Here is a 72,089-nt window from a genome sequence, read left to right on the forward strand (position 1 = left end):
GGATAGCTTCCTTCTCTCCCTCTTTTTCACTCCTCTCCTTTCTAAGTCTCTGACCCCTGCAACTATATCCTGACCCCTTCCCCCAGGCCCATCACCACCCTTCCGCAGAGAGACTCTCATCCTGATGAGACCCTGATGGGACATAAAACTAGCAAAATAGCCAGAAGACCCTTGCTGTGCCTGCCTGCCTGCCTTCTCTTTTCTCTCTCTCCCTCCCTCCCTCCTTCCCTCTCTCCCACTCCCTTTCTCTTTCTCTCTCCCTCCCTCCCTCCTTCCCTCTCTCCCACTCCCTTTCTCTTTCCCTCTCCTTGGGACCTGCCGGAAGTGGAAGCAATAACCCCTCCGGGACTCCCCTGGGGAGCTCCTCCCCTTCCGTCCTAATCTCAAAGTCCAGCTGGTCAGTGAGCAGTGGAGCCCTTCCTCAGACCTGCTTCCAAGGGGATTTGCTTCCTGACTGGGAGAGATGACTCTAGCCTGGAGACATTTGCTGAGAGCTTTGTACCTGGAGACCTCAACTCCCAGGACTCCCAAGACACGCCCCTCCCCCAAAGGTGAGTGGAAACCAGAGGGACGTGGGTCAGCAGAGGGTCAGCGAGAGGGGAAGGGCTGAGCTCCGGAGCCTGTTGCCTGGAATTCTGGAATGTTAGACCTGGATAAGGTCTTAGAGACAAGTCAACTAAGACCTGTGAGCTAGACTTCACCTTGTCAGACCCAGTGCCCCCTTCTCCTGTCCAATATTTTGTAATGTTTCCTTTCATCTTGAAATGAAATTCATGGATAATAAAACCTAACTATACACAATTTCAAAATAAAAACAGTCGCAGTAACATAAAGGAGAAAGGAAGCAATTCAAAATAATAAAGTATTAACTGTAGTATACAGATGCTTGAGGATAACTATTTTTTTTTTTTTTCTTTTTTTTTTTTTTTTTTTTCACATTTTATTTATTTTTTTATTTTTTTATTTTTTTATTTTTATTTTTTGCTTTATCACAAATTTAATCAGTTATATGTATACATATGTTCCCATATCCCCTCCCTTTTGCGTCTCCCTCCCACCCTCCCTATCCCACCCCTCCAGGCGGTCACAAAGCACCGAGCTGATCTCCCTGTGCTATGCGGCTGCTTCCCACTAGCTATCTACCTTACGTTTGGTAGTGTATATATGTCCATGCCGCTCTTTCACTTTGTCACAGCTTACCCTTCCCCCTCCCCATATCCTCAAGTCCATTCTCTAGTAGGTCTGTGTCTTTATTCCTGTCTTACCCCTATGTTCTTCATGACCTTTTTTTTTCTTAAATTCCATATATATGTGTCAGCATACAGTATTTGTCTTTCTCTTTCTGACTTACTTCACTCTGTATGACAGACTCTAGGTCCATCCACCTCATTACAAATAGTTCAATTTCATTTCTTTTTATGGCTGAGTAATATTCCATTGTATGTATGTGCCACATCTTCTTTACCCATTCATCCGATGATGGACACTTAGGTTGTTTCCATCTCCGGGCTATTGTAAATAGGGCTGCTATGAACATTTTGGTACATGTCTCTTTTTGAATTATGGTTTTCTCAGGGTATATGCCCAGTAGTGGGATTGCAGGGTCATATGGTAGTTCTATTTGTAGTTTTTTAAGGAACCTCCATACCGTTCTCCATAGTGGCTGTACCAATTCACATTCCCACCAGCAGTGCAAGAGTGTTCCCTTTTTTCCACACCCTCTCCAGCATTTATTGTTTCTAGATTTTTTGATGATGGCCATTCTGACTGGCGTGAGATGATATCTCATTGTAGTTTTGATTTGCATTTCTCTAATTAGTAAAGATGTTGAGCATCCTTTCATGTGTTTGTTGGCAGTCTGTATATCTTCTGTGGAGAAATGTCTATTTAGGTCTTCTGCCCATTTTTGGATTGGGTTGTTTGTTTTTTTGTTATTGAGCTGCATGAGCTGCTTATAAATTTTGGAGATTAATCCTTTGTCAGTTGCTTCATTTGCAAATATTTTCTCCCATTCTGAGGGTTGTCTTTTGGTCTTGTTTATGGTTTCCTTTGCTGTGCAAAAGCTTTTAAGTTTCATTAGGTCCCATGTGTTTATTTTTGTCTTTATTTCCATTTCTCTAGGAGGTGGGTCAAAAAGGATCTTGCTGTGATTTATGTCATAGAGTGTTCTGCCTATGTTTTCCTCTAAGAGTTTGATAGTGTCTGGCCTTACATTTAGGTCTTTAATCCATTTTGAGCTTATTTTTGTGTATGGTGTTAGGGAGTGATCGAATCTCATACTTTTACATGTCCCTGTCCAGTTTTCCCAACACCACTTATTGAAGAGACTGTCCTTTCTCCACTGGAGGATAACTATTTTAAAAAACATAAAAGCATCCACACAAATTTCCTCCTGGCCTCCAGAAAGTGGTACCACCCCCTCAATTACTAACAAGGAAACAGCCTCAGGGAAGTGTAGTCATTTACCCAAAGTCACTGAAGCCAGGTCTAGACCCTGAGCCCTCTTCTTCCACTCAGACTCTCCTCTTTCTCCAGCAGGAACAGACCTGGGGTAGCCAGGTCTGGTGGTGGCTTCATGTGCCTTGTGTTCCTGATTTTTCACATCTATCTTGTTTCACTAGGAGTCTACCACCTCCTCACCAATTTCCCTGCTGCAAACTCGAGCGTAAGTAGGCATTTGCACACTGATGTGTCATAGTGGGACCCTGTGCCCCACAGGCCCCGAACAAACACAGGGGACCCTTTTCCATTGCCCATCATGATCAATTTTATCTTCATTCTCTCCTCATCTTTCCTTTTCCTATCTCCTTCCTTCCTCTTCCATTTGCTTTTTTTCCCCTTAACACTTGCAATTCTTTGAAATGTAATACATATCTGATGCTTTAAATGCATTATCTCCTCTCATCTTCAACCAAACTTCTTAGGGAGTACTATTATCCCATTTCACAGATGAGAAGACAGAAGAATAAAGGATAATTAAGAAATTTGGTCAAAGGCAGAAACATAGAAGTGACAACTTGGGGTTCAAAACCAGGCTCCAAAGTCAGAGCGATTCCACCAGGCCCTTTCTTACCCACCCTTTTGGATTTGTCTTTTCCCCCAGTCATGGGTCTTTCGCCAGAACACTATTTAACTCCAACATTTCCTGAGAAGGAGCTAGAATTATACCCAGAGTCTTATGCTCAGTAAAGAGGACGCTACCCTAAAAGTACCGGTTGTTGACAAAGTAAGAGAAAATGCCCTCTCTGCTGCATCTTCCCCTTTCCTACCCCTGCCCTGAGGGTTGTGGAGCTGGGCTGATGGTGGCAGCAGGGGCCAGGAAATGGCAGGTGAGGCTCGGTGCCTAGAGATCTTGGTCAGCTCACTGAGGACCCCTTCACGTGGCTCCACCAAGGACACTACGGGGGAAGAGTAACCTTGCAAACCCAGCACACGTAGACATGGATGTCATACATTTTTACCTGGTCTTTCCAAAACCTTTGGGACTTGGCTTCTACTTTCTTACCTACTAGTCCTAAATACCTGCCTGTTTGTTTGTTCATCCAAACACACACTCACTCAACACACCCTTCTTAAGAATCTGCGGGGTGCAAATAGACATTAGGCAATAAGTATGTGAGCACCTACCACACACCTGAGCAAAACAAAATCTCAGCCCTTACGTACCTCAGTGGGGGAGACTGAGCATAAACAAATAAACAGTTAAATATGTAAAAAATGAAATCCAGTCAAGATACATGCTGTAAATCAAGCCAAATCATGGTGAGGCAATAGAAAAATAAAATGGGCGGAGGGGGAGGCAGGGGCCATGTTAGACAGGAAGATCACCTGGTGTTAAAAGCTGTTAGGGGCTTCCCTGGTGGTGCAGTGGTTGAGAGTCCACCTGCTGATACAGGGGACATGGGTTCGTGCCCCGGTCTGGGAAGATCCCACATGCTGTGGAGCGGCTGGGCCCGTGAGCCATGGCCGCTGAGCCTACGTGCCCGGAGCCTGTGCTCCACAACGGGAGAGGCCACAACAGTGAGAGGCCCGCGTACCGCAAAAAAAAAAAAAAAAAAAAAAAAAAGACTTCAGAAGCAGGGACATCTGATTCAGATGTGAGACCTTCAGAGGTCTCACGCCCTTCCCTTGGCTTCCCTGGCGGGAGACAGGCAGCTGGTATTATTATCCGGTCACTTAGAGCACACAGTTCAATCAAGGATGAGCATCTTCTGTAAATTCCTGCAGACTGTGGGACAGTTTATGAAGGGAGAAAGGAGGTGGCCTCAGGCCCTCAGCCCCATGGGGGGGTGAGGGTGGGACCTCAAAACTGCAAACACCTCACGTTTAATCACGGCCTCAGCTCTAATGTGAGTGATAAAATCTTCCTCTCCTAACTCGCTGGCTAGCCCGAGTATCAGATGAGATACCCAAAGTGACAAGCTTTTTTAAAGTGACCTAATATGCTATGCAGAAATAAGGCATCGTTAGCACTTTAATAAATTCCCTTAATGTTCTACCAAGTATGCCCATTGTGTATTTTCAAATATTTTATCACCTTTTTTTTTATTTGAAAGAGTCACAGGCTCTTAATAAATACCCACCCTGTGTTGAAAGCTGGTTGTGGATATTAGAAAAATCTTCGTCATTACAAAGAGAATTTTCAAATGTCTACAAAAACGGATTTCTCTCACTTACCTTGCCCAACAGGTTTTCACTTTTTGATACTATGATTTGGGAGAAAGAACACAGAGGTAAGGTGACTTGTCTGTAGTGGAACTCTGTTGGTGAGAATTAGGCAGCCAGAAAATTAAATCTAGTTACCCACTTGTCAAGAGTGGTGGTGGTCTCCAAACCGAACCATCTTTTTATTTGAAGTAGAGTTGGTTTACAATATTGTATAAGTTTCAGATGTACAGCAAAGTGATTCAGTTATACATGTATCCTTTTTTCAGATTCTTTTCCATTACAGATTATTACAAGATATTGAATATAGTTCCCTGTGCTATACAGTAAATCCCTGTTGTGTAGCTATTTTACATATAGTGATGTGTATCTATTAATCCTATGCTCCTAATTTATTCCTCTGCCTCCCCACCCCAAATGCCATCTTTAAATGTCTTGAGTTGTTCAAATGAATTGAGTGGAAGTTGATGAATTTAATGAAAATCATTAGTTGTCATCCATGTTCAGCATCAGGCTTAAAAAGGCAACATCAGACCAGCCAAAATGATAAAAGAGAGACAAAAAAAAATTTCTATGCCGAAATAGACGTGGGATTCAGTTTTATGAACCCATATTTCAGTTCTCCCTTCCCCGACCCCCTTGGTGCTGTCTTCTCCCCACCACCACTAGCCCCGCACACCCGGGCCCCAGGCGTGCAAACAGGCAGGTGCACACACGCGCACACACAATTTCCAGAAGCCCAAGAGAAGCTTTATCAACCCTCAACTCTATGTCATCCTCAAAACATAGGCTATTTTGAATAAAGAACGCAGGCAACTATCAACATGTTTAGGTTTGAATTTCTTCCAGCAAGTAATGAAAACGGAAGCATGTTCTTTCTTTTTGTCAATCAACTATTACATGTACTGTTGTTTTTGAGTTTGGGTTGTTTAGCGAGAGAGGTTTTCAGCTGTTCGAAGATGTTGTCTAGACTTTTTTCCTTTTTTTATCAAAGTACAGTTGATTGACAATACTATATTAATTTCAAGTGTGCAATGTAGTGATTCAATATTTTTATAGATAATACTCCATTTAAAGTTAGTATGAAATACAGGCTTTATGCCCTGTGCTGTACAATACATCCTTGTACCTTATTTATTTTATACCTAGTAGTTGTACCTCTTCATGCCCTACCCCTACCTTGTCCCTCCCCCTCATCCCTCTCCCCACTGGTAACCGCTAGTTTGTTCTCTATATCTGTGAGTCTGTTTCTGTTTTGTTATAGTCATTCATTTGTTTCATTTTTTGGATTCCACATACAAGTGTGAGATGTAATCTAGACTTATTTCACTTACTGACTTATTATTTTTCCTAGTTGCTTGCTAATCTTCCTTCCTTCCATCCTTCCTTCCTTCCTGAGAGCAGAATTTTATGTATTTCATTTTGAGCACTCATTCAGCCATCATATTCCTATCAGTTTGGTGAACAAACAAACGAATGAATGAATATACCTACTTGACCATTTAAAATTCAAGCTTTTTTTATCAAATTTTTCTAACTCTCTTTCTTCCCCCTCCAGACTACTTTCATAATTTCCTGTAACTTTGAAGTCAAGAGACCTTTCAGCCTCCTCAATGGGTAACTCCAATTTTGCAGATAGGAAAATGAGACTGCAGGAGTGAAGAGAATTAGAATTCTTAGAAACACTCAGAATTTTTTCCCCATATCAGAACAGTAACTAATGTAGAGAGACACAATGAAAAGCTTTTGAGAAGGTGAAATTCTCAGAAAACTTAGCTATTATTTTTTGGGTTATTTCTATGTATGGATAGCCAAAAGCCACTTGCTTTTAAAGTAAGAGCAAATTAACGACATTCGTGATTATTTAGAGCAGAAAAGTGGATGAGCTTTTTCTGAAAGAAACAGAGTCAGTGTCATTACTTTCCAGATTTATTTAAAAACACAATTGTTCATTGTGTTTCTCAGGAGGGTGACTTTATAGCCACACAAAACACCAACATTACATCCATGGATTCAAACCTTCATGCTGAACAAGAGACATCATTTCCTCAGCTCTCTCCACCTGTAAAATTTTCTCGATACTGACCTTGAATCCTCAAAATTAGCAGCATTCTCTTCTAAGAGTACTTATAAAGTTTCTAGATAACTCTTCCAGCTCTGATGTTCTCTGATTCTATTATTCCATCCCACTGCTATAGAGGGGTCAATATCTGTGCTAGCAGAGGAGAATGGAGGTGGCCAGTGAATGAGTGAAACGGTACCAGGCTGGGAGTCAGAAACTGGGAGTTTTGTTCTTGTTCTGCAGCTCACTAGCTTGGTGATCTTAAACAAATCAATTTACCACTTTAGGCTGGTTTCTACATCTATAAAATGAGCATTTTGATACCCCCCCAAAAAAATTAAGCTTCCTTCTAGCTCCAAATATTTAATGATTCCTCTGGCTCAGCTTATCTTTTCTTTGCCATGGTCCTGTGTTGTCATGGACTTCAAGTTGTGTTTTACAGGAAGGTTTTGTCTTCCGGATCTCCTTGCATGTATTTATTATTATAGTACATGGCCTAGCACCTCTCTCTCCTCATCCCCTACAAGAATAGTCAAAAGCCATTTGTTCTTTGTTTATTGGAGCCAACCCAGTACTGGGAACTGGGCTAGGCACTGGGATTCAGGGACTAGGAAGGTCAAAGCTTAGAAAGCACCTCTATGGACAGAGAATGGACTCCTGCAACCCCCGGCCCTGGCAGAAGTTTGAACCAAACAGAGAATTACAGTCCATACAGGCAGCAGAGAGAGGAACTTCCCAAGCTTGTGAGGGACCCAGGTGGGAGAAACCATGACTTCCCCCAGTATCCTCTGTGCCTTTCCTGACTAGATTTGAGAGGAGCTCTCTTTTTTTCTCCAGAAAATTCATTATTTTTTAATTTTAATTTTTAATTTTATTGAAGCATAGTTGACTTACAATGTTGTATTAATTTCTGCTGTACAGCAGTGACTCAGTTATACACATATATTCTTTTACATATTCTTTTCCATTATGGTTTATCACAGGATATTGAATATAGTTCCCTGTGCAGTACATTAGGACCTTGTTGTTTAAGAAAATTCATTATTAAGATACTTCAGTTTGGGGCCTGCACTCACTGGCCTGGTGACGTCAGAGGCTGGAAAACTCCACCATCTGTCCCGCTCGGCACCTCTGTTTTGAATATGCAGACTTCGTAACCGAGATGCACCTGCGCAGGGCACCAATTACCTCACCTTCTTCCCTACCTCCAATTACCTTTCCCCACATCTAAGACCACCCTGCTTATTCCATAAATATCCCAACTGAGGAGGCAGTTCTGAGACTTGTACTCCAGTCTCCTCGCTTGGCTGCCTTGTGGGTAAAACTCTTTCTGAGCTGTAAAAAAAAAAAAAAAAAGATACCTCAATTTTAAATCCAAAGGCTGATTTAAGTAAGAAATAAACAAAAGTGCCTCAGAACTTTGATTCAGGTAACTATAGATGATTCTTATGAACGCGCTTGTGTGATGTTTAGCTGAGGACACTAACTCACTTCACTTTCAGTAGGTGCTTTCTGGACATCTGTAACCAAGCCCGGTCTTCATACAAAGCCCAGCATGCCTCCGTGTGACTTCACACCTGAAAGATACCAGGTGAGAGTAAGAGCTTTAGGAATATCCCAACAAGGTGGTTCTTCTTGGGAGGCCTCACGTAGTTGCTTCCTCAAGAAGGAACCACAGATGGCCCTGCCTGCCACTGAGCCATCCATCTCAGATGTCCTATCCCTTAAGTCACTGGGAGCATCTGAACTCTTTTACCCCACTCGGTGGCATTGCATGAGTTGGTGTGTGTGTGAGACAGAGACAGACAGAGGCAGAGATGGAGAGACAAAACAGAAGGAGACAGAGAATACAAGGAAGAGACTGTCCATGACAATATATGTATCACAGTGATGTAGGCATAGACGTACACACACAAAGAAATACATAGATCACAAACGTGAAGGCTGTTTTGCTCTCAGGCTAATAAATATTGGACTCATTCTCTCTCTCCCTCTCTGTGTCTCTGTCTCCCTCTCTCCCCAACACCCCTTCATCCTACATAATATTCATAAGTTAGAAATTGTAGAATTAATAGAGTCAGGAGGGACCCACAGAGAAGAGAACTATAGGACAGAGGCTTTGTAATTAAAGACATAAACACCACAAGCACTTCATTCTTTTTTTTTTTTTTTTTTTTTTTCCGGTACGCAGGCCTCTCACTGTTGTGGCCTCTCCCGTTGTGGAGCACAGGCTCCAGACGCGCAGGCTCAGCGGCCATGGCTCACGGGCCCAGCCGCTCCGCGGCATGTGGGATCTTCCCGGACCGGGGCACGAACCCGTGTCCCCTGCATTGGCAGGCAGACTCTCAACCACTGCGCCACCAGGGAAGTCCTTCATTCTTTTTTTTTTTTTTTTTTTTTTTGCAGTATGTGGGCCTCTCACTGTTGTGGCCTCTCCCGTTGCGGAGCACAGGCTCTGGACGCACAGGCTCAGTGGCTGTGGCTCACGGGCCCAGCCACTCCGCGGCATGTGGGATCTTCCCAGACCAGGGCACGAACCCGTGTCCCCTGCATCGGCAGGCGGACTCCCAACCACTGCACCACCAGGGAAGCCCCATTCTTTTATTCTCAAAAAAAAAAAAAAAAAAAAACCTACAGAGGAAAAAAAACACATTACTTCAGACATTTACTTCCAAAGTCTTTTACTTTTTTTCACAGCTAGAATTAACCCAAAGCCAAGGTTTTCTATTGAGAGGTAGAAAATTCCAGCCCCCTTCTCCATGTTTGATCTAGAAAGGGATTAAAGGGCCATATGAATAATTTGCTCCACTTGAGAGGAAGGACCTGGGTGTGTGTCCTGCAAGGAGGTCACTAGGCAAATAGGTGCCCTGGTGAGCAAGGGCAGCAGCCCTGTGCCGGGTTGGTGGGGAGGCCAGGCACTGCTATGTGGACCTGCTAGTGACGGTGTAAGCGATGTGGGGATAAGGAAGATGCTAAACACTTAAATCTTGCCTACCTACAGTCCCTTGCCTATAATCGAGTCCTGGAGATCCACAAGCAACATCTTTCTCCTGTGCTGACAGCCTATTTCTCAGAGCCCTTGTTGCTCCACCAGGGGCACATGGAGTGGCTCTTTGATTATGAAGGAAACAGATACCTGGATTTCTTTTCTGGGATTGTCACTGTCAGTGTTGGTCATTGCCACCCGTGAGTATCCTTAAAGTTCTGGGATTTTCACTCCAGAAAAATATACGGAAAACAGGCTAATGATCATGTTCATGATTCAGAACCTCAGTTAAGGGGGGACCTTCAAGATGGCGGAGGAGTAAGACGTGGAGATCAGCCTCCTCCCCACACAAAAAACAAAAATACATCTACATGTAGAACAACTCCTACAGAACACCTACTGAACGCTGGCAGAAGACCTCAGACTTCCCAAAAGGCAAGAAACTCCCCACGTACCTGGGTAGGGCAAAAGAAAAAAGAAAAAACAGGGATAAAAGAATAGGGATGGGACCTGCGAAGGAGGAAAGGATTCCACACACTAGGAAGCCCCTTCGCTGGTGGAGACGGGGGGGAAGGGGGCGGGGTGGGGAGGGGAGCTTCGGAGCCACGGAGCAGGGCGCAGCAACACGGAGGGCAAAGTGGAGAGATTCCTGCACAGAGAATCGGTGCCGACCAGCGCTCACCAGCCCGAGAGGCTTGTCTGCTCACCCGCCGGGGCGGGCGGGGCTGGGAGCTGAGGCTCGGGCTTCGGTCGGATCCCAGGGAGAGGACTGGGGTTGGCGGCGTGAACACAGCCTGAAGGGGCTAGTGCGCCACGGCTGGCCGGGAGGGAGTCCGGGGGAAAGTCTGGAGCTGCCGAACAGGCAACAGACTTTTTCTTGCCTCTTTCTTTCCTGGTGCGCAAGGAGAGGGGATTAAGTGCGCTGCTTAAAGGAGCTCCAGAGACAGACGTGAGCCGCAGCCATGAGCGCGGAGACGGGCATGAGACGCTAAGGCCGTTGCTGCCGCCAACAAGAAGCCTGTGTGCGAGCACAGGTCACTATCCACACCTCCCCTCCCGGGAGCCTGTGCAGCCCGCCACTGCCAGGGTCCCGGGATCCAGGGACAAATTCCCCGGGAGAACGCACGGCGCACCTGAGGCTGGTACAACATCACACTGGCCTCAGCCGCCGCAGGCTCACCCCGCATCCATACCCCTCCCTCCCCACGGCCTGACTGAGCCAGAGCCCTCAAATCAGCTGCTCCTTTAACCCCGTCCTGTCTGAGCGAAGAACAGATGCCCTCAGACGACCTAAACGCAGAGGCGGGTCCAAATCTAAAGCTGATCCCCGGGAGCTGTGCCAACAAAGATGAGAAAGGGAAATCTCTCCCAGCAGCCTCAGGAGCAGCGGATTAAATCTCCACAGTCAACTTGATGTACCCTGCATCTGTGGAATACCTGAATAGACAACAATCATCCCAAATTGAGGAGGTGGACTTTAGGAGCAACTGTAGACTTGGGGTTTGCTTTCTGCATCTAATTTGTTTCTGGTTTTATGTTTATCTTAGTTTAGTATTTAGAGCTTATTATCATTGGTAGATTTGTTTATTGATTTGGTTGCTCTCTTCTTTCTTTGTTTTTATTACTTTTAATTTTTTAATTTTTAATAATTTTTTATTTTTTATTTTAGTAACTTTATTTTATTTTATTTCCTTCTTTCTTTCTATTTTTTTCTCCATTTTCTTCTGAGCCATATGGTGGACAGGGTCTTGGTGCTCCTGCCAGGTGTCAGGCCTGAGCCTATGAGGTGGGAGAGCTGAATACAGGACACTGGTCCACCAGAGACCTCCCGGCTCCACGTAATATCAAAAGGCAAAAACTCTCCCACTGATCTCCATCTCAACTCTAAGACCCCGCTCCACTCAATGACCAGCAAGGTACAGTGCCGGACACCCCATGCCAAACAACTAGCAAGACAGGAACACAAACCGATGCATTAGCAAAGAAGCTGCCTAAAATCATAATAAGCTCATGGACACCCCAAAACACACCACCAGACGTGGTCCTGCCCACCAGAAATACAAGATCCAGTCTCATTCACCGGAACACAGACACCAGTCGTCCTCTCCACGTGGTTGTGTAGGAAGCCTACACAACCCACTGAACCAGCACTGAGGGCAGACACCAAAAACAACAGGAACTATGAACCTGCAGCCTGTGAAAAGGAGAGCCCAAACACAGTAACTTAAGCAAAATGAGAAGACAGAGAAATACACAGCAGATGAAGGAGCAAGGTAAAAACCTACCAGTCCAAACAAATGCAGAGGAAATAGGCAGTCTAACTGAAAAAGAATTCAGAGTAATGATAGTAAAGATGATCCAAAATCTTGGAAATAGAATGGAGAAAATACAAGGCACATTTACCAAGGACCTAGAAGAAGTAAAGAGCAAGCAAACAATGATGAACAACACAATAAATTAAATTTAAAATTCTCTAGAAGGAATAAAGAGTGGAATAACTGAGGCAGAAGAACAGATAAGTGACCTAGAAGATAAAATAGGAGAAATAACTATCACAGACCAGAATAAAGAAAAAAGAATGAAAAGAATTGAGGACAGTCTTAGAAACCTCTGGGACAACATTAAACAAACCAACATTCGAATTATAGGGGTCCCAGAAGAAGAGAAAAAAAAAAAAGAGGGACTGAGAAAATACTTGAGGAGATTATAGTTGAAAACGTCCTTAATATGGGAAGGGAAATAGTCAAGTCCAGGAAGTGCAGAGAGTCCCATACAGGATAAATCCATGGAGAAACACACCAAGACACATATTAATCAAACTATCAAAAGTTAATACAAACAAAAAATATTAAAAACAGCAAGGGAAAAGCAACAAATAACATACAAGGGAATCCCCATAAGGTTAACACCTGATCTTTCAGCAGAAACTGCAAGCCAGAAGGGAGCAGCAGGACATATTTAAAGACATGAAAGGGAAAAATCTACAACCAAGATTACTCTACCCAGCAAGGATCTCATTCAGTTTCAATGGAGAAATTAAAATCTTTACAGACAAGCAAAAGCTAAGAGAATTCAGCACCACCAAACCATCTCTACAACAAATGCTAAAGGAACTTCTCTAGGCAGGAAACACAAGAGAAGGAAAAGACTTATAATAACAAACCCAAAACAATTAAGAAAATGGTAATAGGAACATACATATCAATAACTACCTTAAATGTAAATGGATTAAATGCTCCAACCAAAACACATAGACTGGCTGAATGGATACAAAAACAAGACCTGTATATGTGCTGTCTACAAGAGACCCACTTCAGACCTAGGGACACATACAGACTGAAAGTGAGGGGATGGAAAAAGATATTCCATGCAAATGGATATCAAAAGAAACCTGGAGTAGCAATACTCATATCTGATAAAAGAGACTTTAAAATAAAGACTATTACAAGAGACAATAAGGACACTACATAATGATCAAGGGATCAATCCAAGAAGAAGATATAACAATTGTAAATATTTATGCACCAAACATAGGAGCACCTCAATACATAAGGCAAATGCTCACAGCCATAAAAGGGGAAATCGACAGTAACACAATCACATTAGAGGATTTTAATACCCCACTTTCACCAATGGACAGAGCATCCAAAATAAAAATAAATACGGAAACACAAACTTTAAATGACACATTTAAAAAGATGGACTTAATTGATATTTATAGGACATTCCATCCAAAAACAACAGAATACACATTTTTCTCAAGTGCCTGAGAACATTCTCCAGGATAGACCATATCTTAGGTCACAAATCAAGCCTTGGTAAATTTAAGAAAATTGAAATCATATCAAGTATCTTTTCCAACCACAATGCGATGAGACTAGATATCAATTAGAGGATAAAATCTCTAAAAAATACAAGCACATGGAGGCTAAACAATACACTACTAAATAACCAAGAGATCACTGAAGAAATCAAACAGGAAATCAAAAAATACCTAGAAACAAATGGCAATGAAAACATGATGTCCCAAAACCTATGGGATGCAGCAAAAGCACTTCTAAGAGGGAACTTTATAGCAATACAATCCTACCTCAAGAAACAAGACACATCTCAAATAAACAACCTAACCTTACACCTAAAGCAATTAGAGAAAGAAGAACAAAAAAACTCCAAAGTTAGCAGAAGGAAAGGAATCATAAAGATCAGATCCGAAATAAATGAAAAAGAAATGAAGGACATGCTAGCAAAGATCAACAAAACTAAAAGCTGGTTCTTTGAGAAGATAAAATTGATAAACCATTAGCCAGACTCATCAAGAAAAAAAGGGAGAAGACTCAAATCAATAGAATTACAAATGAAAAAGGAGAAGTAACAACTGACACTGCAGAAATACAAAGGATCATGAGAGATTACTACAAGCAACTATATGACAATAAAATGGACAACCTGGAAGTAATGGACAAATTTTTAGAAAAGCACAACCTCTCGAGACTGAACCAGGAAGAAATAGAATGTATAAACAGACCAATCACAAGCACTGAAATTGAAACTGTGACTAAAAATCTTCCAACAAACAAAAGCCCAGGACCAGATGGCTTCACAGGCAAATTCTATCAAACTTCTAGAGAAGAGCTAACACCTATCCTTCTCAAACTCTTCCACAATAGACCAGAGGGAGGAACACTCTCAAACTCATTCTATGAGGCCACCATCACCCTGACACCAAAACCAGACAAAGATGTCACAAACAAAGAAAACTACAGGCCAATATCACTGATGACCATAGATGCAAAAATCCTCAACAAAATACTAGCAGACAGAATCCAACAGCACCTTACAGTGATCATACACCATGATCAAGTGGTGTTTATCCCAGGAATGCAAGTATTCTTCAATATATGCAAATCAATCAATGTGATATACCATACAAACAAACTGAAGGAGAGAAACCATATGATCATCTCATTAGATGCAGAAAAAGTTTTTGACAAAATTCAACAGCGATTTATGATAGAAAACCCCCTGGAAAGTAGGCATAGAGGGAAAGTTTCTCAACATAATAAAGGCCATATATGACAAACCCACAGCCAATGTAGTTCTCAACAGTGAAAAACTGAAACTATTTCCACGAAGATCAGGAGCAAGACAAGGTTGCCCACTCTCACCACTCTTATTCAACATAGTTTTGGACGTTTTAGCCACAGCAATCAGAGAAGAAAAAGAAATAAAAGGAATCCAGATCAGAATCAATGGAGAAAAGACAGCCTCTTCAATAAATAGTACTGGGAAAACTGGACAGCTACATGTAAAAGAACGAAATTAGAACACTCCCTAATACCATAAACAAAAATAAACTCTAAATGGATTAAAGACCTAAATATAAGGCCAGACACTGTAAAACTCTTAGAGGAAAACATAGGCAGAGCACTGCATGACATAAACCACAGCAAGATTTTTTTTGACCCACCTCCTAGAGAAACGGAAATAAAATCAAAAATAAACAAATGGGACGTAATGAAACTTAAAAGCTCTTGCACAGCAAAGGAAACCATAAACAAGTCGAAAAGACAACCCTCAGAATGGGAGTAAATATTTGCAAATGCAGCAACTGACAAAGGATTAATTTCCAAAATTTATAAGCAGCTCATGCAGCTCAATACCAAAAAAACAAACAATCCAAACCAAAAATAGAAGACCTAAATAGACATTTCTCCAGAGAAGATATACAGATTGCCAACAAACACATGAAAGGATGCTCAACATCACTAATCATTAGAGAAATGCAAATCAAAACTACAATAAGGTATCACCTCATACCAGTCAGAATGGCCATCATCAAAAAATCTACAACAGGGGCTTCACTGGTGGCGCAGTGGTTGAGAGTCCGCCTGCTGATGCAGGAGACACGGGTTCGTGCCCCGGTCCGGGAGGATCCCACATGCCGCGGAGCGGCTGGGCCCATGAGCCATGGCCGCTGAGCCTGCGCGTCCGGAGCCTGTGCTCCGCAACGGGAGAGGCCACAGCGGTGAGAAGCCCACGTACCGCAAAAAAAAAAAAAAAAAAAATCTACAACAATAAATGCTAGAAAGGGTGTGGAGAAAAGGGAACCCTCCTACACGGTTGGTGCGAATGTAAATTGATGCAGCCACTATGGAGAACAGTATGGAGTTTCCTAAAAAACTAAAAATAGAGCTACCATACGACCCAGCAATCCCACTACTGGGCATATACCCTGAGAAAACCATAATTCAAAAGGAGTCATTTACTACAATGTTCATTGCAGCACTATTTACAATAGCCAGGACATGAAAGCAATCTAAGTGTCTATTGACAGATGACTAGATAAAGAAGATGTGGCACATATATACAATGGAATATTACTCAGCCATAAAAAGAAACGAAATTTGAGTTATTTATAGTGAGGTGGATGGACCTAGAGACTGTCATACAGAGTGAAGTAAGTCAGAAAGAGAAAAACAAATACCGTACACTAACACATATACAAGGAACCTAATAATAATAATAATAATAATGGTTCTGAAGAACCTAGGGTCAGGACAGGAATAAAGATGCAGACGTGCAGAATGGACTTGAGGACACGGGGAGGGGGAAGGGTAAGCTGAGACGAAGTGGCATGGACATATATACACTACCAAATGTAAAATGGATAGCTAGTGGGAAGCAGCTGCATAGTACAGGGAGATCAGCTCGGTGCTTTGTGACCACCTAGAGGGGCGGGATAGGGAGGGTGGGAGGGAGATGCAAGAGGGAGGAGATATGGGGATATATGTATATGTATAGCTGATTCACTTTGATATAAAGCAGAAACTATCACGCCATTGTAAAGCAATTATACTCCAATAAAGATGTTAAAAAAAAAAAGAACCTCAATTAAAAATTCTTTCTCCTTAGGTGCATTCTGGTTTACAACTAACATGATGCTCCCTGTTATTTCCTGGGTAACAAAAATAATCTTAACGTTGTCCTTTACCTTTTCTTGACAATTCAAGATTTTGTCATCCTCATGGCACATGCAGTGAGGCCTGTACCATGTGATTGGAGTGTGGCTGTGAGTATGTGTCTCCTCAGTAACTACAGCTTTCCAAAGAGAGGGAATGCACTGAGGAAAAGGCAAACAACAAGGGAAAGGCCAGTGGTTCTCAGAGAACACAGAGCAGGTGGCAGGTGGGAGATAATGAGAGATGAGAAATCACTTCTAGCTCTTCCTCATCACCTTCGAGCCATGAAGGAGGAAAGAAAAGATGATAAGAGAAAAATGTAACCAGAGCTGGAAATTTACACCGGCAATGGATGGCTCTATTAATCTTGAGATTTTCTGTGACCTTGATTATCAGTCCGCACACACAGATGCCCTGGGCAGGTCCTTCTGTTGTCCTTTTGGTTTGGGTGGAGCCATCTAATTTTAAGGTCTATTCTGGCTTGCCTTTAATAATCTGACCAATAAAACTCATAGTACGTGGGACAAAAATAAAGCAGCGAGTCTAAATAAATTGTGTAGGTTCAGGCCCTTCTGTGGAAGCAAGGGCAAAAGGTCTTCTCCACAAGCACCCGTGAGGAGGGAGTTAAACTTCCAGGTCCAGCTCTCACCCATTCCTCCCATAGCCTTTTCCTTCCTGTTTGCATCTTCAGGAGGCACTAGTCATATACCAGGTCCTGAGGAGCATGCAAGATAAATTTCAGATGCAGTTTAAAACATAGGACAAACATGCATGAAGTAAGTAAACAAAAATGAAGCAGAGAACACATTTAAACATTCACATTGAATCCTCCCAATAACATGCAACATTGTGCTTGTGAATCAAACAACTCCCACTGGCTCTCATGCCCTTGGTGCTTCTCATGATCTCCCCCTGACCTTTCAGCTTGTGCCTCTGACCCCCTAACTCTGGGTGTCTCGGGCTCTTTCCTGAGCCCTCTGCTCTTCTCTCTATACTCCCTTCATCTCTTATCATTTCCCCCATAGAATTAGTCCACCTCATCTCCCCACGTCTGCTCATTTAGTTCCTACATTTTCAGCAGCCTCACCCAACTCTTCAGCCTTGGCCTCTCACAAAGCTATGATAATAGCTCTAAGACACCTAAAGTGGGCTGTAAGATGCCCCATATTTCCCATAGCCTCCAGGACACCCCTGACCATGATATTCCACCATCGGCTGAAATTCGACATTGCCAAGACCAAATCCACCATGCTTTCCACAAAACTCTTTCTATTCACACATTCATTTATTCTAGGCACACATATGAGCCACCTCCTCTGCAAAAGTCCTTGCTAGGAGCTGGGTAGTTAAGACAACCGACTGTGTTTCTCAACCAATCCTGGGATTTCCCCAATATTACAGGCAAGAATATTGAAGTCATCTTTGACTCTTTTCTGCCTTTCATTCCGTATAACCAACCTGACACCGAGGTCTAGTTTTCCCTCTGCTGAAATGCCTCTTCTAGTAACCCCTCTCACTAATTCCCAGTAGCCCCAGTCTCCTAGGAGCTTTGCTCCTCCCACACCTGGAAGGCTACCATGCCCTCCCAGCTGGCCTCACCACTACCAGTCTTACCCCTCCATTCTACCTTCTTGTGGTTCTCAGATTTACTTTGCTAAACAATGCTCTTGTCAAGTGTCTCTTCTATTTTAGAGTTTATTGATACTCCACAATTTTCCAAAGTGAGTTCTGTGGGACACTGATCACAGGAGAGGTTCATTGGTAAAGGATCCCATTAGAAAATAAGGTTGGGAAACACTTTAAACTCTATCTTCCTCCTGAGGAGACACAGTGCACATTAGCCTATTAAAGGTACTGACAAGTCCTGCCGTAAAGAAATCTAATCTGGTATTTCTCAAAATTGTTTAACCACTGAACTGATGATTTTTTTTTGGTATGCCAGTTATTAATAAAAACAGAATTAGTGTGTAACAGACTTCGGCAATTGCTCTCCTTTAGATCAAGTTCAAACACCTTGGCCTGTCTTTTTGAAGCATTCCAAGTCAGGTCCCACCTACCTGTCTACCCATAGTTCCTACTGCCCTTCAACGTGAACCTTCGGATCCTTCACAGAATGTGGTTACACAGTCAGTGTTCATCAACGCTGACCACTACTAAGATCCAAATGTTGGAATCTTCTTTAAAGGAAAAACTGTTGATCTTGTAAACATGTGCTTGATGGATCTATAATTCTTTAGAATAAAATGGGAAGACACTCAGGCTTACTTCTAGTTGTCTCTATTTTCCAAACTGTTCAAAGTGTAGTTAATAAGAAAATCTAGTTAGAAGAGATTGTAAGTTCAACTTCTTTCTATACTAGGAATTTCTCTTTTAAAATCCCCAGCACATAAGTCTCCTTTTGAACACTTCTCTTGGTGAGGAATTCATTACATTTTGAGGCAACACATCCCATTGTCAGATACCTCTGGTGGTTAGAGAAGCTCTTTCTTGTGTGGGGATGAAATCAGCCTCTTGAAACTCTTTGAGAAATAGCTGTGGGTTTGAGTTCAATGGCCTGTGTTGTGTTGGGAGGGACATGCCCGCTGGCACTGTGGGTAACTCTGCTCTTCTGTTTATCCAGGAAAGTAAACGCAGTGGCACAAAAGCAGCTTGGCCGCCTATGGCACACAAGTGCCGTCTTCTTCCACCCTCCGATCCACGAATATGCAGAGAAGCTTTCAGCGCTTCTTCCTGAACCTCTGAAGGTCTGATGCTTCCAGTTCAAAGGGATAGGAGTCTCATGATCCCAGGGAAGCTGGCCTAGGAAATGAGAGTATGGGTGGGAATCTGGTCTGTGCTTTGAACATCCGAAATGAGTGCGCTAGTGGCCATATTGGAAAGCACTCTAGGAGAAGAAAGGAATTGATGAATTACTGGTGAAACCAGCCGATGTTCACTTCATCAGTTCCAAACATCTGCCTCTCCTTGGTCACTCTCCTCACCACCACATCTTTGCAGAAATCACTTAGCGGGAGCCCCAGGCTTCCTGACACTCTCCTCTGCGTTCCTCAGGAAATTTTCATCTCTTTGCTCCACAGCCCCTCTGCAAAGTCATTGGCATTTCTTCTTTTTTTTTTTTTTTTTTTTTTTTTTGCGGTAGGCGGGCCTCTCACTGTTGTGGCCTCTCCCGTTGCGGAGCACAGGCTCCAGACGCACAGGCTCAGCAACCATGGCTCACGGGCCTAGCCGCTCTGCGGCATGTGGGATCTTCCCGGACCGGGGCACGAACCCGTGTCCCCTGCATCGGCAGGCGGATTCTCAACCACTGCGCCACCAGGGAAGCCCTTCTTTTTTTTTTTTAACTTTTTATTTTATAGTGGAGTAGAGTTGCTTAACAATGTTGTGTTAGTTTCAGGCGTCCAGCAAAGTGATTCAGTTATACATAACCATGTATCTATTCTTTTTCAAATTCTTTTTCCATTTAGTTGTTACATAATATTGAGCAGAGTTCCCTGTGCTACACAGTAGGTCCTTGCTGGTTAACCATTCTTCTTTAACAAAGAGTATGGCCATTTCTTTAGAAAATTAATATACCATTAAGTTCATTTGGTCTGAGATGCACTTTGATATTTCTGCTAAATGAGATGTTTTTCTGCATCTGAAATGATTGAATTTTTTAACTGAACTGAGATGTTAAAATGTTCGCCAAGGTTTGCATTTCGGGATTCAATGAGTTAATACATATTTAGAACAGTGTGCCGTACCTGGTGTTAGCTATTATGATCATCTTCTTGTATTATTTAGGTACCATATTTACTATGTTATCTACAAGAGATGGAGGAAGTTGCAAGAGTTGCAACCTCAGTTCAGGGCAGGCACACTCATGGATGAGTAGAGGCGAGGAAGCCTGCAAGGGCACAGCCCTGGCCTCCCAGTCCCCGAGCCTGGAGGATCTAGTACCCTTCAGTTCTCCCCTTTCTTTCAACCAAGATGAGCTGCACTTTTTTGTTTGTTGCTCGTTTGTTTTAACTTTCACGAACACCGAACAGGCTCCTCTGAGAGCCTGCCTTGTCTCAAGCCTTCAGAATCAGGTGGGGCAGTTCAGGTTCAAGAACCAAGAGACCTGGTCCTCAGATCCCCTCAGCCACTAACCACTGTATGTCTCAACAAGTCTCTCCATCTTAGCACTCTGCAGAGCATCAGGTAAAACCAATGAAAATCTGGAATATTTCACAACTCTGACAATCCCATAGTCATTTTTGTATCTCTAGTGCTTAGCAGATTCTCAGTGAATAGCTGTAGAATTAATATAGTAATTCAATGATGGGACTGCTGGTACGAAGGGAACTCTCCTTAATAATCAGAGGCTGGGATACACTGTCTTTAACAATTTCGAATGAATTGGGTAATCAAGTGTCTCATGACCATGTGTCTTTTTTTTTTCTCCAGGTCATTTTCCTGATGAACAGTGGCTCAGAAGCCAATGACCTAGCCATGCTGATGGCCAGAGCACACTCAAATAACACAGATATCATTTCTTTCAGGTAACCACACCTTGGAACATTCAACTTTAACATTGGCTCACCCCAATATTAAATGTTTATCTTTAAAATATAGCCTAGAGCAGGAGAGGGGCTTTCCCAGGGTGTTTTTCTAATTTTAGATTTTAGGGTAGGTTCAGTCAAATGAATTTTATGTCTGGATAACACCATCCAAATTGGCCTGATCCAAGGTAGGGGTCTCTGACCAAGGTAACCGAGAGTTTGGAGTCCCAGTTTTGTCATAGATTCTCCTATGGAATTAAAAAGAAGGTGACATGACAGCTTTTTAACTTTAAAGTTATGGTATAGAAACTAACACACAACGTTTTTCATCAACTATGCTCCAATATAAAATAAAAATTAAAAATAAAAAAATAAAAGTTAAGAAAAAGGTATGACTTTGACTATGACCTATGCCAAATAGTGAATGATTGGTCTGCACCCCCAGAAGCTCATGACTTTGCCATATGACACTGGGCCCACTTTCACCTCTGCTTATGGTAAGGAGCCATAGCCTGAATAGCCAACATGGACTTTCTTTTTTGTCCTACCCAGTGTTCCACATGCCAGTGATCATAGAAAAGTAAACTTAACCCAGTCCTCCCACTGTTTTCTGTCTGCAGAGGAGCCTACCATGGATGCAGTCCTTACACACTTGGCTTGACAAATGTAGGGTTCTACAAAATGGAACTCCCCAGTGGGATGGGCTGCCAATCAGTAAGTTTTGAGATATTTGTCATATTTCTCTAAAAACTCCTGGGTGTATGGAATCATTTATCAGATTTTCCAGGTATTAGGACTAGAAACTAATACAAATTAGCTTATATTATATAACTATAATTAATCAGGGGCTCAATTTGACTTAATCAAATTAAAGACCATTTAAGGGAAATGTTTCTTAGGAAGACCTTCAGAGTCTGAGTAATAATTAATGACAGAGATTTTTTAAAATTTTGTTTTGCTTTTAAATAAAATCAAGTAAACTGCAAATAGATGCACTGAAATAACTTCCCAGAGCCTTGAATGCATAAAATTTCCATAGAGTCATCCCTGTACTCACCTTCTGTTCTCACACACTGTTTCCACATTTTCAGCATCAGAATCAGATACCTAATTATTCTTATTCTTTCAGATGCCCTTACCGACCAAATTCTTGAGCAAATTGTTTCCAGGCTGACATTGAAATCAGTTTGCTTTGTAGAGTGCCCTCCTAATTGATTTCCAAAAAAAAAAAAAAAAAAAATTATCTCTTCAAAGCAGAATATTAGGTTTTTGTCCTAAGTAGGAGAAGAGTAAAGGAGGAATCTTAGTATCAAATTAAGAAGCCCTCTTGCCTTAACTGGTACCATAGGTTGCCCCATTGGCTGTCTTGTGTTCACATCTTGCTAAACTCCCTCTTTTGTCATTTGCAGACGATGTGCCCGGATGTTTTCTGTGGCCCTTGGGGAGGAAGCCACTGCCGAGATTCTCCAGTGCAAACAATTAGGAAATGCAGCTGTGCACCAGGTCCAGCTGGGCAGGGGGGGAGGCACATGGTGGAAGGTCAGGAGGGGTAAGGAATGTGGAGAGAGGCAGAACCATTCCTGGGTGAACAGATTCGAAAAAGTGGGAAAGGGAAAGCCAAGGCAAATACAACTAGGAAGTCACCCCTCACTGAACTAACACCTCTTATGCCTATGACCACTATACCATCAGAGCATCCATCTCCTGTTAGGAAACGCATCTCAGCATCTCATGCTATCAGAGCTAAGCCAAAAACAGACTATCACCTGGTGTTTCACTAAAGGCGCTCTCTTAGCTCTCCCAGCAATAGCTCTGCTACCAATTCTAAAAGAAAACAAGGTTTTTTTGAGGGATTATTTGCCAATTCCCAATGGGAGAAGGGGAAAGGGGAAAGAACACTTAGAAATCTCAAAACTCCAATCAGGAAGTTCCCCAGGGACTCAGAATACCAGCCAAAATGAGAGCCTTTGTCAAAACAGAAGACCATTCCTGAATGCTGCTGACATCTCTTCCAAAGTTGTAAAGGCGTCCTCACAAGGAAAGCCACTATTCATCAAACACATTGCTATTACATTCTTTACCTCTTCTTCACAGGAGAGAGAGGAGGCATGGAGACAGCATTTGTTCTTTGCTCATCAGCAAGCCCCACCTCGCACTTGTCATCTCAGTGCAGGACCCTTTGGACAGCTGCCCCTAAGCAGTGCTGAAGGAAATCACTAAACGCTCCAGCTGAGAGATCTTTAATGGAACAGGGTGTCACTGGGCTGAGAGGAAGAATGTAACTGGAAGCCTTAAAAATGAGGTTTGAAAGGAAGAAAATTCACAGTCATCTTAAAATTCAGATGGGATAATGGCAATATGGAGGTAGGAGAATGAAAGAATGAGCTTTAGAACAAGATGTTATAGTCACAGAACTTAAAACCTTGGGGAAGTTTAAAGCTATCTTTCACATTCTCCATTTTAAAGAGGAAGAAACACATCTACACCTAGGAGGCCGAGAGCTAGGACTTGACCCCAATTCTTCTGCCCTCAAAGCCAGTGCTCCCCAGCCATGACCACCCTTGTTCACACCGATATGCCAGCAGGAGGAACCCAGGCTTAAAAATAATTCCTGCTCTGCTGGCCAGGATTGAAGAGACACATGAAGTCAGGAGCCCTGGGTTGGACTTTCAGCCCTACCGTGGCTAAGCTGCAAGCAAAAGTTCCATCTTTTGCTTCTGTTTCTCATCTATGAAATGGAGGTGGCAATACCTGCCCCCATGGCCCCTCATCCCAGACCTTCAAGAGACCAAGGAAGAGAGCTTTTGTAGAGGCAGGCAGACAATAGCGATGCCAGGTACAGCCATGCCTGTATCTCATATCCACGTGGCACCAACAACTAAGATCAGCTGGATGAACCTCACAGACGTCAAAAGCACCAGCGCAGAGCTTCAGCGGCAGAAGCCCTCAAGACATGGTCACTTCCTTCCCTGCCAGCTCTGTGTCCCTCCCCCTCTGAGGCCTTCTCTCCCAAGGCCAACTGGAATATACCAGAGGCCCAGAGTCATCTCTCTAGTGGCCTTTAGATGTTAAATGATAGTGACAGGCAGACATTTCTGCTTTTCGGAACTCTGATCTTTGGCACATCTGAAGTCAGCTGTTTTCTTAACGCATATCTTCAAGAAACAAGACTGATATCATATCTTTAAACAAAAAGGGACTCCAGCCTCCTCTGGTGCTGTTAGGGCCTGAGAAGAGTTTGGTATTTGCTTTAAAAAGACATATTCATATATGTTTATAAATGCATCCCAACGTGTGAATTATTCTGAGTATAGAAGGTTCCAGTTCTCCATTCCTCTTAGAGTTCATTCAGTGGGCACATCCAGGTGCCAGTCTTGGTTGGTGGCTTTATTTTCACCTCAGAAGTATGTCATCATTCCCCACATAGGCATCCATTTTTGAGCCTAATATAGATATTTATGTGGTAGATTTCATTCTCTTCCTCCACCCGCTCCTCGGGATATTTTCTTTCCCATTGGTCATTCCAGTCCCTGAATTTCAGATGTAACTTGTGATGAAAAGCACCTCTCAACCCACTACCCCACAATGTTCCAAACCTGGTACTGATCATGTCATGTCTCTTTCTCCTTTTGCAAGACAAGTTTCCTTTTTCTTAAAAAATTGCTCTTTCTTGGCGTCTCACTCGGCTTAACTCTCTCTTTACCACCAGCTAAAAAGAAAACTCTTCCCTCTCCGTTGCTTGGATAGCATCCAGGAGAGCATCCCCTCTCCACTTGCTTGATGTTGTCATGGTGACACTACTGCACCAAGTCTCTCAGAGGCGACTTGACCTGAAGTCACAGCAATGAGCCAAAGAAGTAAATGCGAAATGAAGGAAAAAGCCAATGACAGTCGATGACCACTCATCACTGAATTTATGGGCAGTGGAGGGGGAAATTATGAAAGGTCTAGCACAGGTTCAAGCAAAACCTTCTCCATGGTTTGGTTTTGTCCAAATTTAAGCCATTAGGGTTGATTTTGCTCCACCCTTTGATTTCTCTAGTTACAAATGATCTTACTAAATTCCCAAATTATATCCTTTGAACATATGTCTAATTCATCCTTTAGGGTCATCCAAGGTTGTTTTCTCTTCCTTTCTTAATAATAATAGGAAATTTCAACCTCTAGGGGCACAGATTTATTTGTCTACTATATCCTACCCATCATACAACATGAGTGATGCTAAAAAATGTACTTTATGGGTTTGCTATTCATTTCATTACTTTCTTCTTCAAACCCCCAACCCTCAATTCCAACTAACTAAAGATCAGTTAACTCTGTCAAGCAAGCTTTCCCAAACATCGCATGTAGCCTCAAAGTATGTTAGGGGCCAGGTCATGTTTTTCCCACTTTTTAATGAAGAGCTGAAGTATTCAATATAAAACATATTTATGGTTCACTTTTGAAGATGATAACTGAAGGTTTCCATTCCTTATCTCTAGCCTTCAGGAGACAGGATCGCATCCATGCCTCTAAGCAAGCATCATGATGGTAGATGGTGACTTGCCTCCCAGACCGCTTTCAGCAGAAACTCCCCATCACACCCACCTCTCTCTCTGCATCTCTTCTGCTGTCTGTGGATGTGGGTTTAGATTCAGAGACTATGTGATGCTGTTTAGGACCAAATTACAGGTGTGGATAAAAATTCTGAAGGTTCAGTCATATATGGATGTACTTGATCTGGGACCTTTGGTATTCCAGAGGAGAAAGCTTCCTCTGCCTTGCTATAGTGAATGAAAGTTACCTGGCTGTAGTATATTCCTCTTTAGACTGAATTCTGATTGCTATATAAACATATTTATGAACCATAAAGACTGAGATACTTTGTAGCTTTAAAATTGTACATCAGATTAAGTAGCAATGAAAGGTAAACATAGTTATTTCCAAATAGATTAAATCCACACAGCAATTACATTTGAATTAAATCTACACTGTTGAGAGGATCAGTATCCTTAGGTAAAACAGCTATCTATACCAGACTCAATGATGTTTTGGAGCGTTGCTTCTCCAGATGGAAACAACTGAAGTGGTTTGTTTATGCTTTTGTGGCTATGCTAGTCTTGCTGCTCGAAACGAAGTATGAGTCATTCTGACAGAATGTTCAGAACATTCAGAAACCTATATCCTCATATCCTGGTTTACTGTATCTTGGGGGACTCTATTCAATTTACTGTCCTGTTTTCTTTTTGTCTGTTTCCCCCCCATTCTTCTGGATGCCATTCTCACATCTTCAAATGCTGTGTTTTCTGTTGTTGTTTGTTTGTTGCAGACTGCTGCCAAGCTAAAGACCAATATATTGAACAATTCAAAGATACTCTGAGCACTTCTGTAGCCAAATCAATTGCTGGATTTTTTGCAGAGCCAATTCAAGTGAGTGTATTAACCAAACATTAATTGAGCTCAGCTCTAAATTATCAGATTTTTAACTCATACATTCTAGAGAATTCCAAATTATATAAGTGACCACTGCTGTGTCCCTCTCCAAACTTAATTCATTGCATTGGTCCCCTTAAAAAAGGGGGGGGGGCGCTGGTTTTCAGTTGACCTTTGAAAAAACCATCTCCTGCACTCCCAGACTGAACAGAGAGATAGATGAAACTATTGAATCCCTAAATCTGTAAAAAATAGAAAACCCCAGCAATTTTTAGTTCTTTATCACCCACACTGTCAGGGGGAGCCTCTCTATAATCTTACTAAATCACCTTAATCTACGTTTTCTCTACTCTCAGGAAAGAATATGCTTGCATCCTTTTTTAGCAGGCACGGCATAAAAGTAATGGCCCCTCTTTTCACGCATAGTTGAAACAGTTCTAGAGACTGTTTTAAAAATTGCTAGTATCACTAATGCTAATATTGATCATGATCCATCTTCAATTCCCTTTTAGTATTTTCAAGGGCTGTGCTGTTACTCTAAGTCTTCTTGGTTTCGTCTTTTGCAGGGGGTGAATGGCGTTGTCCAGTACCCAAAGGGGTTTCTGAAGGAAGCCTTCGAGCTGGTGCGTGAGCGGGGAGGCGTGTGCATCGCAGATGAAGTAAGTGGTCATGGTGAGATTCAGTGCAGCCAGGACAGGAAAAGCACAAGGAGAAACTTCTTTAAACCCTCCTCTGTGGTCCAGGCAGAAAGCATCTACTCTGGGGATTCCAAGACGTGGGTATAAGTTAATGAAGCTTTGGCTAGTTGACTGGTTAGTTTGTTATTGGATTAGTTTGTCCATTTAATCAAGTACAGCAGAACTTAAACATCCAAACTGAAGTTTACGCTTTTCTCCAGAAAGTGTGCATAGAGGGAACCTACCTCAACATAATAAAGGCGATATATGACAAACCCACAGCAAACATCATTCTCAATGGTGAAAAACTGAAAGCATTTCCTCTAAAATCAGGAACAAGACAAGGATGTCCACTCTCACCACTATTATTCAACATAGTTTTGGAAGTCCTAGCCATGGCAATCAGAGAAAAAAAAGAAATAAAAGGAATACAAATTAGAAAAGAAGAAGTAAAACTGTCACTGTTTGCAGATGACATTATACTATACATAGAGAATCCTAAAGATGCCACCAGAAAACTACTAGAGCTAATCAATGAATTTGGTAAAGTTGCAGGATACAAAATTAATGCACAGAAATCTCTTGCATTCCTATACACTAATGATGAAAAATCTGAAAGATAAATTAAGGAAACACTCCCATTTACCATTGCAAAAAAGAATAAAATACCTAGAAATAAACCTACCTAGGGAGACAAAAGACCTGTATACAGAAAACTATAAGACGCTGATGAAAGAAGTTAAAGATGATGCCAACAGATGGCAACATATACCATGTTCTTGGATTGGAAGAATCAATTGTGAAAATGACTATACTACCCAAAGCAATCTACAGATTCAATGCAATCTCTATCAAATTACCAATGGCATTTTTTACGGAAGTAGAACAAAATATCTTAAAATTTGTATGGAGACACAAAAGACCCCGAATAGCCAAAGCAGGCTTGAGGGAAAAAAACGCAGCTGGAGGAATCAGACTCCCTGACTTCAGACTATATTATAAAGCTACAGTAATCAAGACATTATGGCACTGGCACAAAAACAGAAACATAGATCAATGGAACAGGATAGAAAGCCAGAGATAAACACACGCACCTATGGTCAATTAATCTATGACAAAGGAGGCAAGGATATAAAATGGAGAAAAGACAGTCTCTTCAATAAGTGGTGCTGGGAAAACTGGACAGCTACATGTAAAAGAATGAAATTAGAACACTCCCTAACACCACACACAAAAATAAATTCAAAATGGATTAGAGACCTAAATGTAAGACCAGACACTATAAAACTCTTAGAGGAAAACATAGGAAGAACACTCTTTGACATAAATCACAGTAAGATCTTTTTTGATCCACCTCCTAGAGTAATGGAAATAAAAACAAAAGTAAACAAATGGGACCTAATGAAACTTCAAAGCTTTTGCACAGCAAAGGAAACCATAAACAAGACAAAAAGACAACCCTCAGAGTGGGAGAAAATATTTGCAAACGTATCAACAAACAAAGGATTAAACTCCAAAATATATAGACAGCTCATGCAGCTCAATATCAAAAAAAAACAAACAACCCAATCCAAAAATGGGCAGAAGACCTAAACAGACATTTCTCCAAAGAAGACATACAGATGGCCAAGAAGCACATGAAAAACTGCTCAACATCATTAATTATTAGAGAAATGCAAATCAAAACTACAATGAGGTATCACCTTACACCAGTTAGAATGGGCATCATCAGAAAATCTACAAACAACAAATGCTGGAGATGGTGTGGAGAAAAGGGAACCCTCTTGCACTGTTGGTGGGAATGTAAATTGATACAGCCACTATGGAAAACAGTATGGAGTTTCCTTAAAAAACTGAAAATAGAATTACCACATGATCCAGCAATCCCACTACTGGACATATATCCAGAGAAAACCATAATTCAAAAAGACACATGTGGGCTTCCCTGGTGGTGCAGTGGTTGAGAGTCTGCCTGCCGATGCAGGGGACGTGGGTTCGTGCTCTGGTCCAGGAAGATCCCACATGCTGCGGAGAGGCTGGGCCTGTGAGCCATGGCCACTGAGCCTGCGCATCCAGAGCCTGTGCTCCGCAATGGGAGAGGCCACAACAGTGAGAGGCCTGCGTACTGCAAAAAAATAAATAAATAAATAAAAGACACATGCTCCCCAATGTTCATTGCAGCACTATTTACAATAGCCAAGTCATGGAAGCAACCTAAATGCCCATCAACAGACGAATGGATAAAGAAGATGTGGTACATATATACAGTGGAATATTACTCAGCCATAAAAAGGAATGAAATTGGGTCATTTGTTGAGACGTGGATGCTTCTAGAGACTGCCATACAGAGTGAAGTAAGTCAGAAAGAGAAAAACAAATATCGTATATTAACGCATATATGTGGAACCTAGAAAAATGGTACAGATGAACCGGTTTTCAGGGCAGAAATTGAGACACAGATGTAGAGAACAAACGTATGGACACCAAGCCGGGAAAGTGACGGGGGTGGGAGTGGTGGTGTGCTGAATTGGGCGATTGGGATTGACATGTATACACTGATGTGTATAAAATTGATGACTAATAAGAACCTGCTGTATTTAAAAAAAAAAGAAAAAGAATGACAGAACAGCAGTGTAGAAAGACAAAGATAGCAGAAAATGAGGGAGCAGAAGAAAATCCCGAGTGTGGGGCCAGTGCTGCCACTCCGTGATCTTACATGTCTTCTTAATCAGCTCACCTTGGCTTTCTCTTCTTTAAAATGAAGAATATGGAATTTGAATAAAAACAGGCCACTGCTGGGACCACAATGGGCACTCAGTGTTTGCTTGTCTGGCATGGGCTGGGTTTAAATTTTAAATTCACTGCTTTTAGGCAGGGTGTGCATGCCCATAGTTCCATCCCCACTCATTGATGTAGACCCAGCCTGCTTCTCTCAAGACGATATGCTCCTCACCCCTGAAGACATTTGAGTTTATGAACCTTAGAATGAATCATCTCTGTTCGACTAAACGATTCTGTGCAACTGATACTTCCTAGGTGGCTAAACATGGTTTATGGTCCTACATAATTTCACGTGTTGTCCAAGCAGTCTGATCTTTCACCATTTATTGATGGTACTTTGATAGATGAAGTGAAAAATTAAGATAGGCAGAAAGGCAAAATGGATGGATTTGCCATGAACTCTTCCTACGTTATCTCATTTGGGCAAATTCGTCAGCTTGTCCAGAGGCCCATAACTAGGAAGTCAGAGACCCAGGATTCGAGTCCACATCTGTCTGATTCCCACATCTAAGCTCTTCTCCTATGTTGTTTGCTCTCGTCTAATTGTAACCCCCAACACCTGCCTTTGCAGCAGCACCCTGGAGAGAGCAAGAAAATAATCAGGAAGCCTGAGAAGGACCCTTGCTCTTTCAAGTGCATTTCAGAATCAGCTTCAAGTGTCCACACCTCTACCCCAGACCTGCAATGTGTGTATGTGTAGAGAGAGAGATAGACAGACAGCCCAGGAGACTGAGAACCAGAAGGAGATCAAGGAGCCTTCACCAAAAAGGCTCTGGCAAAAATTTACATGGAAATATTGGTGTGGCTTTATTCACTTAGGCACTTCCGCCACTTTTTTATCCATTTACAAACACTGTCTACTTTTATCAGGCACTCTGCTAGGTATTGTGGATAAAGAGAAAAATAAGATACGTGTATGCTGGTGATAATTGTCCAAGGTGAGAGGTTCTGACGGCGGCTTAGGTGTCTTGAGTGGGGGTCCTAGTGCGGCTCAGGAGAATCTTCCTATCCCGAATAATGATGAAACTGTGTTTTGAAGGAGAAGAGGAGATAGTGAGATGAAGAAGCGGGGAGAGGGCTTTCTAGAAAGAGGAAACAGCATGCATAAAACAACTAAGTTCAATTTAGTTCCATCCTGACTTAACTGACTCAGCTGGGTCCTCCTCATGGCTAATTCTCAAGAGGAAAAAGAAATCACAGGGAAGAGGACGACCAGCCTGTCTGGGCTGGGTGGTGGGCACGCCAGTGCCAATTTGCTTACTGTAACTCCTGCTTCATCCAGCCTGGGGTAGATGCAGCCTTACACACAGGAGATCCTTATCAATGATTGCTAATCACAATCACCTTTTTCACATGCATTATGTATATGACCCTCACAGCAGCCCTGTGATGTATTGCTATTGTTTCCACTCAACAAAGTTAACATGGATTCAGAGGAGTTAAAAAGCATGTCTAGAATCCCACAATGCTAGTAACTGGCTTTTGGTGCCTAAAAGGTCAGGCGCAGAATAAGTGCTTTCTCCATAATAGTAAGAGGATGGTGATTTGGGACTTGTTTTCACAGGTGCAGACAGGATTTGGAAGGTTGGGTTCTCACTTCTGGGGCTTCCAAACGCATGGTGTCCTACCGGATATTGTCACCATGGCTAAAGGGATTGGGAATGGCTTTCCCATGGCAGCAGTTGTCACAACTCCAGGTAGGAACTACAGGCAGTTTGTGTCTGCTTCTGGGTCTCCTGCATCAGCCATGGTAGAAAACATGTGTATTGGACCTTGTGTGGGCTAGAGACAGTGAGGGGATTCCCAAGCAATGAAAAAGGGAAACTGTCTGCCAGATGGTGGAAGAGATGGAAGAAAACCAGCCCTTTTTGCTCTTGCTGTAGAGAAGACTAATTCTCCCAGACCGACAGTGAAATGCAGGTTTCTACTCTACTGACAAGGTCTAGGCAAACGTGCCACAAAAACAAAACCAACACAAGAGATCCTTGCTAAACAACCTGAAGCCAGTGCTGAAGTTTCCAAGGGAATCATATTCTTGAAGGACACCCTGACCTAGTCTTGCCACACCAATAAGCTATAGACTCAAGGTCCAGGTGATAGTTTTCTCTGTTTACCATCAACAAAACAGCTAAAGACAATACAATCTCACTTAGCTATAACATTCTATAAAATGAACATTAGAATTAACTGTATTTCCCATTTTAGTGAGGTTTTACAGAAAAGAATTTTATGAACCATTTAGTGTTGAAAATCTTAAAATTATTCCATTTGTTTTTCCAACCAATAGTAAGCATACTTGAGAGGCTTCAAAGGATAATTAAGTGCCTTGTAATATCTCAGTGTTTTTATTGAATGAAGAAAGGTACTAAAATGTGGTGTAGAAGGTGAAGTATAATGAACCGAATATATACTAACCCTGAAACAATCTTGAAATTATATTATGAAATCCTTGATATGAGATTTTTTTTTTAATATTTCCTTCTTAGTCCCAAGAGTGGAATATAGAAAAGAGGCTTAGCTAATGAAGGTTCCACGTAAGTTCCCATAAATCAAGTTTTAAAGTACTTTTCAATTCATACAACACATTAAAGATTTTTATTATTAAACTTCTCATTGAATAAATAAGCAATTTTTCCTTATTCACTGTATTAGTCAGCTTGGGCTTATTCTCTCACAGTTCTAGAGGCTGAAATCCAAGATCAAGGTATGAGCAGCGTTGGTTTTGGGTGAGATCTCTCTTGCAGATGAGATCTCTCTTGCTGTGTCCTCACATGTCCTTTTCCACAGCTAGAAGGGGCTCTGATGTCTCTTCTTCTTAGGAGAATACCAATCCTATTGGATTAGGACCCCACCCTTATGACCTTAATTACCTCCCTAAAGGCCCTGCCTTCAATTACAGTCACATTGGGGGTTAGAGCTTCAACGTATGAATTGGGGCGGAGGAGGGAAGAGACACAATTCCAACCATAACATCCACTATCTGGTGAGTGAAGAATGAATTGGATGCCATGAAATATATTACACATACATATACAACATGAAGGTAAATATAATCCAAATGCATGATGGGAGATTACAGATAGGAATGTGTCACCCTTTATCCACTTTTATTCTCCACCCCCTCCAGAGATTGCCAAGTCTTTGGCTAAACGCCTGCTTCACTTCAATACCTTCGGAGGGAACCCCATGGCCTGTGCCATTGGATCATCGGTGCTTGAGGTACTTTCCATCAACCGCATCAACATCACTCATTTCACCAAACGACTACTTCAAAACTACACACACATTATCAGAACTCTATCACATTTCATGATTAAAGTGAAGAGTTAATTCCTAGTCCATGAATTTAAGTTAGATTTCCAGTTATTATTCTGCCCCCTCCCCCTTTTTAAGATCTACTGTGAGTGCTTCAAGTATTGGATATGAAATAATATGTAATAAACCTCACACACATGGGAAATATAAGAATTTCCCTAGGGCTTCCCTGGTGACACAGTGGTTGAGAGTCCGCCTGCCGATGCAGGGGACACGAGTTCGTGCCCCGGTCCGGGAAGATCCCACATGTCGCAGAGCGGCTGGGCCCATGAGCCATGGCCGCTGAGCCTGCGCATCCGGAGCCTGTGCTCCGCAACGGGAGAGGCCACAACAGTGAGAGGCCCGCGCACCGCAAAAAAAGAAAAAAAAGAATTTCCCTAGCTAGCTGGTAGCACTGAAATTTCTTTGTCATTTGAGTGTTATTTTATGGATAGTTACCAATGGCTATCCTTGACTTCAGTTTAATTTTGGTCCTGTCTTGTATATGCTTCCTTATTTTTGTTGTACTGTCATAAATTAAAAGAGTAAAGAGCAAGGGAGTTCTATGCAATTCCAACAAGGTGATTCAGCTGTGGTTCAGCTCCAGACCATTGATTTTGCCTGGGGTCTCATCTGTTGAAAAGATTTTTTAAATGCCCTTGCTTATGTGTATAATAATGTTTGCTTAAAAGTGTAACATATTTCTGGAAGAATGTCCAAGAAATTAATAACAATGGTTGTTTGTGGGGAAGGAAACTTGGTGGCTGGGGAACAGGGATCAGTGAGGCTCATTCTACTCTATGCTTCTGTACTTTCTGATGTTTGAATGAGGCACATGATTCACTTATTCAAAAAAATTAAATTTAAAACTATTTTTCAATAAAAATAAGTAAGTAAAAGCTGCCCTTGAAAATTAAAAAGTATCTTCAAATATGATTAAATCTCAAAATGAGAAAGTGTAGGTAAGATGTGTCATTTATTTCATTCTGTAGACATTGCCAGCTTACACTTTTCAAGTCCTGCGTCACCTCAACCAATTTAGCTGATAAAGAGGATTTAGCTGAACAAGTAGGTCTTAAAAACATCAGGTTCTGCCTGGAGTCATGCAGTTATTATCAGCTGGTTATAAATGTAGTATACTGCTTGTGTTTGGTCAGGAATCACAAGTCTCTGCTATGGGTGGAAGTAGGTGAAAATCCTTTTATTGAATATATATCTCAGGTGCCCTGACTCTGGGCCCACAAAGAGCTCAACACTGAGACATCTCTTTTATTTTTTCCTAAATTTTTACCCACCCCTGAAGATGAGGAGGGTAGGGGGGAAGCATTCCCTCTACAAAGAATTTTTTTTCTCCCTACAGCAGATCTTTTTGTAGGACAAGTTATGGCCATACTAGACTTTGGGTTCCATTTGTCTGGTCAAGTTTTCGTAAAGAGGGTCACATACATTTATTTCTCCATGTTTCTCAGTTCGTTTTAAAACTTTTTTTTTTTTTACATCTTTATTGGAGTATAATTGCTTTACAATGGTGTGTTAGTTTCTGCTTTATAACAAAGTGAATCAGTTATACATATACATATGTTCCCATATCTCTTCCCTCTTGCGTCTCCCTCCCTCCCACCATCCCTATCCCACCCCTCTAGGTGGTCACAAAACACCGAGCTGATCTCCCTGTGCTATGCGGCTGCTTCCCACTAGCTATCTATTTTACGCTTGGTAGTGTATATATGTCCATGCCTCTCTCTCACTTTGTCACAGCTTACCCTTCCCCCTCCCCATATCCTCAAGTCCATTCTCTAGTAGGTCTGTGTCTTTATTCCTGTCTTACCCCTAGGTTCTTCATGGCATTTTTTTTTCTTAGATTCCATATATATATGTGTTAGCATACGGTATTTGTCTTTCTCTTTCTGACTTACTTCACTCTGTATGACAGACTCTAGGTCCATCCACCTCACTACAAATAACTCAATTTCGTTTCTTTTTATGGCTGAGTAATATTCCATTGTATATATGTGCCACATCTTCTTTATCCATTCATCCGATGATGGACACTTAGGTTGTTTCCATCTCCTGGCTATTGTAAATAGAGCTGCAATGAACATCGTGGTACATGACTCTTTTTGAATTATGGTTTTCTCAGGGTATATGCCCAGTAGTGGGATTGCTGGGTCATATGGTAGCTCTTAAAACTTTTTTAATGCAAGGTCATTTGGGGTTTTCTCTCAACAGGTGATTAAAGAAGAAAATCTACAAGAAAACAGCCAGGAAGTTGGCACCTATATGTTACTGAAGTTTGCTAAGCTGAGGGATGAATTTGAAATCGTTGGAGACGTCCGAGGCAAAGGCCTCATGATAGGAATAGAGATGGTGAAGGATAAGGTAGGTTGTGATCTGCTGTTCTCTCTGCAGCTTCTTGGGGGCAGCAAGAGCTAAAGTAGGAAGCCTCAGCTGCAAGCTCATTCATTCTCAGGAAGAGAGCACACAAGGACAGCAAGACTCAGCAAAGCTCACTAGCGATGAGTCGGGAGTGTTGAGTATGAAGGACAGGCTAGCTGGTCATCGAGAGTCCTAGAGCGCAGAAGAGCATTTGCAAAAGGGAGCTGATGTTAGTCTTGCCAGACAAGGCAAAGAGCAATGGTAATGACTGAATATTTTGAATGAGAAATATAAGGAAGGGAGGAAATTATTGGGGGAGGGGCATGGGAACAGAGAGTTGGCGGAAGTAAGGGGGAAGGGCCGGGAGAAGGTTGTGGTGTTGGTTTGGGGTGAGGATGTTAAAGATTTATAGGTTTTGCGTTTGTTTGTTTGTTTGTTTGTGAATGGACTTCAATTTCCCAAGTAACAAGGGCGGAATGTGACTTTCTGATGACCTACTGCCAGGTGACCTCAAACTCGATATGACAATTGAACTTAGCATTTCCCTTAAGCCAGTGATTCTTCCCAAGGTCACTGTGTCTGTTTTTCACCCTCCACTGTTCTCCCAATTCCCTAGCCTCAAAACCACAAGATAATCTGTGACTCCTTCCCTCTCCTTATTTCTAACGTCAAGTTTTATTGATTCTTTCTTTGCCGTGTTTCTCAAATCTTTTCCTCTGTTGTTACTGCTGCCCCTAGGGTCCATGTCAGTAGGAAATTGGCCCAATCCTCCATAAACGCAAAATCTAGATCCTCTGAGGGGAGTGACAGCAGGGGAATCTTGGCACAGGAAGGAATAGTCAGACCAGCCCCTTCACCCTAATTCTTATCCGTGGGTGACTTCTTGCTGTTTGCTCTCTTCACACCCACCTAGTTTAGAAGGACCGTGTTCAGTTCTCTCAATATTCAGACTAGACCATGGATATAACGCTCTCCCATTCATACCACACAGCAGAGCCAGTGAAAAGCAGGAACGTTTGAACCAGATTTGAAAGCTAAGGGAAGACAGCAGGAAAATAAGAGTAACGTGAGACTAGGCCCCCTGGCTCACAGGCCGTAACATACTTACCTTCAGCTTGGGGCTCCATCAGGGGCTGTTTTAACACTCAGAAGAGTCCATCCCAGTTCCCCCCCACAAGAGGTCCCTCGAGGATACCTAGATGCCTCAAAGCCCAGACTCCACCAAAGAAAGCCCAATGAAAGAGGAGGCATTCGTCCCTTTCTCACTAATCTAAAGCTAACTTCTGTGTACTCCAAGACGTGTGAACAGAGAAGCTCTTCAGAGCTTGAGCTGTCATGGTAAAACATCAGAATCTCATTGATACAGAACAAGCTAAAGGATGGTATGTCCATACTACATGGCATAGAAACATATGTGACATGGAAAGATGTGCAAACTGTATTATGGAAAAAATTAAGCCGGCTATAAAATAGTATGTATAGAATGAGCTCTTTTTCTCTTCCCTCTGCCCTTCAGTAGTTTTTTTTTTTTTTTACAACTTTATTGGAGTAGAATTGTTTCACATCTTCAGTAGTTTTAAGCATGGGCTCTGAAAGAGCTTCTCCATTCCTTAATTCTATTCATTGTCCCCTCAATACCATTCACTTTCCTACATCCAAAGATCGCTCAAACTTTTCCCTAAGCATGGAATACAGTCCTCTCCTCTCTGTCTCTAGCTATGAGAATCCTAGGCCTTTTCAAGATCCAACTCTTCACCACATCTCCTCTTGCAGCTTGCCTTTGCTTCTCCCATAGACAGGGCTGCAGCCTTCAGGGAATCTCTCTCACACTCACTGTCTAAAAAACTCCTTTGAAAGGCTCTTTCAAATCATCTATTTGTTGACTCGGTTTTCACATATAAATACCTTCTTTTCCTAAATAAACTGTACACTTTTGAGGTCAGGAAATACACAGACAGTGAGTGCTTTATCCATGTTTGTTGAGTGATATCCATGTTTGTTGATTGTTCCCCTGCAACACTTCAGACCACATTCATGTAATTAAAACAGCTCAGAACTTGGCTTTAATGCTATACAGTATAACCCAGAATCAAAACTCCCATGAGCAGTTAGTAAGGATGTGAATTGGATACAGCCCTTTGGACAGAAATTTGTCTGTAGCTATCAAAATTTTAAATGTATACATTTTGACCTAGCCATTCCTCTTAGAGTGATGTGTCCTAAAGAAATATTCACAGAAGTGTGTAAAGATATAAATGAGTGGGGATGTTTGCAGCATTCCTTATGATCATAAACAAAAATTGAAAATAACATAAATGTCCAAAAATAAGAGATTAAACAAATTTCTCTACCAACAAACAACAAAATACTAGGTAATCTTTAAGAAGACTAGGTCCAGGGACTTCCTTCGTGGTCCAGTGGTAAAGAATTCGCCTTACAATGCAGAGGACACAGGTTCGATCCCTGGTCAGGGAACTAAGATCTCACATGCTGCAGGGCAGCTAAGCCCATGCACCACAACTACTGAGCTTGCACATCTCAACTAGAGAGCCTGCGTGCCACAAACTACAGAGCGCATGCACTCTGGAGCCCGTGCACCACAACTACAGAGAGAAAACCCCCAAGCCACAACTAGAGAGAAGTCGTGCTCCACAACGAAGAGCCCAGGAGACTTAATGAAAGATCCTGAGTGCTGCAACTAAGACCCGACACAGCCAAAAAGAAATAAAATAACTAAATAAAATTTAAAAAAAAAGAAGACTAGGTCCAAATACACTGACATGGAAAGATGTTAGGGATACATTGTAAATTGTTCAAAGCAAATTGCAGAACATTATAAAGTATGACTTTTTTAAAATATGCATTTACATGTATGTATATGCATAGAAAAAGTGTCTAGTTCCCACTAAATTACCAACAGGTGGTATCCCTAGGAGTAGGATTGGAGAAGGGGAAACGTTTCATTTTTACTTAGTGCAATTCCATATCGCTTTCAGGAGTTTTTCCCAATAACCCTGCATTACTTTTATAATTGTTTAAATGAAGACTTATCCCTCAAAAAAGACAAAAAATAAATAAATAAATAAACACGAAGCTACATTACATCCCTGAGAAGAGGTTAGTTACTAACATGCCCATTTGATTATGGAGTGATTGGGACTTAGACTCGAGCACAGGGCCCAGGCAGGCTGTGCTGTGGCTTTGCCTCATTAGCTTTTCTGACCGTGCTTTTCTCTTCGGAATGCCTACAAGATGTTCAATTAGTCATAGCAGTTGAGCCCAGGGGGTAATAAAATGGACAAAGGAGCAGGGATGGTGCTGGCCCAGACCAGGCTAAAGTCAAACAAAGTCCACCTCTCCAGACCCTTGATAGCCACCAAGGCCCACCAACCCAACTGCCCCTTTCTGACCTCTGACCTCTCATCCCCCAAACCATATTTGACTTCTTTCCAGCTTTCACAGTTTAGCCCTAAATTATATTGTCATGTTCTAGTCTTTCCTCATGAGAACATCAGGGGCAAGCAGGATGACATTTTAGGATCAATGAGGAAATGCTGGTCTTTTCCCCATCCTGGTCCTCCATTATCTAGTAGTGGGAAGGTCTGAATAGTATTTTCTTTATCTTAATGCTTCACAACAGACTTGACTAAGTTGGAGCATTTGTGCTCCCAGACTCAGAAGTCCCCAGCCCAGTGTCATCAAAAGGGTACTGGAATACCTGGGCCCACAGGAAGCGACCACCTTCAGATGCCAAGTGACCTGAAACAGCCTCTAGGCTCCAGAGAGCTTACCTTTCCTGACCCTGGAGGATTAAGTCTTGGGTGAGAAAGACCAAATTCCACAAGCAGGGAAGATGAGAACAAACAGACCCACCCCAGTTGCCCAGGCCATACTATGGCCCAGAGAAAGCTTGGACCGTTTATGCCCTTGTGCAACTTCAGAGCCATTTCCTGGACTTGGAAATGAATTTTTTACATGGACAAAACAAAGTGAAGAGCTGAGGACAATTTCCACATAAATAAAGCAAACTCCAAATATGGCTATTAAAGAACCAAGCTCCCAGGGTAACCAACTGCAGAGTCAAGATTCACCGACGGTCTGCATTCAGCTTCATCTTGTCTTTGTGAATTTGGGATGAACTGGGATAAAAACAAATATTTTCAATAACACCCCCCCCCAGAAAGAAATCCAATTCAGCAATTAATAGCTTTATTCAATTACAGGGGGAGAGAGGTTGAGAGGGAGAGAAGAGCATTGATTGCTTGAGTTGCTTTGTATTCCTCTTAGAAATAATGTCTTGAATCATTCAAATGCCAAATATTTTTTAAATGTATTTACAGACGAGCCGCCAGCCTCTTCCCCGTGAAGAAGTAAATCAAATCCACCAGGACTGCAAACGCATGGGGCTTCTGATTGGCAGGGGTGGCACTTTTTCTCAGGTAACAAGAAGGCTGGCCTTTACCTATCACTTTAGGTAGGCATCTCCCTGAGGTCCCAGTGCTGGCCCCTTTTCTTCACCCCTATGCTAGGGGACCCAGTTCCGCTTCCTCTAGGCTTAGTGCTCATACGTTTTCAAAAGAAAGGGACAGTGAAGCCCTCGGGCCACTAGAGGGCGCTGTGTGAAATGGTTTGGTTACCGCGGCTCGGCGGGGAATATACACAGAGGACAGTCTAAGGAGGCAGAAAAAGCGGCACAGACAAAGCAGAGGACTTACACGACAGGTCCTAATAGTGTCATAACAGTCATGCGTACCCAGTTTGTCTCACGTGTGAATTAGTTCTAACCTCTGAAAGCGCAATCCTAGTCTTTTTAAACTCCGCCCTGGGCTCTGACTCTGTGATCCGCAAGCCTGCTAAGCCTTAGTGGCCGCTGTGGCCAGGAGCAACGTCATGGTGCTGACAGCCTGGCCAGGTCCCTAATGCAGAACTCAAAATCAGCCACTCCCAGTGCCCTTCACTCTCAGGCTGGCAGAGGCAGAGAACAAGCTCTCCCTGCCCCCTTCCTGGGAAAGCCAAGTACAAGCCCCACAGTCGGGACCCTGGTGTGGCCCTGCCGTGGGCATGGGCTGCTACTGTAAAGTGAGCTGCCCCTCCATCCCTCACACCAGCAGGACCCTCTCCAGGGATTCGCTCCGGGGCCGAGATTTAAGATGTAGGGTCACTCCTACTCCTCCCCTAAATTGTTCTTGGCCTTTGGCATCCTTTTCTCCTGTTTTTTGTTTGTTTGTTTGTTTTGCTGTACGCGGGCCTCTCACTCTGGTGGCCTCTCCCGTTGCGGAGCACAGGCTCCGGACGCATGGCTCACGGGCCCAGCCGCTCCGTGGCATGTGGGATCTTCCCGGACCGGGGCACGAACCCGTGTCCCCTGCATCGGCAGGCGGACTCTCAACCACTAGCGCCACCAGGGAAGCCCCCTTCTCTCTCGTTTGAGACATGTGTCATTCTTCCTAGTTTCCCTGCTTCACTGCTGCGCCTCACTTAACTTCAGCGAACACCCTCGCCTGGTGCTTCTCGGAGAAAATGGAAACTATCAGGCAAGATCCCTATAGAAGCTCATCCGTCCCCCGAGCCTTTTCCCACCTCCTTCCCTAAAGGTTAGAGAATAAGATGCCTCTCCATGCTCTTGACCCTCCACACTCCCTCCACTTAGGGAAACAGGTCTGTGTTCTCTTGTTTCTGCAGTTTTTTTTTCAACTTCCCCTCAGCCTGTGAACAAACAGACTGAAAGCTCTTCCAGCCCAAACCAAACCACAGCAAACAAAAGCAGAATGAGCGCTTTTGCTGGGAAATGCTGACTTTTTTCTAGTCCTGGTTCCAGATATTTTCCTATATGAATCAGACAGAGTAAGTTAATGATTCAAAATCCTAAGATGGGCTACTTACAAAGACAGAAAACAATTCATGGTTTACTTGCTTAGTTAGTCCTTAGTCATCCGGCACACGCTTGAGTCCTCAGCAGCCACTGCTTGGCTGGATACTAGAGCTACCATGAGAAATAAGGTCTGTCCCTCCCTCCATGGAACTGGCAGAGGAGAAAGACTTAAACAGAAAATGATAATACAATCTAGTAAGCTTGCCGATAACCATACGAAGGGATAGTATACGCTGTTCTAAATGCTTTGCATATGTTGACTCATTTAATGCTCTCAACACGCCTATGAAATAAGTACTCTTATCCTTATTTTACAGATGAAGCAAAAGAGGCACAGAGAGGCTAAGTAAATTGCCCAAGTCACACAGTTAGTAAGTGGCAGAACCAGGATCCAAATGCAGGCAGTCTGATTTCTGAATCTGTCCTCGGAGGAGAACAAACCCAAGGGGACGAGACTGGAGGCCGGGAGTCCAGGTGGAGGCTCATGTTGCTGTCCGAACTTGAACAGCAGCCGTAGGGATAAAGGAGACATCCAGAGAGCAGTCTGGCAGTGAAGTGCCCAGGACTTGGGTATAAAGGGATGAGTGCAGCTTTGAACTTGCTCTCCTTCTATCTATAGACAAGTCTGTAGCTCAGAGGAAAGAATCGAGGTGAGGATCACGATTTGGGGGTCATCAGCATAGAAGTGGGGAGAGGAGGAAAGCTCCTGGGAAGGGAGTCTAGACGCGAAATGCAGAGAGATGAGGATAGACACCTGGGTCACGTCAACTTTTAAAGGGCAGGTGGAATAAGAGGTACGCAGATGGAGACACTAAACGGGTGGAGAGCTGTGAGGAGAGCTAGAAGGGTGTGGAGTCATGGAAGCCAGAGAGTGGCGGTGAGGGGGGTTCTGGAAGGGGGAGCAACAGAAGTGCCAAATGCAGAAGAGAAGGCCAGAAAGGATAAGGGCTGGAATGTGCCCGTCGGATTCCGCACTGAGCACCTCACTGGCAGCTTTAGCCAGGGTGGGGTCAGAAGGTTGATGGGAAAGAAACTAGGCTGCAATAAGTTGAGATGTGAATAGAGGGAAGGCAGAGTGGAAGATAATGGCCAATAGCATCAACCAGTCCTTTTATTTTTACAAGTTTGATGAAAGGAAGGATAGTATTTGTATGGTAGCTGGAAGAGACCAGGAGGGTCAACACATTTTTATCTGTGGTTTTATGTGTAGTTTGGATTTAGATTATGAGAGCTGTAAGCCTGCTTGTTTATAGGCTGAGGGGAAGTTGAGGACAAGGTGAAGATGCAAGAGAATGCAGGGATGTTGCCTGGAGGGAAGGTGATGGGAGAAGCAAGGGCCAAAGGCACAGGAAGAAAATTTGGAGTCGAATCGTAGATGGTTTGTTCCTTGAACCTTCAGGCTAGGATATAAGAATGCACGTGGGAGCAAGCAAGTTTATAGAAAGGTCTTGCTTGACAGCTTCTGAGAAGCATGAGGCAAGATTGTCTATGAAACGGAGTGAGGGGTGTAGGAATTGAGTGAGGAAATTGAGAGGAATGGAAATTAGAATGGCAAAGGAGAGAGGACCTGAACTTTTAGGATACCAGCAGAAGTAGGACCCTGCATTCCTTGTGGTGTCTGTCCACCAGCGGTGTGATTTTCTTTACCACTTCTCAGCTCTCTGTGTTGGAGCAAAACAGTTCTATTATAGCTTTGGTCGGACCTGGGACTTTGCTGTGTGTGTGCGGCAGCGGAAGGGTAGGAAGGCAAGCAAACTGAGGGGGTAGGTGAGAGAGGGGTTCATATCCTCAGCCCTGTGTGCCAAGCTGGGTAGGAAAAGGAGGACGAGATCTGAGTGGGGTGACAGACCTGAAGATCATGGAGGGAGCAGGAGACTGAAGTTTTCATGGAAAAGGGCAGATGCAGTGGGAATCAGAAATTGAAGGATCCCTAGTGCAGAGGAGGCTTGTGGTGCTGGCCTGGGGTGTGAGTAGATGCAGATGAAGGTTCCTGGAGTTGTGGCGATCAAGAAACTGAGACGCTAGTTTGTTGGGCTGCACACAGGGACACAGAAGGCAACCTCGGTGATGGCAGAAACGGAGGGTAGATAGAGGTGTAAGACCTCAGTGGAGGTGGTGGAAGGACCAGGAGGTCAGCAGGTGACAAAAAGGAAAAGGGGCCAAGCGGATGGTACCAGAATTTTTGAGACTAGAGGATGAATGGCCTGGATACAGCATGGGGGAGGGAGGAGACAAACGTTTGAGGGAAATATAAGGAATGTCATGAAAACAAGGTGTTCGATTCTTAATCTAGTGCATTTCCTTGAAGTCGTAGTTGATTCTATGATGATCCGTTGCTCTATTTTCCTTTATCTCCTCAGACATTCCGCATCGCACCCTCCATGTGCATCACTAAACCAGAAGTTGATTTTGCAGTGGAAGTATTCCGTTCTGCCTTAATCCAACACTTGGAGAGCCAAGACAAATAATTTTTTGAAAATAAAGAGCCACAAGCCTCAAGAACTTCCCACTTATGTTCAAGGGTTAATTTGAGAAATTTCAGAACCACTGGTATACGTTGTAAATGGTTGACTGCCTACCAGCCATATTTGTTAACGGAGCCCCTGTTACCTTGAGAAAGCCACCCCTCAAGAAAGGATCTGTATCCCTAGCTCAGAGAATAAATCCTAATTAGTCTAGATTAGTTATGCTAATTGTATTCTCCTTTGCGGTGAATGTCTACACCTGATATGGGACATGATTCCTGCAGGAAAATCTTTTGGTGGAGGTGCCTTCGGGAAAAGATTTCTTCACCCTCTGCTCTTCATCTCCGGAAGAGATGTGTTCGTCTTGCATTGAAGCATCAGATGTCACGATAGGACTGCTCCAACCACCGTCAGCCACTTTGCGGCCCTGAGGACAAAGCTTATTTGCTGAGGTTGGAAGTTGGAGCGAAGCTGAGTCCTTAGTGATGTCAATGGGCCACTGATTTAACCAATCCTGGAGCCCCCTTACCTTGGGGCTTCTTGTTACATGAGAAAATAAATACAGTGCATCGCACAAGCCTTTTTCATTTAAGTTTTCTCTTATTGCAGCCATAAGCATCCTGGGAAATGATGCAGAAAATACCCCACGTAGATAACTGTCCTCTCCTTTAACTCCCCTAAAATGTGTATCAGAGCCTCCTTTGTTTCCACTGCCATCATCCCACCCTGGACTAAATTCTCGTTGCTCCTATTATAATAGTCTCCAAGACCAGAAGTTCCCAAACTTTATAGTCATTAGAATGCACATTCATATTGCTTCTTTCCCATATGTATGCACTATTTGTCTTAAAATTGACTTAATATTTTTCCTTAATCTGACTTTTTTTACTTAGATGTATTTGATAGTAATGTTTCTATCATTATAATTGATGAGAAATCAGTACTACTTGTCACAACTGGAAAGTGCTCATAAAATAGAGTGAACACAAAGCAATGTAATTCAGGTCTAGCAAAATACAGTTTCTTGAAGACATTCTCGGCATGAGGCTTGTTCTCTCTTTGTTCAAAAGGGAGTTTAGGGGGGAAAAAAGAGCTTACAGAGTGTTTGAGGGGTGTAAAAAGATACTGGCAAGAGGGAAGAGATATGGGAACCTATGTATAACTGATTCACTTTGTTATAAAGCAGAAACTAACACACCATTGTAAATCAATTATACTCCAATAAAGATGTAAAGGAAAAAAAAAAGATACTGGCAAGCTGAGTGCGTCTCCTTAACACAAACAGAAGAAGATCCACAGAACTGAATGGGAAGTAACTTTCTCAGCATGTAATTTGCTGTTTATTTAAGCTGTGTCCCAGGTTGAAGCCACGTTCTAATGATTTACCCCTGAGGTGTCTGTTCCACTAAGATAACCTACACCTCACTGCCAGATTTGTCTCCCTCCAGCATTGACTTAAACATGTCCTTCTCTTGCACAAAACCTTCCGGTGGCTCCCCATTGCCCCCCAGATAAGACCAAAACCCCTATGAGAAGGAGCTTAATGCCCTCTAGTATCCAATATCCAAATAGAGCAAACACTTTAGAAATGCTCTGTTTGGGCGCAGTGGAAAGATGATTGTATTATGAGCCAAATAACCTGAATTCTAAACTCAGTTCTCCCATTTATTTGCTACAGATGACCCTGGGCAAGACCTTTAATCTCTTTTTAACCTCATTTTGTTCCCAGGCAGATCAGTACTTGCCCTTCCTACCTCCTGAGTTGTCCTGGGAATCAAGTAGCCTAACAGATGGAAAAGTGCTTGCAAACTAGAGAACTATGCAAATAGCAATTTCTTCCTTTCAAGCCACATTTCCCTTCTTTCCTTCACTACAGAGTCTCCCAAGAGCAGCCTTTGTGCTCCTGTATGCTTCCTTGCTTCCCATTCATGCCTCAACAACTAAGACCCCATTCTGGCCCCTCGTTCCTTGACAACTGCCTTCTCAAAAGGCCACCAGTGACTTCCTTATGGCCAAAACTTAACGTTTCCTTGGAATGTTCTTTCTAAACAACTGCTCCTTCTTGAGTTGATTCCCTCGGCTTCTGCAATGTGGTCCTTTTATCTCAGATGGCACCTTCTTAGTCTCCCCTGGCAACTCCTCCGTGACAGGGTTCTGTCCTGGGCCATCTCTTCCTCCATGCTAGACTCTCTCCCTATGGGCAAGCTCATCCACTTAGGAGATTTCCCCTATCCTGACTATACTGATGACTTGCAAATATTCATCTTCAGTCTCAACCTTTTTGCTGAACCCCAACTGCAAGGTTCTAACTGTCTGGACACTTTCATTTGGATGTCACAAGGACACTTCAAATTCAACATTTCTAACACAAAACACACTAAATTTCTCTCCTACAATGAATTCCTTCTTGATTAATGAGACTTTTGTCTGAGGCTCATCATTTAGGGCATTATTTTTCTCCAAGTTATCTTTTTGCCTTTCATATGACTAAGTCTCATAAATATTTTCTCCAACATAATTTTTCCAATATGGCTCATTTATACCAAAACTGCCTTAATTTATGCCGTCATCATCTTTCCTGAACTATTTCAACCACCTCCTAACGGGTATTCTGGATGCCTTCCTAATCCATTCTCTACACTGATTCCAAAGTCAGTTAATTAAAGGGTAAGTATGATCACATCTCTCATCTTTTGAAGGCTTTGAGGGCTCCCTATTACTCATGGAACAAAGTCCAAATTCCAACTATTATGACATTCAAGAGCCTTCACAACTTGTCCCCAGACAAGTTTTCATGCTTTACTCCCTTTGTTCCTTTCATGTCGTGTATATTGATTCTTAGCTCCTATAATTCACTCTACCTGGTAAGTTCTTCTGCTCTTCTTTGTGAGTGAAAATTATGGGATCAGGGAGATTGGACAAGAAAGCCAACACTTCTCTGTTATTCTTCAAGGCCTTCCCATTTTCAGTATTTCTTTCCTTTCAAGATAAAGAAGGAGGGGGAGGGATTTCCCTGGTGGCTCAGTGCCTAAGACTCCACACTCCCAGTGCAGGGGGCCCAGGTTCGACCCCTGGTCAGGGAACTAGATCCCACATGCATGCTGCAACTAAGAGTTCACATACCACAACTAAGGAGCCAGCTGGCCACAACTAAGGAGCACATGTGCCACAACTAAGGAGTATGCCTGCTGCAACTAAGACTCGGTGCAACCAAATAAATAAATTTAAAAAAAGAAAAAGGGGGAAACATTGAAAATAATGTTTATGATAACCATTTAGAAATTTAATAAAAGATGAAGGGAAAACAACAAAATACAAATTTAAAACAAAATAAAAACAAAAAAAGGTTCCATGCTTAGGCCAAGATCCTTACCAGGACACCCTCTCCTGGAAGAAGGAGGCTGAGGGATTTAATTGTTCAGATAAATTCATAGAACATATTCCTTGTGGCTTCCTGAGTCCTACAGGATCTTGTGTACATCTAGGAGTACACCCTGTTAGTCTCCCACCTCCTGGAATCTTTGTAGAGTAAAAGCCAGCAATGGAATTCTGAAATGTAGCCAGGTCCTAGGTCTCATTTCTTGACTATGATGTTTGTATAACTCTATCTAAGTGCTTTGACCAGGATAAACTGCTCCTCTTTCTTGAAGAGCATTTGGGATTTAAAATGTGTAAGCCATCGGAGGTATGGAGCAGAAAGGGCAAACATTGTGGCCTTGGAGCATGTATTCATTTCTTTCACTAGTTTATAAACATGATGGATTCCTACTTCTTTCCATCTGGAACCATGGGTAGGAGTTTAGCACCACCATTTCTTGCCCTTCCATTTTCTGCTCTACCCACAGGAGGTGGGATGTAAGCCAGCTTACATAAGACAAGAAGCCCACATGCTTGCCAAGCTCTTTTTTATTTCCTTTCTTGTTGAAACTGCCTGAAGTGAAGATAATGAACACTCAGCTCACGTAAACTTTTTCCACATAAGGAACATATTGACAGTTATCATGTAATGAGAATATAATATTAAAATGTTGGCAACTGTTTAAAAACCCTTGAAATGACAATCCACTCAGGAGGGAGTAATTAAAAAAAAACCACAATCAAACTTTGATTATACCATTAATAATAATAATTATAAAGAGATGTAAAATAACACTGATAAATTGATAATACAGTAATAAACTATGCTCTTATTTGTATTTTAAAGCTCCATCTTTTCCATCAGTGTAGTTTTTAACTTTCCAGTAATTCAAAGTAACCTCAAAAGGTATCTCTAAACTATGGGAGGACTTGATCCTTCTTCCACCTTTAAATCCCACTTAAATCTCATCAACATTGTCCACTTCATCATCACTTAATTCCAGAGCATCACAGTCAAGTTTCAAAGGTAGGTTTGAAGACTCTGGTCAGTGCAGCAGCAGATTGCTCGGGTTAATGAAAGCTGAAGCCTCATTTCCAGCTGAGGCACAAACAGTAAAAATGGTGCAGCTTTGCCCATTAAAAACAGGAATACTAGAATAAAACACCACAAAGTATCTCAACAAAAACAAAAGGGCCACCTAACTTAGCAAGAGTGAAGACACAGAACCAAGGTTCAATTACGTCAATACCTTTAGGTTTAGTTCAGATAAAGGTAGGTCAGCTTGGTCTGACTGGTGACAGACGTAAAGAGTGCTGGCAGAACCAGAGGCATTGTGCCAGTAATCCAGGACGGAGAACATAGAGAGACGTCAAAAACACAATGTAATCAAGAACTGGTTGGGGGAGTCATTGCAGACAGCAACTAATGAAAACACAATGTGCAACAGAGGGAGCCTGCACAAGCTCTCCACCTGATTTGTTTTGGGCAAATTAACCTCTCTGAGCTGAAGCTTCCTTGGGTCCAAAAAAGAGGATAATATAATCCCATGGATCCCTTGGGAGGATTTAAATAAGCAAATACACTGACAGCTGCTCAATTAATATTAACTCTTTCCTTAATGTCACTTTCCTTTTGATACAGAACTTCCTTAGTTGCACTTGGCTCTCACCATCTTGGGATGTTGATTCCTGTGGATACATCTTATTTCCTAACCAAACTCTAAACTCCTGGCAAGGTGACCTTGTCTTCTCCATTCTCATATCATCAGGCCTAACACAGTGTCCCTCACTGAAAGGCAAAGACTAACTCCTGATGGTGCTGTATGCATTTTATCCATAGGTGGCACAGTGCCACCAACAGCTTAAGGCAGCAATTATCCATCTGAAATAAACAGTTAGCCATCTGGGAGCTGAGATTGGAAATGACTCTGTGTTTGCAGCCGTGTTGTTGACAGGGTGTTGGTGTTCTGGCTGGGTGTCAGGCCTGAGCCTCTGAGGTGGGAGAGCTGAGTTCAGGACATTGGTCCACCAAACACCTCCCAGCCCCATGTAATATCAAATGGCGTAAGATCTCCCAGAGATCTCCATCTCAACGCTAAGACCCAGCTCCACTCAACGACCAGCAAGCTACAGTGCTGGACACTCCATGCCAAACAACTAGCAAAACAGGAATACAACCTCACCCATTAGCAGAGAGTTTGCCTAAAATCATAACAAGTTTACAGACGCCCCAAAACACACCAACAGACATGGTCCTGCCCACCAGAAAGACAAGATCCAGCCTCATCCACCAGAACACAGGCAGCAGTCCCCTCCACCAGGAAGCCTACACAACCCACTGAACCAATGTTACCCACTGGGAGCAGACACCAAAAACAACGGGAACTACAAACCTGCAGCCTGCGAAACGGAGACCCCAAACACAGTAAGTGAAGCAAAATGATAGACAGAGAAACACACAGCAGATGAAGGAGCAAGGGAAAAACCCAACAGATCAAATAAATGAAGAGGAAATAGGAAGTCTACCTGAAAAAGAATTCAGAGTAATGATAGTAAAGATGATCCAAAATCTTGGAAATAGAATGGAGAAAATACAAGAAACATTTAACAAAGATCTAGAAAACTAAACAGCAAACAAACAATGATGAACAACACCATAAATGAAATTAAAAATTCTCTAGAAGGAATCAATAGCAGAATAACTGAGGCAGAAGAATGGATAAGTGACCTGGAAGATAAAATAGTGGAATAACTACTGCAGAGCAGAATAAAGAAAAAAGAATGAAAAGAATTAAGGACAATCTCAGAGACTTCTGGGACAACATTAAACACACCAACATTCAAATTATAGGGGTCCCAGAAGAAGAAGAGAAAAAGAAAGGGACTGAGAAAATATTTGAAGAGATTATACTTGAAAACCTTCCTAATATGCATAAGAAAATAGTCAATCAAGTCCAGGGAGCGCAGAGAGTCCCGTACAGGATAAATCCAAGAAGAAACACGCCAAGAAACATGTTAATCAAACTATCAAAAGTTAATCACAAAGAAAAAGTGTTAAAAGCAGAAAGAGAAAAGCAACAAATAACATACAAGGGAATCCCCATAAGGTTAACACCTGATCTTTCAGCAGAAACTCTGCAAGCCAGAAGGGAGTGGCAAGACCTATTTAAAGTGATGAAAGGGAAAAACCTACAACCAAGATTACTCTACCAAGCAAGGATCTCATTCAGATTTGATGGAGAAATTTAAAACTTTACAGATAAGCAAAAGCTAAGAGAATTCAGCACCACCAAACCAGCTCTACAACAAATGCTAAAGGAACTTCTCTAGGCAGGAAACATAAGAGAAGGAAAAGACTTACAATAACAAACCCAAAACAATTAAGAAAATGGTAATTGGAACATACATATCAATAACTACCTTAAATGTAAGTGGATTAAATGCTTCAACCAAAAGATGTAGACTGGCTAAATGGATACAAGAACAAAACCAGTACATATGCTGTCACAAGAGACCCACTTCAGACCTACGGACACATACAGTCTGAAAGTGAGGGGATGGAAAAAGATATTACATGCAAATGGAAATCAAAAGAAAGTTGGAGTAGCAATTCTCATATCAGACAAAATAGACTTTAAAATAAAGACTATTACAAGGGACAAAGAAGGACACTACATAATGATCAAGGGATCAATCCAAGAAGAATATATAAAAATTGTAAATATTTATGCACCTAGTATAGGAGAACCTTCATATATAAGGCAAATGCTAACAGCCATAAAAGGGGAAATCGACAGTAACACAATCATGGTAGGAGACTTTAACACCCCACTTTCACCAAGGGACAGATCATCCAAAATGAAAATAAATAAGGTAACACAAACTTCAAATGATATTTTAAACAAGATGGACTTAATTGATATTTATAGGATATGCCATCCAAAACAGTAGATTACACTTACTTCTCAAGTGCTCATAGAACATTCCCAGGATAGATCATACCTTGGGTCACAAATGAAGCCTCAGTAAATTTAAGAAAATTGAAATTGTATCAAGTATCTTTTCCGACCACAATGCTATGAGACTAGATATCAATTACAGGAAAAAATCTGTAAAAAATACAAACACATGGAGGCTAAACAATACACTACTGAATAATCAAGAAATCACTGAAGAAATCAATCAGAAAATCAAAAAATACCTAGAAACAAATGGCAATGAAAACATGATGACCCAAAACCTATGGGATGCAGCAAAAGCAGTTCTAAGAGGGAAGTTTATAACAATACAGTCCTACCTCAAGAAAGAAGAAACATCTCAGATAAACAACCTAATCTTACACCTAAAGCAATTAGAGAAAGAACAACAGAAAAACCCCAAAGTTAGCAGAAGGAAAGAAATCATAAAGATCAGATCAGAAATAAATGAAAAAGAAATGAAGGAAATGATAGCAAAGATCGATAAAACTAAAAGTTGGTTCTTTGAGAAGATAAACAAAATTGATAAACCATTAGCCAGACTCATCAAGAACAAAAGGGAGAAGACTCAAATCAATATAATTAGAAATGAAAAAGGAGAAGTAACAACAGACACTGCAGAAATACAAAGAATCATAAAAGATTACAACAAGCAACTATATGCCAATAAAATGGAAAATCTGGAAGAAATGGACAAATTCTTAGAAAAGCACAACCTCCTGAGACTGAACCAGGAAGAAATAGAAAATATAAACAGACCAATAACAAGCACTGAAGTTGAAACTGTGATTAAAAATCTTCCAACAAACAACAGGACCAGATGGATTCACAGGTGAATTCCATCAAACATTTAGAAGAGAGCTAACACCTATCCTTCTCAAAATCTTCCAAAATATAGCAGAGGGAGGAACCTTCCTAAACTCATTCTATGAGGCCATCATCACCCTGATACCAAAACCAGACAGAGGTGTCACAAAAAAAGAAAACTACAGGTCAATATCACTGATGAACACAGATACAAAAATCCTCAACATAATACTAGCAAACAGAATCCAACAGCACATTAAAAGGATCATACACCATGATCAAGTGGGGTTTATCCCAGGAATGCAAGGATTCTTCAATATACACAAATCAATCAATGTGATATACCATATTAACGAACTGAAGGGGAAAAACCATAAAATAATCTCAGTAGATGCAGAAAAAGCTTTCAACAAAATCAATACCCATTATGATAAAAAAAAAAAACCCAGAAAGTAGGCATAGAGGGAACTTACCTCAACATAATAAAGGACATATATGACAAACCCACAGCCAACATCATTCTCAGTGGTGAAAAACTGAAACCATTTCTTCTAAGATCAGGAACAAGACAAGGTTGTCCACTCTCACCACTATTATTCAACATAGTTTTGCAATTTTTAGCCACAGCAATCAGAGAAGAAAAAGAAATAAACGGAATCCAAATTGGAAGAGAAGAAGTAAAACTCACTGTTTGCAGATGACGTGATACTATACATACATAATCCCAAAGGTGCTACCAGAAAACTACTAGAGCTAATCAATGAATTTGGTAAAGCAGCAGGATATAAAATTATTCCACAGAAATCTCTTGCATTCCTATACACTAATGATGAAAAATCTGAAAGAGAAATTAAGGAAACACTCCCATTTACCATTGCAACAAAAAGAATAAAATACCTAGGAATAAACATACCTAAGGAGACAGAAGACCTGTATGCAGAAAACTATAAGACACTGATGAAAGAAATTAAAGGTGATACAAACAGATGGAGAGATTTACCATGTTCTTGGATTGGAAGAATCAACATTATGAAACTGTCTCTACTACCCAAAGCAATCTACAGATTCAATGCAATCCCTATCAAACTACAAATGGGACTTTTCACAGAACTAGAACAAAAAAATTCACAATTTGTATGGAAACAAAAAAGACCCCGGATAGCCAAAGCAATCTTGAGGGAAAAAAACGGAGCTGGAGGAATCAGGCCCCCTGACTTCAGACTATACTATAAAGCTGCAGTAATCAAGACAATATGGTACTGGCACAAAAACAGAAATATAGATCAATGGAACAAGATAGAAAGCCCAGAGATTAACCCACTCACCTATGGTCAACTAATCTACAACAAAAGAGGCAAGGATATACAATGGAGAAAAGACAGTCTCTTCAATAAGTGGTGCTGGGAAAACTGGACAGCTACATGTAAAAGAATGAAATTAGAACACTCCCTAACACCGTACACAAAAATAAACTCAAAATGGATTAGAGACCTAAATGTAAGACCGGTCACTATAAAACTCTTAGAGGAAACCATAGGAAGAACACTCTTTGACATAAATCACAGCAAGATCTTTTTTGATCCACCTCCTAGAGTAATGGAAATGAAAACAAAAATAAACAAATGGGATCTAATGAATCTCCAAAGCTTTTACACAGCAAAGGAAACCATAAACAAGACAAAAAGACAACCCTCAGAATGGGAGAAAGTATTTGCAAATGAATCAACGGACAAAGGATTAATCTCCAAAATATATAAACAGCTCATGCAGCTCAATATTAAAAAAAACAAACAACCCAATCTAAAAATGGGCAGAAGACCTAAATAGACATTTCTCCAAAGAAGATGTACAGATTGCCAACAAACACATGAAAGGATGCTCAACATCACTAATCATTAGAGAAATGAAAATCAAAACTGCAATGTGGTCTTACGTCACACGGGCCAGAATGGCCATTATCAAAAAGTCTACAAACAATAAATGCTGGAGAGGGTGTGGAGAAAAGGGAACCCTCCTACAAGGTTGGTGGGAATGTAAATTGATACAGCCACTATGGAGAACAGTATGGAGGTTCCTTAAGAAACTAAAAATAGAACTACCGTACAACCCAGCAATCCCACTACTGGGCATATATACTGAGAAAACCATAATTCAAAAAGAGTCATGTACCACAATGTTCATTGCAGGTCTATTTACAATAGCCAGAACATGGAAGCAACCTAAGTGTCCATTGACATATGAATGGATAAAGAAGCTGTGACAAAGCGAAAGAGAGGCATGGACATATATATAGTACCAAACGTAAGGTAGATAGATAGTGGGAAGCAGCCGCATAGCACAGGGAGATCAGCTCGGTGCTTTGTGACCGCCTGGAGGGGTGGGATAGGGAGGGTGGGAGGGAGGGAGACGCAAGAGAGAACGGATGTGGGAACAGATGTATATGTATGAATGATTCACTTTGTTATAAAGCAGAAACTAATAAAAAAAATAATAAAATAAAATATGTATATTAAAAAAAGATGTGGCACATATATACAATGGAATATTACTCAGCCATAAAAGGAAATGAAACTGAGTTATTTGTAGCAAGGTGGATGGACATAGAGACTGTCAGAGTGAAGTCAGAAAGAGAAAAACAAATACCGTATGCTAACAGATATACGGAATCTAAAAAAAAAAAAGGTTCTGAAGAACCTAGGGGCAGGACAGGAATAAAGATGCAGACATAGAGAATGTACTTGAGGACACGGGGAGGGGGAAGGGTAAGCTGGGACGAAGTGAGAGGGTGGCATGGACATATATACACTACCAAATGTAAAATAGATAGCTAGTGGGAAGCAGCCGCATAGTACAGGGAGGTCAGCTCAGTGCTTTGTGTCCCCCTAGAAGGGTGGGATAGGGAGGGTGGGAGGGAGACGCAAGAGGGATGAGATTTGGGGGTGTATGTATATGTATAGCTGATTCACTTTGTTATACAGCAGAAACTAACATACCATTGTAAAGCAATTATACTTCAATAAAGATGTTTAAAAAAATTTAGTCATCTGACATGCATATGTGTGTATTCAGAAATATAAATTATATATATTTAGGAATACATAATATATATTTAGAAATGTATGCATAATTAGAGACATAATATATAAAGAAATCTGTATTTAGAAATATTATATATATATACATATATATATATTTAGATTTTGGTAATAAAGTACCAGAGGTAATTTTAGAAAGAAAAGGAAACCACTCTTGGATGAATTGTGAGGTCGTAATATCTGAAGGTGGAATGGAGAGGGCTCCCAGGCATCTCTTATTCATCCTCCAAGGGGGCTGCACTTCTATGCACTCTCCTCAGGCCCCCAGCTCACAACCCTGCTCTTCTCACTCTCAATAAGTGACTGTTGTTTATCAGAAGTACATTGAAACTATCCAGCAAGGATTCTGATCATATCACTCTCCTGCTTAATACCTGTTTGATGCCTTCCCTCAGGCCTGTCTCTGGCTTGCGTCCTGGCCTGGTGGCCCTGAACCTTTCCCTGGCTTCTGCATGCCTGTCATGCTGCCCTCCAGCCGCCCCCCACCCACTGCCTATCTCAGGGCTGCTGCACTCTGTTCTCTCCTCCCAGAGCCCTCAGGCTTCTTCACCTGCTACTTCTTCCTCATCCTTCACAGAGCTGATAATCACATTCATGGTCAGGTTATTATTTTACATAAACCTTCCCCCCAGCACACACATATTCTCCAGGATCTTACAGCTTGAATTGTTCATTCTCTTCTGGATTTTCAGTTTCTATATTCTTATTTCTTCTTCCTCTCAGACTAAACACATGCCTCTCCCTCCATTAAAAAAACAAAAAACAAAAAAAACTTCTTTCAAATGTATATCCTTTTCCTAAAAGTGATGCTTCTAAAAAAACATCCTTGGGGCACTGCCACGCCACTGCCTCACTGCCACTCTCTCAGTACTCCTCAGGCTGGCTTCTGTGAACCTATTCTTGCAAAAGTAACCTACAACTCCTGTGATGGTTAATTTTATGTGGCAACTTGACTGGATCATGGGGTGCCCAGATATCTTATTAACGTTATTTCTGGATGTGCCTGTGAGGGGGTTCCTGGAAGAGATTATCATCTGGATTGGTGGATTGAGTAAAGCAGATGGCCTGCCCAAGGTAAGTGGGCATCACACAATGTGCTAAAGACTTGAATAGAACAAAAAGGTGGAGAAAGATTGGATTCGCCCTCTCTAGCTGACTGCTTGAGCTGGGACATCCAACTCCTCTGCCCTCAGCATCCCTGGTTGTCAGGCATTCAGACCCCCAGTGAAATCTACACCAGCAGTCCCTGAGGCTCTTGGGTCTTCAAACTACACCACTGGCTCTCCTGGGTCTCCAGCTTGCAGACAACAGACCAGGGCACTTCTGTCTGCATAGTCACATGAGCCAATACCTTATAATAAATATAGATATAGATAACATATGGATATGTAGATATTGATATATAACTATTTTCATCTACATAGCTGTGCACATCATTATACACTTTATACACATATGTATATTACATACATAGCTCTCTCTATATATATCTGTATATATATATATCTATATCTATCTATCTATATATAGATATAGATATATATATGGCTCCTATTGGTTCTGTTTCTCTGAAAAATCCTGACTAATATAACCTTCTAACTGCCAAATTCAGCCCTCACCTCACTTAGCATCTCTGTGGCATCTGAGACTGGTCATCTTCCTCTCTTATTTTTTTTAATGGCACCATGGTCTTCCAATCTTGTACTACCTCTTTATTTTTTAAGATTTTTTTTTGATGTGGACCATTTTTGTTTTTAAGTCTTTATTGAATTTGTTACAATATTGCTTCTGTTTTATGTTTTGGTTTTTTGACCACGAGGCATGTAGGATCTCAGCTCCCCTACGAGGGGTCGAACCTGCACCCCCTGCATTGAAAGGTGAAGTCTTAACCACTGGCCCACCAGGGAAGTCCCTCGTACTACCTCTTTAGTCCTTTTCATTCTCATACATTGGTTTTTGTTTAGTTTGCTCCTTAATGCTGGTGTACCCACAGGATTTTTATCTTGATCTCTTTTTTTCCCCTCTCCATATACTTTATCTGGGTGATTTCATCCATTATCCATGATGGCTTTACTATCTAGATGCTGATGATTCTCAAGCACATCTCCAGGGCAACCTCCTTCTGGCCTACAGATTCACATTGTCAGCAGCTCTTTGAACATGTTCCCTGGGTATCTACTGCGTTCTCTTCCTCCCCCTGGAGCACATATGCTCTCCTGGCCTCAGGAGGTATTGATTGAGCCAACTACCTTCTTGCCGTAGATGCCTGGTGCCAGTAATTCCCCCACTCCCCCAAGCCAGTCTTAACCAAACTTCTGATTCTTGCTTGCCTCCCTGCTATCCTTTTTTGCTGCCCCATTCCCCCTGATTACAGCTTTCTTGCCTCCTCTAACTGCCCGGACCTGGCTGTCATGGCTGATTGGGAGTTTCATTGCTGGCCCTTGGCACACTTTGGGCCTTCCTTGCCTTACTTATTGCTCCGTTCCCTTTCTTGTCTCATTGCCCAGCCTGAAAGTCATTACCTCATCCTCACTTAGGAGGAGTGAAGCAGCTGGCTGTTCCTGTTATCTAACTCTTTCTCTGCTCCAGCAAAAGTCCCAGATTGCAGGCATCACTGATTGCCACTTGATGCAAACTTTTAAAAAGCAAGGAGGTAGGAGGAGAGAGTGAAAATTATGCCAGAAATAAAATATTTTTAGGAATATTTTTCTTCCTGTGATGGTACTGGGTATGGGGAACATCGATGTAGTGAGTGAACTTTAGCAGAGGTGTCATTAGAAACCACTGTTCCGGCTGAGCTGGTCTCCAACTAGTTTCACTCAGCACTGCCACACACCAGAACCTGGCACAGGGGCCTGACCGATGCTCCTCAGTGGTCCTGTGCCCATTCCACCAACCTGGGCAGGAGGGTCCTCTTTATTCTTGGTAACTTCCCTGGAGTTACTCCTAGACCCTGGGAGCCATCTCCAGTAAACCCTCTGCTTCCTTCTTTTCAGCAATATCCTACCCTCCATCCTCTGTTTAGCAGGGAGCTCGTTTCCTTCTCAGGAGCATTGCCTTCCTCTACCTATTCACCTCTTCTCCTGCTTCTTCAAGCAGAATCAACTCCTCCCTTACTCCTCTAACACTTCCAGAGAGATTGTGGGGAGAGGAGGTGGGTTTTGGAACAAGGAAGCAAGATGTATTGTCAGTTAGCCTGTTTAGTGCAGCAAAGAAAGGAAAGAAAACAGTTTAGTTTCTGTATTAAAGTTTTAAAGATTCTGATTTTGCCACTCTTGAAAATATCTTTCAGCAATGCATGCGGTCTAAGTATGCAATTTAAAAAGAATATATTTGAAAAAGAAGAACAAAGTTGGAGAACTAAGATTTCCTAATTCCAAAACTTACTACAAAAGCTACAGTAATCAAAGCAGTGTGGTTCTAGCAGAAAGACAGACATGTAGCCCAAAAGAATAAAATAGAGAGCCGAAGATAAACCCTCGCATATATGGTCAGTTAATGTTTGACAAGGGTGCCAAGGCCACTCAATGGAGAAAGGATAATCTTTTCAACAAATGATGCTGGGAAAATTGGTTATGCACATGCAAAAGAATGAAGTTGGAGCCTGCCCTTGTAACATATACAATAATTAACTCAAAATGAGTTAAAGACTTAAACCTAAGAGATAAAACTATAAAACCCTTAGAAGAAAACATAGGTACAAATCTTCATGATATCAGTTTTGGCAATGATTTCTTAGATAAGGCAAGAAAAGAAAAAAATAGATAAAATTGGGTCTATTCAAAATTAAAAACGTTTTTGCATCAAAGAGCACTATCAAGAAAGTGAAAAGATAGCCCACAGAATGGGATAATGTGTTTGCAAAATCATATATCTGATAAGGGCTAAATTTCCAGAATCTATTAAAAAGAACACTTACAATTCAACAACCACAAAACAACTCAGTTCAAAAGTGGGCAAAAGATTTAAATAGACCTTTCTCCAAAGATGAAATACAAATGGCCAATAAGCACATGAAAAAATGCTCAACATCACTATCTGTTATGGAAATACTAATCAAAACCACAGTGAGATACCACTTATACCCATTAGGATGGCTATTATATAAAAGAACAAAAAACAAAAACAGCAGAAAATAACAAGTGTTGGTAAGGATATGTAGAGATTAGAACTCTTGTGCATTGCTGGTGGGAATGTTTTCCATTATGGAAAACAGTATGGCAGTTCCCCAAAAAGTTAAACACAGGATTACCCCATGATTCAGCAATTCCACTTCAGGGTATAGATCCAAAAGAATTAAAAGCAGGAATTCAAACAGATATTTGCACAACCATGTTCATAGCAGTATAATTTATAATAGCCAAAAGATGGAAACAACTCAGATGTTATCATTGAATGAATGAATAAACAAAATGTGGTATATGGACACAATTGAATGGTATTCTGTCTTGAAAAGGAAGAAAATTCTGATACATGCTGTAATATGGATGAACCTTGAAAACATGGCTAACTGAAACAAGCCAGTCACAAAGGAAAAATATTGCCAAGAGTTGCGGGTAGGAGGGGATGGGAAATTATTGTTTCATAGGTAAAAACTTTCTGTTGGGGATGATGAAAAGTTCTGAAAATGGGCCAGTGGTGATAGCTATGCAACATTGTGAGTGTGCTTAACGCTACTGTACACTTAAAAATAGTTAACATGGTAAATTTCACAATTTTCAAAAAAAATTTTAAGAATATATCCATGTATGAGAACATTCCTTCCAATGAAGACAGAGTGAAGGATTAATAGAGAGATTTAGAATGCATAAATGAATGGAATGATAGAGAGATTTGGTTGCATTAAAGCAAATAGGCCTCACTTCTCCATACCTGGGTGAGAAAAATGTTCACTGTAGCACAGAGAACTCATGCCTTTTCTTCATGTATGGGTTTCTTAATACCAGACGTTTGGTCTCAATCCTTCTTGGAACAAGGAAAGGAACAAAGCAAACTCCCTCATCTGTAAAACGAGTAGGTTGAACTAGATAGATAAGCTCGAAGGTCCCTATCAGCTCTAGCGTTTTGCTACTCTCTGAAACTGTAAAGCAGCAGCATGGCACAGTAAGAGGGCTTCTATATATTCTTTTCTGGAAACAGAGCGGAAGTGAGTGAGTTCTCAAAAGAGTCTGAGCTGTGTGGCTTCGGGGCTTTGCAGACCCCTGGCAAACAGGCACACTCCTAAGGGACTAAGGATGCTGGAGTGGCGCTAATGACGTGAGAAATTGGAAAGTGAGTCTCACGGAACTTCATCCTGTAATGAAGTGTTTATGGCACATAAGTTAAACCCCAGACACAAATGATAAATGATTAAGCTGAAGGGGAAATTTTGCTTAATAACATTACAGTGCATTAAAAATAAATAGTAAAACTTTAGACATTAAGGCTTCCATAGGGGTCATGAATCAATTCCTAAAATTCCAATAAGTCAATTCCAAAATACATTCATTAAAAAAATGTATAATGATATTATTAGGACCGCCTCCCCCATAAGGTGATTACTTTGGGAGAAGCCCTGACTGCATTCTCTCCTGAAGTATGGCTGTGCTAATACTGATAGGATGATAAAGAATTAAACTTGCAGTTAATTAAATTTTAAAGAAAATAAGACCCGGGGTCTAAGAAGCCGAAGTTTCCATTGAAAATGGATCATGGGGTCAAAACAGATAGCAGCCTTCACTAAGTATTTCTGTTTGCCTCTTGCCTCCAGTACAGAGTGATTCCAGAGCTGGCCCCCAGCAGTAAGGAATGGGGTGTATCCTTCCAGAAGTTCCATTGTTTTGTTCTTGTGGCAGCATATAGTAAGTATCAAATGGTCAAGGAGGTCAGAGGAAGAAACACTTATTGAGAGGAGATATTGGGAAAGCTTCATGGAAAAGGAGTCACTTAAATAACATTGCTTGAAAGCTCAGGTAATAGGGCCCCCTGCTCTGGGCCCCCAGTTTTACAGGGGTCCCATTCTGGCTTTCCTTTGGCCAGGCCCTTCTCCAGGGAGTAAGGAATCCACAGACCCCAGAATTCCAGAAGCCCCTGCCCCCAAATGGCTCCAAGCTCAAGTGCAGGGCCTACCTTGGTCTCCTGGTGCAGCTGATTGCAGGAGTTTAGATGCTTGGACATGAGAGCTAGGATAGCTACATGGACACACACGAGGCAGGATGGAAGTGAGCATGGGAAGAAAGGGCGAGGAGAGGTCAGAGGTCAGGCTTTCCATGCTACCACGTTCTGGTAGGAAATGCAAGGTATCTGAGAACTGAAAGTTTGAACCCGGCCTTTTGGATGCTTATAAGTCATAATGACCAATGTAGGAGGGTAAAGCATACTTAACTCAATCGTTTGTCAGCTTGATATAATTTTGAAACATTTCAACATACGGTGTGTGGGTGTCCGTTTGCTCTCCTCCCCCAGGTCCCAAGAATCCGAGGGGTGCGCCTACACTTCAAGTATGACTTGAAGGAAGGGTAGGAGTTGGAAAAGCGGAGAGGAGGAGAGGTTTCAGACGGGTGGGATGCAGAGAACAAAACAGACTCCTAGTTTGACTCCCTCGGGATGTCATTTCTCCAGCTAAATATTGCTAAGTATTTTAATTAATTTCCATTATATTCTAGAATCAGTGTTCCCAAACCTTTCAACTATTCCTGACATTGCCACTTTCAGTGCTCCTGCCCAAGGTGCCTTCTTTAGGTGCAGCACCCAGAACTGAGCACAGGGTGGGCAGAGCAGGACCTCGTCCTAAGGGCAGCGGACATTCCTCTTCACCCAGTCTCACGTGGATGTTGCCGTCAACGCTAATCCCCACTTCATTTCCATGTCTTGTGGTTGAGTCATGTTTTCCCTATTCTATTTTGTTCCAGTTACATTTTTAATGCAAGTCATCTATTTTTCATTTATCTTTTATTTTTTTCTAGAACTCATCCATAAGCATTTCTTTTGGATCCTGAGTCTGTCTCCTGTAAAGTAGGAGAGAGTTTGAGGAGAGTATTAGGAAGCTAGTAAATTTCAAATTTCCTTTAAAAGAAAACCAAATTGGATGCTTCTGTCATCTCAAAGCTGCCTGATTTTGCTTTAGAAGGGTCATGCCAACACTGATGGAGGAACCTGTGTTCCATCCCGAGCCTGAGGGAGAACGCTGGCTTCCTACGAACCTCGTAGTTTGAATATTCAGGAGGTCTTTGTGGTTCAACTTCTCACCAAGTGTGTATAGAGCGAGTGAGGGTCTGTCTTCCGTTGGCGGAGACAGGGCACTCTCACTGGATGCCCGTGTTGAGCGAGCACAGCCAGGACCCGGCTCCGCTAAGTGACCGTGACTGTGGAACCGACCCACCTGCAAGCGGAGCCACTCTAGGATTCTGCACTTAAAATACCCGACAAGGGCTCCCCTGGTGGCGCAGTGGTTGAGAGTCCACCTGCCGATGCAGGGGACACAGGTTCGTGTCCCGGTCTGGGAAGATCCCACATGCCGCGGAGCGGCTGGGCCTGTGAGCCATGGCCGCTGAGCCTGCGCGTCCGGAGCCTGTGCTCCGCAACGGGAGAGGCCACAACAGTGAGAGACTCGCGTACAGCAAAAAAGAAAAAAGAAAAAAAAAAAAAAAAACCTGACAAGCGGCTTGCTGAGGCCGTGCTGTGGCTCCAGCACTATGCTAAGTATGACAGAGGGCAGAAAGGAGGACAAGCCACTCTCTGCCCTCAAGAAGTTCACAGTCTACCTGAAGCCCGAGACCTGCCAGCAGGGCAGCTGTGCAGCGGGCAGAGCGCTGCTGCGTTCCACCGGCACTGTCACTTCGGTCTCTACGACAACGCCTCGAGTGAGGACCCTGTGGTCGGCAGCGTGTGCACCTCCTGCCCCCAGATGTCTACCTTCTCATCCCTGACACCCGTGAACGTTTCCTCACGTGGCAAAAAGGCCTTTGCAGAGTGATGAAGGGTCTTGAGGAGATTATCCTGGGTGATCCAGGTGGGCCCAGTGTAAGTGCAAGGAAAACACTCAGTACAGGGGGAACTGGGTGAAGAGCTGGGCAACTAAACCCATGTCCCTTGGGGTACTTCACGGGGAAAGGGAACAGAATAGAATGGGAACGAGGATTGAATAGTGAGTGGCATTATTTGGGGCAAGCCTTCGTGCGGCACGCATTCTGCTGGGCTCTTTGTATGTGAGAGTTTCTTATCTTAACCACTAACGTATGACACGGATATTACCATCCCCATTTAAAGGCAACAGGCTCAAAGCTTTGGTGTGATACGACCTAGTTAACAAGCTTATAACTTTGGAGCTGGGATTTGAACCTATGTGAATCTAACTTCAAGACCCATACTCTCTCCACACTGATCTCCTGTATAAGTGGAGGAAATACTATCTCTGCCTTTTGGTTTTGAGGCACCTCAAAAGGCTCCCTCTCATGCCTACCTTGATTCTCAAACTGTTGCTGTTCTGAGGATTCAGTTATCCAGGACCTGAGGTGGGCAGGGTCCTTGGGCAGTAGGGCTGGGAAGGCCCCAGGAAGAGCGGCTGGGATTACGGAGCAGTGACTGGATCTCCCTGGGCCCACCTCCAGCCACCAGAGGGCACCGAATTCTGGAAGACAAAGGGGGCCTGGTTTAAAGGCACCTACAGAGGGTGTGTGGAGAGCACCAAAGACGTCTCTCTCCAGCTGCACAGCTTTCTCTCAGGTGAGCCCAGATCGCAGAACACACACAACTCAGCTAAAAAGTGCCTGCAGATGGGCCCGCCCACTTGGGATAAGTTTTCGCCTCAATCTCCTTGCAGTGATTTGCCATCTGCATTGGGCCTGCGCTTTCAAAACCCAATTCAAGTTTGGAGAAAAAGCACATGCACGCAGCACCGGTTTTTTAAAAAGATGTCCAGCGGAGAGTGGTGTGAGCTCACTCACCAGAGCGCTCATCAAGCTGTTGGGCTTCCCTGGAGCTGCAGGTAGAGAACCCCAGCCCAGGATCCTGCCGTCACTCAGGGAATCCCCCTACCCCCAGGGCAGGCATCCTTCTATGGCATTTCCAGCAGAGAACCCTGACTGGACAGTTACAGGAACATCCTAAGAGACGGATTCCACTATTGGATGGAACTGTTGGAAGTTCTGCTTCATATACGCTGAGACTACTGTTACCTCGTACACAAAAGTATGAGTTATTATTAAATTTGAAAATAAGAAAAGTACCTGAAGATATATTAACTACATACCATTTTATCTAAATGCGGAGAGACACCATGACCTTTTCGTTTTAGAAACTGTTAGAAACTTTAAGTGACATTCAAATAATTTATACTGCGAAGGATCATTTGAACCCTTCCTGTTTTCAGAAGGCATTTTGTATCCGAAGGGACATCAGTGATGTTGGGACCCTGTCTCATTTTAATGGCAAAGTAATTCTCTGTACAAATGCACTGAGTCTTCTAATATAATTAGGATCAATGATCGTCAAGACAGTTTCCATTGGTATCACACAACCACAGTGAAATAGCATATTTTCAGCTTTAGCATGTAAAAATTTTGAGCCAGAAAGAATTTCAATATATACACTAGTACTTAAAAAAAAAAATACACCATAGGGTCAATATAATCATGGATTTCTCTGCAAATTACCATTCCATTAGATGATTTCAGAAACCAAAGTGAACAGTTAAATAAAGCAAGAAAACGTATAAGCAGAAGAGATTACTGAAAACAAAAGCTAATAGCTACTGAATGCCTATCATGTGCCAGGCACAGTGCTCACACTTAAGTTTTCACCTTTACAATTCGGCAAGGTTGATTTCACCCTTATTTTACAGATGAAAAAATAAAAAAGGCTTAGAGAGTTTAAATGACTTGCCCAAGATCACATAATCAGTGCTGCCACTGTAACTTGATCCCAGATCTCTCAGAGCTAAGAGTCTACGTCCTTGCCACTGTTGAAGCTATACCTCTCATATGGGGAGGGAACAATACACACGGTGAAATAAGAAGCGATTGGCTATATTCAATAGCCTGAGATAAACCATAAGGGAAAATAATATAAAAAAGAATGTATATATATGCATGACTGAATCGCTTTGCTGTACAGCAGAAATTAATACATTATAAACCAACTATCCTTCAATAAAAAAAAAAAGCAATCAGGACGTGAGTCACCTGCAACAGGAAATGTAAAACAACAGAGGCTTCAGTAACGCAGGAGTTTTATTTCTCTCGAATGCAGAAGGAGGTTGTCGGGCTTATAGGGTCCCTCTACGTGTCAAGGATGGAAGCTCCTGGGCTTCAGTTTCTCTGCCCTGTGAGGATTCATGGTCCCAGACAAGGGAAGAGCGCCAACCATTACCTGTTCGTTGAAGCTGGCGGAGGAAGGAATAAGGACATCCCACATCTTTAAGGACATGTCCCCAAAGTTGCTCAGATCACTGGCCAGAACTTACAGACTGCTAGTTGCAAGGGAGGCTAGGAAGGTAAGATTTTAGGTGGCTTTGTGCCCAATGAAAAATCAGAATTATAAGGAAGAAGGAGAGAATGAATATTGAAACAAGTAATAGCCTCTGCCATAGTGAGCTTATGGAATATGCTAGGAATAAAATGTAGACCTGAAAGCCTTTATCTCCCCTTTCGTGCAAGTGTATTTTCTATTAACAAAAAATGGAACATTAATTTGTATTTCTCTGGATATTTGAAGTACTTCATGAAAACATGTTAGTAGAGTAATAAACCCTCATTACCCACCACCCAGAATTAATAATGCTAACATCTTCCTTCAGATCTTAATTAGAAGTCTTGGCTCAGATGAGGCCCCTTTGCTGCCACGCCCCCATTCCACCCCTCTCCCTCCCTTTCCAGAGGCAACTACTTTTCTGAGATGTGTTTCCCATTGATGGTTCTATATTTTCTCTCTATAAATAACAACAGTACTTTAAAAAACTATATATGTGGCATACATGTCACCTTCTGACAGCTTGTTTTCATTCAATATTTTTTTAAGGCTACCCATTGGTATTACATATCCAGTTCACTCATTTGAACTGCTTGTTTGCCATCTTATTGTCCATTATACAATTTATCCACTTTATTGTTCACGGAGATTTAGGGTCTATCTCCAACCTTTCCCAGATACAAGCAATTCAGCTGTGATCAGCCACTAAGACTCCTTGTCCACATGCGCCTGGGTTCCTGAGAGCACTGCTTCTCAAGATGCAAGAAGCATGCAAGTCACCTGAGAAGTCTTGTTAATTGCAAATTCTCACTCAGCAGGTCCGGAGTAGGACCTGGGTGACAGTCCTCAGGTAGAGCCCATGCCGTGCCTCTGCAGACACTGTGAGACTCTAGGTATACCCCTGGAGTTGTCAGGTCAGGGGGTACGTCTTCAACTTTCATAGCCACCATCAAATTGAAGCAATTGTTCCCATTTCTCCATTCTCACCAACACTTGATCTTGTGAGACTTTTTGCCTTTTGCCAATCTGAAAACATGAAACAACTAAGTCATATTTCCCTGATTATCAGTGACAATGATCACCTTTTCATACTGTTTTGACTATTCGAGCTTTTTCTGTTCATATGTTTTATCCATTTTTCTAATGCAGCGGTTCTAAGTGTGGTCTGAGGACCCTGGGAGATCCACAAGGTCCTTCTTTTTCCAATTTCCTATCCACATGAGGCTCAATTTTCTTCACATACTTTAACCAAAACATACAGCAACAGACTGATTGAAGAAGCAGCTATCAGAATCCAGCTGTCTTCTATTGAGCCAGACATGAAAGAGATTTTCAGAAATGTAAAACAAATGCCTCTCTTCTCATTAAACTTTCATTTTGAAAAAGTTATTTTCCATAAATGTTATCTAACATGTATTATTTTAAATAAGGTAATACTTCAAAAATTCCTCTATTTTCATTTCTAATAGAGTAAATATCAGTAGATATAAACTACATACACAAAACCACTTTGGGGTTCTCAATTTTTGAGAGTGTAAAGAGGTCTTGATACCAAAAACTTTGAGAACTGCTCGGTATTAATGCATAACTGACAATTGCTCACTGATTTATAGGAGGTTCTTTTGTCGTTAATGTATTCTGGATACTAATCCTTTGTCAGTTATACGTATCAAAACATTTTCTCCCAGTCTGAGGCTTGTCTTTTTACTTATGTTGCCTATTGTTCTACAGAAGTTTTCATTTTGATGCCGTCCTATTTTCCTATAGTGCTGTGCTTTTGGTAAGGATACTGTTCCTATTTTGAAATAGGGAAAGTCTCACTGGGCTTTATGGAGAACCCTAGCTTTGGTACCACTGAATGAATGATGGAGGAATAAACGGGACTTCCCCTAACCCTCTCCTTCCAGAACCCTCAAACTATGCACCTTCTACACTTGAGCTAACTTCAGTCAAGATGGTAGTTACCACTGAGCTTTAATGAGATTAACGTAAAATATGTGCTCATGTATTTTTGAATATTCTGCTCTACCTCAGACAAACAAAATCGAATGTCTGTGATCCACCAAAAACAACACTTTACCCTTGGCATAACATATGTTTCTGTTTTCCTCTTCCGAAGTAGACTGGAAATTCCCATAAAACTTAAAGCGCATTTAATTCAGCACATACAGTTCTATCTGCAAATATTTTAACTGAAAAAGATTTAACTAATCTAAATTCAATAACATTGTGTATAAAGCTTTTGTATTTAAAAAACGTTTTCATATGTACTATTTTGTTTGATCTTCATAATAATCCTGTGTGATAAATGGAGACAATATTATTATGCTAACAACTGTGTTAGAGATAAGGAAAGTGAAGTTCAGAGAAGTTAAATGACTTATCAGCATCACACACAGGATTAGAACTGAAATCTAATTTCCAATCACAACTGATGAAGATTTCTTAAAAAGTATGGATGGCTTTTGTCAATGAGAATAAAAGTGACAAGAAACCCCAATCAGTCCTCACATGTAGCAGGAATAAATTTAAATATGCCTGCATGGTTGGTACAAGGGAAAGCAAGGAAGATCTGAGGGGCATTTGCAGGACATTCTCTACCTTTCAAGATGACTTCCTATTTTTTACTGAACAATAAATAACATGTGACTAATATGACTAATATTCCTATCCATAATTATGGCCAATTCATCTAGTTCAAATTAGAGGAAGGTGGTGAGTGTTCAGATGAAGGCTGGGAGGAAAAGACCAAAGATAGAAAACTGGCTGGCATTTCCCCTGAAGGGACCAAGAAAGGGGGGAAAACAATTAGGAGGAATTAGCATTAGAAGTTAGAAAGGGAAGAAGGTAAAGAAAATAAACATCTATCTAAATGAAAAAGAAACAAACTAAAAATTAAGCTACAAATGCATATTTTCAAGTCCATCTCACACAATGATCCATATCATCAATACTATCCATGAAGCTTTCAGAAAAGACCTCACCCTCGGGGACCCTGTGTTTTAGAACTTATGCATAACTGAAGACTGTTTCATTTGAAGATCAAGGATATAAGGAGAGAAATAACTTCACTGAACAGCAAGTACTTATTTCAAGCTAGTGAGTTCAAAGTTACTTTCAAGACCAACTAAAAGCATTGCCTATTTAATCCACCCTAAAACCCGACTCATCACTGATCCATATACTTGACCACACTCACTTATAAAGATTCTCCATATTTCTTTTAATATTCATCTTTGCTACAGAGTAGATAATCTAGGGCATAAATATCAGCCCTAGTGAAAAATCTTTCATTAAAAAAGTTTCTCTCTTGGGGCTTCCCTGGTGGCGCAGTGGTTGAGAGTCCGCCTGCCGATGCAGGGTCACGGGTTCGTGCCCCGGTCCGGGAAGATCCCACATGCCATGGAGCAGCTGGGCCCGTGAGCCATGGCCGCTGAGCCTGCGCATCCGAAGCCTGTGCTCCGCAATGGGAGAGGCCGCAGCAGTGAGAGGCCTGCATACCGCAAAAAAAAAAAAAAAAAAAAAAAAAAGGAAAAAAGTTTCTCTCCACTGAATGATGGAAAAAACAAAAAAAAACTTCTGAAAATAGTGAAAAACCCAAGACAGAATATCCCTTGTTAAATAGTCAGAATAAATTCTGAACCACGGGCTACCTTGATCCATCACACTTTTCAGCTGTCCCTATGCCTAAGGAGGACGCACCCTGTAAATTAATTTGTTCCATCTCCATAAGCCAAATCAGAGTGAAAAACTAAAAGATATATCTTATTGATAATTACCAGTAAAATCTCAAGTTAAATCAATATAATTATACCTTGAAGAGATACTATTCTTGAAAAACAACCATGTATGTTCAATTAGTTTCTACTTATCATTGTCCTTGAGGGGGAAAAAAAATGCAGTAATAAACAACAGGTTATTTAGAAGTAGTTTTAAAATCAGAACTGGAATCATGGTATCAGGTGGAAAAAATCCATGACGATTTTTAAATGATCTGAGTCTTCAACAGATCATGAAGCATAACAAAACACAAAACCACTGAATCATACAAAAATGCTTATCATATAAAAATACTTTCACTTAATGTGAAATTCACAAAATAAAACAGAACGGAGCATTTGTACGTGTTAAAATAATTTAATTCTCCCTGTACATTTCTGTCCACGTGATCCAAGAGAACTCAAGAATGCATACTTTACAATATTTACCTGTTCTGAGAAATTCAAATCAATTCAGATGGTGAAAGTCGAATTCAATCACTAATGAAATGTTTAAAAAATATATATTAAACAAAAAAATGTTTTAACAAGATAAAAATAATTTCCCACAATGCAATAAATTGCAGATGACTGAAATTTTAACTCTTGAGATGATTTCAGTTCAGTTTTTGGTGTCAAAATCTAGAGACAATCAAAAAGATAAAGCACTGGCAGGATTTCTATCTGTTTTTACGTTTCTCTTTTTTGCTTCGACTATCTGTTACACTGTTTAAAGATGATGATGAAGGTGCTCTTGCATGCCCTGTGGCCTTTAGATGGTCAAAAAGTTTATTCCGGGATGGAAATTCACTATGGCAGGTTGTACAGCTGATAAGAACATCTCTCTGAGAAGGGAAAAACAAAAACAAAAACAAATAAACAAACAAAAAAACATAAATAAGAGCAAGTATTATTATCTGAGAGCAGTGTTTTCACGCTGAGATTAAATATCAAACAATTGCAAAATAAAGACCTTGTAACACAATGGACAACTACTAAGACAGGCTCAACAGAGGTAGTTGTTCTTGGAAGTCGAGTTCCATTAACCAACACCATCAACTTTAAGGGTCCTGAGACATTCAACAGGACGTACCACATGGATAAGGCTTTGGATTTCAGAGTAATGGAAAACAGAACAGTAACTGTTCTGGTACAATCTGTTATGTCCAGTGTGCTTCTGCTTACTTTAAGAAAAAAATGTCAGTGGCACATACATAAATTCTACGTTCGTCAAGGAAAACTGTTGATGGACCCACATCTATGCAGCAGGTGCAGAAGGGTTCACCAAATACACACTTACGTCTTCAGAATTAGAATTTAGATTATACTGTTTAAACAACAAAGTCCACTGAAGAGTTGTCAATATTATTTTGACCTACCACTGTCTGTGGTTCAGCAGGTACTCTGACAGATTTCTTAGTATCTTTGGCTTTCTTTCCTTTGGGTTTAGAAACACTGGAAAATAAATGAAAGAATTCAGTATAATCCAATAATAATGTACCCCTTTTAACTGTCACCTTGCTCCCAAGAAGACTCAAAAGAGTGACATGCATTTTAAAGGCTAATTCATTCATTTTAATGGCCAAGTAAATTAATTTTCACATCTCAAATGAACAGTTTTAAAAAACAACTTTAGAGATCATCAGATATCAAATTTGACACAAAAACAAAGGAATTTACTTAAAAGTTGAAACACAAGCTAAAACAAGAATGCTAAAATAGCTCCAAACTTTTATATGTTGTATTTTTGTAAAAAAGCTAATTAATACTCCATTTACTGAAGCAAACCATCTTCACGGCCAACCAGTAGTACTCACAAATAATCTATGACATTAAGTGTGCGTCCCCAAAGACACAACTTGTTAAACATGATCTAGTTGATGACAAACATTTCATCAGTTCCACAGTGAAATGAGAAAAAAACTGTAATGCATTTTTATAGAATTACATTTGTTAAATGTAAAGAATTTTCTTTTATTAAGATTATGTCCCTTCTGCTGATCTGTGGGTTTTTCTCCCCTGTATTCTATAACCCAGAAATTGCCAGCCAGTATCCTCCTGTTCTGCTTTAACTCCAGAACATCCCTCTGTTTAATCTTCTATATGAATTTTCATTTTCCTTAGTCCTCTCATACTTTTTCCCTCATTTGTGCTGACCAAATTCTTAGGGTAAAATCTGAGCACAACCGAATTTACAGAACAGAGGGAATGGGTTATAACCAATGAGTTATAATGCTGCCAAGCACTTGAGTATTCCATTCTTCGAGCAGAACCCAGGAGTCTGTATTAGGTTAAATGGCCTACACAGTTACACGATGCTGATTAGGAGTACAGCACAGCATTATGCAGTATTCAGCCAGGTTTGAAAGCATCAAGAAAAAGACACAATGACATAAAAGGCAACAGATTAACATTTACTAATTTACAGAATATCATCACAGATAGGCCACAAATATATCCCAGAAAATTCAGGATAATATTCCCAAAGAACAATTTACCTTATTATGAAAGGTAGCAGCTACATCTCTGAAGCTAATATCTAAGACCTTATCTTTAAAAAGTACTCTAGAGGATATA

The 72,089-nt window shown here is 41.7% G+C and overlaps 2 protein-coding genes across 2 annotated transcripts in view; one reads left to right on the forward strand and one right to left on the reverse strand.

Moving 5' to 3' along the window:
* Window positions 1–463: 463 nt before the first annotated feature.
* On the forward strand, window positions 464–44,075 carry AGXT2 (alanine--glyoxylate aminotransferase 2; the record flags this gene model as incomplete). Its single annotated transcript, XM_079701618.1, has 14 exons — window positions 464–551; window positions 8,233–8,318; window positions 9,729–9,913; window positions 19,293–19,416; window positions 21,101–21,195; window positions 21,816–21,909; window positions 22,605–22,698; window positions 26,504–26,604; window positions 27,174–27,266; window positions 31,630–31,762; window positions 33,193–33,284; window positions 35,589–35,738; window positions 40,076–40,174; window positions 43,968–44,075. The coding sequence occupies 14 exons, from the start codon at window positions 464–466 to the stop codon at window positions 44,073–44,075; spliced, it is 1,542 nt and encodes a 513-aa protein (XP_079557744.1).
* A 25,802-nt stretch (window positions 44,076–69,877) lies between these two features.
* DNAJC21 (DnaJ heat shock protein family (Hsp40) member C21) overlaps window positions 69,878–72,089 on the reverse strand; it is a 28,162-nt gene continuing 25,950 nt past the window's right edge. The window contains exons 11-12 of the mRNA XM_079702931.1: window positions 70,892–70,967; window positions 69,878–70,357 (exon numbers count right to left, since the gene is read on the reverse strand). Coding sequence (XP_079559057.1) covers window positions 70,193–70,357; window positions 70,892–70,967 — 241 coding nt within the window. The 3' untranslated portion in view covers window positions 69,878–70,192. The remainder of the gene's footprint in view (window positions 70,358–70,891; window positions 70,968–72,089) is intronic.

This window comes from Hyperoodon ampullatus (genome assembly GCF_949752795.1).
Source record: "Hyperoodon ampullatus genome assembly, chromosome: 4".
NCBI classification, from domain to species: Eukaryota; Metazoa; Chordata; class Mammalia; order Artiodactyla; family Ziphiidae; genus Hyperoodon; species Hyperoodon ampullatus.